The 72089-nt window shown below is 39.1% G+C and overlaps 1 protein-coding gene across 1 annotated transcript; it reads left to right on the plus strand.

Annotated features, from left to right (window-relative positions):
- The first annotated feature begins 768 nt into the window (after positions 1-768).
- LOC132826897 (putative interleukin-17 receptor E-like) lies at positions 769-39458 on the plus strand. The gene is made up of 18 exons (XM_060843174.1): positions 769-999; positions 6764-6797; positions 9187-9333; positions 10563-10672; positions 14685-14799; positions 16011-16055; positions 17531-17670; positions 18352-18420; positions 18788-18842; positions 22927-23090; positions 24090-24134; positions 24710-24767; positions 30006-30154; positions 30618-30683; positions 31276-31333; positions 34562-34678; positions 36648-36702; positions 37886-39458. Exons 1-18 carry the CDS (start codon positions 850-852, stop codon positions 37929-37931), a joined length of 1623 nt encoding a protein of 540 aa, XP_060699157.1. The 5' UTR covers positions 769-849; the 3' UTR covers positions 37932-39458.
- The last annotated feature ends 32631 nt before the right edge of the window (positions 39459-72089 follow it).

Raw genomic sequence — 72089 nt, forward strand, 5'->3', positions numbered from 1 at the left:
ATTGGCCTAACCAATGAAAACCATACTCCTAATTTAAAAAAAATATATTCTTGCCAATCGATGCTTAGTGAGAGTGTGGAATGTTCTTTAGATTCCTCTACGTGATTGTGATTGAAGGAAAGTGACTGATTTCTATAGAAACCAGGGATGACAAGCAAACAATCAAGAATTTCTCTTATTTGAATACATTTACGCTTGAAGGCTGAAAAGCTAATGACTTCTCAAGCTCACTGTCTGCCTGGGAGCATATTTCTGGCCAGAAACCAAACCCCTTGAGAATCCAGTTTCACTGAATATTTCATTCGAAGTCATGAAATACACTTCAGTTATACCTTCACCAGAGGTGAACGGTTCATTTGACAAGCGTTCCCATTTTCCATGCCGTGAAGTCGGCAGACCCTACCTGTAACTGAACTGTTACATCATAACAATTAAAAAGTCGGAAATAACTAGACATTTGGATGTATTCCATTGTAATGAAGAGTTGAATTGACTAAGGGGAAACTGCTGGGAATTCTAAATAATTTCGACTCATCAGTGCCAGTGATTAGGCTGTACATGAGCCAGCAGCGCCTTAATGACAGACATTCTGGAATTGAATGACAGTTACCACCATTTCCACGAATTCCTTCCATTTGAAGGAGCGGCAGTTTTTAAGAAGTGTCGGGAGCTGACAGCCCGGAATTTCTGGAGGCGGGGCTGAGAGTTTTTGGCTTGGTTTTTTTTTAGCAGCAGTCAGAGGCGGTGAGTCAGTGTGAAATAAGAAACACTGCAGGCCAGTACTCTGAGAGTAAACTGTCGTGTGTTGAGTGTCCAGTGCATTCAGTTTAAATAAGTAATTTGTGTTTTATGATACATATTTTAATTTGTCAAGTAGCGAAAGGCAGAATGTGCACGAAGAGCGTCTGTCTCCGCTCCCTCCTAATTATTTTGAGTTCGTTCATTTCTTGCTGTCCAGCTGTTGAAAACACCACGAAATGTGGACTCAGGTGTTCGCAGGTACCGTTCAGATCTTTAAAATTCATGATTTTCTCTCAGGATAGAAGTATGAAGTGTTAATTTTGCAAACATGCTTATTTGCTTAATGTTCATCTTAAACGTTTCATTTTGTTTTAATGTTTTGGCGTTAGTTTTGTCGAATTTTTCAACTATTTATTTTCAAATGTACCAAGTTTCAGGATGTTCCCAGCTCCCAGGGGTGAAATGCTAACTCGCAGGACCGCTTTAAGACATCCTTTTAAATTGGCTTGGGAATAATATTTTCTGATTAACCTGTTGGGAAAGAGAGATCTGATTGTATATCTCCGGAATAGATGGAACTTAAACTCGGATCTCCTAGCCCTTAGGGACACTACTATCGTGCCTCAAGAACCAATTTTAAATGATGCTTCTATATGTTATTGTATCCGCAACAGTTAACACGATTTCATTTATTCATTTTAAAAAAATCGTTTGGAATCCTATTTGGTCTGGGGAATAAAAGGGGGAAAAAGATGTTTTGCCAGCACAAGTTATCTTACTTGATCCTCAGACAGTGAGATACAAACTGATAGATGTCCTATTGTTTGAAAATAAGAACAAAGGGATTTTTTTCGCTCAATTGCATGAGTGATGCTCCAGGTAAGGGTGTGAATTTGTGATTTCTGGATCCAATTAAACGCCATCAAGTGGTACAATGCAGAACTACAAGCCTAAATTTATGTCTCAGTAAGGATTATAAAACTCGGAGAGTAAATTTAATTTAGTGTTAGCCCATATTTAATAGTTAAGCAGTTTATCTCGGAGGTTACGGTTTGTGTTTACCTGTCTTGTTTCTGTAACCTTCTCGATTTCAGCTTTTTCGTTTTTGTTTCTTGTTTGATATATGGTGTTGGAAGCAGACGCCTTAACAAAGTTTAAGAGGAATTTAGACAGACTCATAAAAAGGTGGGGGATAGAGGGATATGGACCATGTGTAGACAAATGGGATTAGTTTAGAATGGTATCATGTAGCACAGACATGGTGGGCCAAGGGGCCTATTCCTGTGTTGTACTGTTCTGTCTTCTAATTGTAGTGAAATGCAACATTTTGAAACATGAGAGCAAATAATACTAAGAAAACAGGCACTTTTTCTCTTCCATCACTTCTGCCATTCCTCTCCTTCTTACCTCAATCTCCATTTTCTTTCTCTCATGTCTTTCTTTTACTTACTCTCCCTGACGCTAGTCTTTTACATTTCCTTTCAGTTCTATACAGTTTCTGAAGTTTAAATGTAGATGTTTTCATGAGTATGAACCATGACAACTGTTTTTCTCTCTCTAACATAAAGTGATATATTTTAAAAAGTTTTTAAAGCATTTTTCCATTTAATATCTTTTGTTTCATAATTAATCGCAAAAAAAAAGCCATTGACCAGAAAAAAAACCTGGAAACTAAAGACAAATGTTCCATTAGAAGGGTAGACTGATGCAAGGACATTGGGTATAAAAATGCTGAGACTACACAGTTGGTTATCTCATTGTGACAGCTGTAAGCTAAAATATCAAATCTAAAGCCTGGCTGTTGTGGGAGACTGAAATTTTCAGCACAGATGTTCAATGAGGGTGTTCAAGATAACTCATTGGATAAATGTGGTACTGGAAATGTCTTTTTTTATTTAAGATGTGATCATAATCATTTTAGACTTTACAAATTTTAGTTATTAAGAACAAAATGCTTAAAAACCATTTTAGAAACATTTTTGAATGATTTGGTTTCTGGTGACCAGTGTAAAGATAAAACTGACTATAGATAGAAATTGGTAGTTGGAAACAGAAGGCTGACAAAAAGGAAATTAAATTGTTCAAACACTAAATGGGAGTTGACAGAAAATATTTAGGAATGTAGATGCATGACTATTATATGAACAAATTGAAATATTTTAAGAAGGTAGCCCAGTCCCTATATTTTTCTTAATTTCAAAGGCAAAATGTGAAGTGCTGTGTTCCAGATGCCATGCAACAAGTGAAGTTACTCAATGTTAAGCAAAACACAATTTTGTTTAAAGCTATATTTAAAGTACAAGCAAAAGAAATAAGAACTTAGAATAACTTAACACTATTGGAATACTGAACAGAATAATAGATACAGTAACTACTACTAATTAACTGTTTCAATATAGTAACATCCCATAACCACACTCCTTGGCAAAAAGGCAAATTCAGACATAGGTTCTCACATGCAGCCCTCCAATTCAGGAGGGGAAAAACATCAAGAAAAAATTCTGAGAGTAGCAGCTAGGAGACATCCACTGAAGATTCCAACTTTGTTGATACCCCAATAGCTTCTGATACTACTGAAAAAAAACCAAACCAAAAATTTGGATGTGGGAGTTAGCTTACACCCATTCAGACAGCATAAAAACACGGCCTCCCAGGCTGTTTACATTACCCTAGACTGCTCACTACCTCTGCCTTACAACCTCCCTTCAAAATAAAGCAGGACAAAATAATCTTTAAAGTCACAGCATGGTAAAAATGTATGCATTTGTGCCATCTTTCTGTTAAGGTAGGTAACCAATTGCTTTCTAAAGTTGGATATATAAATTCCATTGAACTATTTTGAGGAGAAGTAAGGTCTTCCTCTGTATCCTGGCCAGTGTTTAATGTTCAACCAAATCACAAAAATGGATTATCGCTGTGCACAAACTATCAACTCTGTTTCCTATACTTCAAGAGGGATTGACTATACTTCAAGTAATGAATTTGCTCTAAAGTGTGTTGAGACATCCTGAGATCACAACAGTTTATATAACTGCAAGTCTTTTGGTTGGTGTCATTGACCATTGGTGTCATTGGCTGTAAATTAAACTTAATGTTCAATGAGCAGCTATAAAAACATTCCTGTTTAACTTATCACGTTTGCACAGTATATAGTTTGATAAGGGCTCTTGTGGTGTAATGGTAATGCCCAGACCTCTGAGCCAGGAGACTTGAGTTCAAGTCCCACCTGCTGCAGAACTGTGTGATAACATAGTTTGCTAGATCTGGCCTGGCTACTTCAAGCAATATTGTCTCTCCCTTTTTGTAAACAAATCATTTTTTTTGCAGGGTACTCTTGAAATTTAACGACAACCTGGATTGGTTGCTTGTCATAGTTTCAATGATGTATTTGAAGCACTCGATGTAGATGAGTAGATCTTGGATAATCCTTGCTAGCTATATGGTAATTTTTCTGTGATAATAAAGACCAGGGAGCTGGAATATCAATTTCTCACCCGATTTTTCAGTAATTGCCGGGCCATCCTGTGGGCTGCTCCAATTACTGCACGACACCACACGACTCTGTAACTATATCATAGGTCAAATTTTGGATGTCACAATATGACTTTCTGATCCCAGTCCGAAGTCCAATATTTCACACGTGTTCCACGGCTAAATTGCCAGAAGCAGCTTGTGTGGGGGATTCACTTAAAGTAGTAGTAAAAAGTGAGGTCTGCAGATGCTGGAGATCAGAGCTGAAAATGTGTTGCTGGTTAAAGCACAGCAGGTTAGGCAGCATCCAAGGAACAGGAAATTCGACGTTTCGGGCCAGAGCCCTTCATCAGGATGAAGGGCTCTGGCCCGAAATGTCGAATTTCCTGTTCCTTGGATGCTGCCTAATCTGCTGTGCTTTAACCAGCAACACATTTTCAGCTCGTTCACTTAAAGTAGCCTGAATACAGGCTGCATGGTTTGAATGGAAATGATGACCAGCAGCACACTTAGGTCCTCCCTTGAGCACCAAGCCATTGTAAACAAAATATCAGCTCAAAGTCCCAGACAACCATAAGGCTGTTCTCTCATCGGAGAGAGAGTTGATGGGGTGGTTTTACCTGGTGGTCACCACATCTCAGGTGAGGGGAAAGGTTGAGAAAGAAAGTCCTTTGTGGTAACCTCGTCCCTTGGCTGGAATTGAACCCATGCTGACTGTGTCACTCCACATCACAAGCCAGCTGTCCAGCCAACTGAGTGAACTGACCTCAACTATATGTAAATACAATCTTAGTTATGCAAATTTGCATGTTTTTTAAAATTCTTTTGGAAATAAACACCACAATGGAGAAGGTTATTGGTCTTAATAAGGAATTTAAGATGTGATTTTATTGATCTTCTGAAAATGAGTGAAATGAATATTTACATGAAACCAGAAACCCTTAATTTGCTGTCATCTGCCCTACATTATGACCTAATTAATCTGTTATAACCTCAACATTGTCAACAATTAGAGATTTTATGTATTCAAAATTTTGAGTTTTTTTAAACGTTGTACTATATTTTCATTTTGAAGTCAGACAATAGAAATATTTGGTATTTACCTTTTCAAAAGTAAATAGTTCCTCATTGTGGTTCAGTTTCATCAGTAATCTACAAGTGTAAATGATTGCCTAACTGAAAGTGTGAAGCAGTTTCACCAGTATGTGGAATAGGAAGATCAGCAAAAGTTTTAGTTAAGGGACTTTGTCAGAATTTATCTTTTATAATCCTAATATTGCCCTTCAAATAATTATGACATGTGTAGGCAACAATGCAAAGTGGTTGAGCAGAGGCTGATAGCCAAGTTTGGTATCCATGAGGATGGCCTCAACCAGGGCCTTGGGTTCATGTCACACTGCAGGTGACCCTACTGCACTATACACTCTATCACACATGCACACGCCCACTCTTACATACACTTATAGTCACACAGATCCGATGTCATACACGCGCTCTGTCTCATACACACACATGGATATACCCCCCACACTCACACCCATGCACAATCCCTCTCACAGGCTTTTACTCCATCACTCCCACAGACACTTTACCAAGCTGTCACACGTGCAAACACATAGTCTCTCACATGCACTCAGAATCTCATGCACACACTCGTTCTCTCTTTCTCTCATGCATGCCCACACACATATAAGTTTATGGGGTGAATTTGTTTTTGCAGAATGTTTGCAGATACATTCTATTCTACTAAAAAAATGCACACTCTGCAGGCAGTAAATCGATGCAATATTTTGTAAATTCCCCTTTGGAAATAGAACCAGTCTGACTCAAGATTGGGATACAGACAGACTCTGACATCATACTTTTAATGCACTGCCTGAGCTGAGTTTTTGTTATTAAAAAAAATCTTAAGCTATCTCGAGAAGGTGACTGAAAAGAAGTTCTGGGATTTGCATATTAATGAATCAAAACCTGCAACCCATTTTAAAAGATGAAAGACTTAACAATCTAGCATTTTTCAATATATCACTTCAGTTGCATGACACTGTAATCTTTTGCTATACATTCTGTGTGTCTTACGATCTTATACTCCACAACCACCTGATAAAGGAGTTCTAAAGCTAGTGCTTCCACATAAACATGTTGGACTATAACCTGGTATTGTGTGATTTTTAACTTTGCCCACCGGCTCCTCCACATTATGCTCTGAGAAGTTTCCGAGCGATGTGATAATCACTAAGTACAAAATAGTTAAAATAATTAAAGTTGATTCAAGAAAATTGCCCTCCCATTTATTGAGTTGAGCTTGTAGCATGGCTTATTGGTCATTGTGCTTCATTGCCACCTTCTACTTCAAACTTGTCTGTTTTCAACTTACTCATATACTTTCACCAACTTTTAATGATCAGTTGAATATGTGTGTGCAAATAGATACAGTTCTGTCGAGATGTGGGGTGGCACACATATAAATGTGTGTATATATACTTATCCACTATGCATGTAGAAATTTGCATTCTCAAATTTGTTTTTCATTATGATTTTGTTCTTTCAGGGTCTGCAATGCATAAACAAAAACCTGACTTTCAGTGAGTATTACATTTTTAAGTTGTAGAATTTCTAATTTGCAGGTTTAACAAATTAGGGAAGAGATGAAGAAAATGAAGCCTGAATCTGAAATTAGTTCAGGTCTTCTGATGATTGTCTTCGATCCAAAACACAGTTTCATCAAGTGCTCCCAATTCGTCTGGAAATGCTACCATTCATCTCACACCCACCCTGCCCTCAATAAGACATTGCTGGTAACTGAAGGACAAATGTTGTTCAGGGTAGAATAGAAGCCAGTTTTAACAGTTACAGTAAGATGGATTTACTCTCTGCTTTTCTAAAACATTCCTATTCTCAGGTTTTGATCATATTCATTAACCCTTGTATATGAAAATAGATTTAATAAAAACAAGAATGTATATGACCTTATTTTTATTATACCATTAATAAAAAAGCTAATTTAACTGAGAGTTACTTCTAATGTTAAGTAAACTTGATGCCTTATCAATTTTAAATAGTGAGAATTGTTTGCTTAATACTCAGCAGGGACTTCCGCATCGACATTGTGCTACAAGGAATTCCAAGGTTGCAATTATGTATTAACTCATGTATCAGTCTGAAAATAGTAATGAGAAGCAATCCATCATCACCTTGATGAGTAAATATACCATCTAGTCTTACATTAGTTACACAGATCAGCACGTTCCTAGATTCAAAACTCTTTCATAGAAATATTAAAAATACGAGCTGGATTAGGCCATTCAGCCCTTTGAGCATACTTCACCATTCAATCTGATCACAGCTGAATACCCAACTCCGTACCCTGATTCCACTTTCTCCTCATACCCTTTTGATTCTTTTAGACCGAAGAAATATATTTAACTCTTCTTAAAAACATTCAATGCTTTGACCTCTGCCATGTTCTACGGTTGAGAATTCCATGGACTCATCGTTCTCTGGGTGAAGAAAGTTTTCCTCATCTCAGTCCTGAATTGTCTGCCCTGTATTCCTAGATTGTCAGTCCTGGATTTGACATCCCCAGTCATCAGAAACAGCCTTCCTTTGTTTACCTTGTCTAATCCTGTGAGAATTTCTCTCCAAAGATTACACATTATTTTACATCACTGATAATCGGAAAAGAAAAGGAAATCAGCTCAACGATGATTCCCTCCACAGTTAATAGCCTTCTGAGGCTCTTGCATGGGGAACAGCCATCTGAATGTATATCAGAGTATGCAGCGCTCACAAGACATTACCCAGTACAAGTTAGTCTTCAGAAAACATAGTGTGAACTTTAAAAAATCTCTAATTATCTGAGAAATGGATGAAGCAGAGCGTAATCACCATCCATTCCATTTAGAACCACAAAAATGTTGAATAACTGCCAACTCTTTAAGAGCGCTAGGGGAATGATTTTGACTGGTCTTGCTTCTTCTCTGGCTTTCATCAAGCCTCCCTTCATCCACAACTCAATGTTATCCATGCATCCAACATTTATCTTCCTCTTTTTTAAATTTTGTTTTTATCCTCAATTATGACCCCCAGTCTGGATTCTCCTACAAGAGGAAACCTAATTTTTCCCACACCCACACTATCAAGGCACCTTGCCATTTTGTATGTTTATCTAAGACACTTCTAGCTCTTCTAAGTTCTGCCAAATACAAGCTTAGACTGTCGAGCCTTTCCTCTTAAAGCTAACTGTTCATTCCTGGTACTTACATTGCTCCTCAAATAAGGAAATAGAACTCCAAGCATGATTTTGCTAATGCTTTGCATAAGTGAAGCATGACCTCCTCCTTCTGTGTTCGACTCTTGAAATAAATGATGACCTTCTATTAGCTTTCCTAATTACTTGCTGTGCGTCCATACTAACCTTTTGTGATTCATCCACTAGGACAAGCATATCCCTCAGCCTCTTGGAGTTCTGCAATCTCTCATCATTTGGATAATATCCTTTTCTTTTAGTCTTCCTGCCAAAATGGACAAATTCATAATTGCCCACATTAAATTCAATTTTCCAGTTCATTGTCCACTGACCTAACCCATCTAGAACCCTTTTGTAGCCTCCTTGTCTCCTCTTCACAACTTACCTTCCAACTGATCATTGTATCAGCAGCAAATTTAACAACAATGTCATATATACACAACAATATTTCCCTCCACACACATCAGAATGTGGGCATTGCTAGAAGTTGTGGGCTATCTTCTGGTGCTGTGAGGTCTTCTCCTTGAACTTGTGTCATAGGTGCTCCCACAAAGGTGTTAAGTAGGGGAACTGTATGCATTGTTGGAAGTCAGATACAATGTTTAACCAGGAGTAAATGGGATATTATGACAACCTAATTTGGGCCTAATGAAAAGAAAGGAAATTTGGATAGTGGATATGAGCACTTAAATGTCTAACGGATTTGTGATTTATTCCTTCTAAAGATGTGCAGCACCGTTACTGCCGTGAGCCTCCATCATCCTTGCCCTCCAAAGTTTTGGAGGATCTCAAAATATTTACAGTGTTGAAATGCAGAAAGGAGCGACAATGTTCCATTCACCTCAAAGCTAAAGGGACATTGATTCTTAATGGTATTGATTTTTATATTTTCGTCAAACTTCTGAAATCAAATTTATAAGACCTTCTTTGCAGTTAATGTGTGCACCCAACTATATAGATTCTGAAAACTGCACACATGTAGTTTTAGTTATAAAAGTCTGGGCTGACACTTATATTGGTTTCTCCCAGTCTTTAGAGGATTAGCATTAGCAGCTGTTTTTAACTAGGCATAGCCTTTTTCTTTGGGAATGATGCTGTTCATCGGAGGGAGAACCTCTGAAAATTTCAGTATACTTACAAAGCAACTTAATATACAAAGTAAATATTGAGAAAACATTCCTTGACTTGGTGGTGGAAAACATCTTGGTGATAAGAAAAGGCCACTCAAGTGATAAATGTTAGTATCTCATTTCTTCTGATGCATCTACAGGGATCTAAAAGTAATCAACTTAGAACATGTACACCTAGATGACCATCTAATATCTTGATCATTTGAAACCTTTCATCATTTCATCTTTCATTAAATTGATCACACATTTGAAATTAAATGCAGCACACCACTTAAAATTTCCTTCGTTATATTGTTGTTTTCTTCCACTAAATGAAGCACTGAGTGAGCTTCATGTTATAGTTATACATCTGAAGGGAAGAAAGGCAACAGGTATTACTCAAAAAAAAAGGTAGCTAACTTGAAACTATTCCTTCTGCTTGTTTCGAGTTGAAGGAGTAATCATTAAAGCATAAAACATAAACGGGAGTAAATCAGACATATCAAGCTAGTCAGTAAGATCATAGCTGATCATAACCTCAAATCATTTTTCCTGCCCAATTACCATATCCTTTGATAATAGTAGGAGACTTGAGGATATGACTTTTGACAAGTATATAACTCATCAGCTAAGCGATTAATATTTGCTTTGGTCCTCTTTTTCCTGTGAGGGAAAATGTGGCAATAAGAAGTATCAATGCAAGTTATGAAGAAAATATGGATAAAGAAGCAGGAAATGGTTAGTTTGGGGGACTTTGGTGCATATTGAAAATGTTTACTGTGTACTGTGTGAGAACTTCTAGACTATTTGTACATGAGCAGATTAACACTCCTATTGGAATGCAATAAATCTCCATATATATCCTAGCCAGAACCTGCCCATCTCCTTCCCAAATATCAAAGTTGTCTTTGCAATGATACTGTCTTCTTCTCCACATGTAGTTGCTGTGTTAATAACAAAGTGTGTTATATTTGCTTGATCTTGCATTTCAGAACATATCCGTGGTGTGGAAATGTGCTCTTTTTCAATGACAACGTTACGATACCAATGTGTTATTGTGAAATTCAATAAACATGGATATAAGAAGTTTATAGGACATCCTGTAAGTTTGAATCTTGAACAATTTAAAATCTGTAGTAAAACAAGCTGAAATCTGTTCAGTTCTGCTATAAAGTCATAGATTCCATTGGTTGACAATAAATGTTTTAAAGTTCTTTTAAAACTCTCAGCATTGTTGGAAGTGTGAGCTAATAATACTGTAGTAAGGGGAATAAAATACCTGGGACTGAAAGGAATAATGTGACAATCAGTGTGACTCCTTAACAAATGACATCAAAGAATTGAGGATAAGGATTGAGGAAGATCAATACAAAAATTGGATCAAATTGGAAATAAACATTATTTGACTGAAGGAATAGAAAAGTAAGTAAAACATTAAGTAGAGTAAACCTTTTCAGATTTTTAAAATTTCATAAAATTCAGTAACTTGAAGATTCCATTCTTTTAATTATTTGCTATTTGGACAAGAAAATATTAGTAATTATTCTGGTAGTATAATTTTTTGTCGTGATTTAATCAATAAATAATGTACAAATCTCACTATTTAATGAAAATTATGGGGAAGTTAAACGATAGAGACAATTTTGCCAATCTAACAACAGTATGGCAAATTGGCCAATAATTTGTGGTATTCATGATTCACAGAATGTCTGTCATCGGTTGACTATAGATGAAGCATAATAGCAGCATGAGTCATTCTGATGCTTTGTCTTAGATTAACATACAGCTGGATCATTATGTTTAATAGTAAAAGGTAATTGTTAAAGTCTAAGACCTAGGGGCAGAGTGGATCAAACAAACCTTCAAGCTTGCTCTGCCATCCAATAAGATTATCCATTAACATAAGATTAGCAAATATCTACTTGATCCCAACTTTCCCCGCAGCATTGCAGTAGGAAACTGGGGCTCAAGTAGATATTTGCTAATCTTATCATAATGGAAAATCTTATTGGATGAATCTTTAGTGTCCAAAGATCTATTGAACTCAGTCAGGAATTTGCTCTACATTGGTGCAATTGTAGGATTAGATACCTCAGTTTATTGGATGGCTGGCCATTGATGGAGAATGTGAGTTTAGTCCCTGTTCTGCCTCTGGTATTTTTCAGAAGTCTGTTTCTTCAATTTTCCCTTGTTTCTGGAGTTCTGTTCTTCAAGATAAATCATGTTCCTGTGTTTGCCTGTGTCTCTCTTTAATGAATACATGCCTAATGTTCTTTTGGATTATGGCTAATTACATTCTTAAATTACAGCCCTCTGGGATAGACAGCACCAAAGGTTTACAATGCAAAAATTCTCCTTCTTTATGTCCTATAAAGCCAATCTCTTTTATCCCGACATTATAATCCCACCAGAATTCTGGACACTCAAGCTAGGGGGGAAGCAAACACTCAGAATTAACCCTTGTAAAACTCTCTCAGGATATTGTACATTTCAATGAGATGGCCTCTCATTCTACTTAACTCCAGAGAATAAAGATTGATTCTGCTCAATTTGATGGGCCTTCATTGCATCCCCTTAGAGACAACCATATTCTTCCCCAGAAATGAGACCAATATGGTATAAATCAATTGTTGCTGTTTTGAAGATTAGTTCAATTTAAAATTCTCGAAATAAAAAGCTGACTTCTGTGAAAGTGATGTCAAAATCTATCTAGTGTGTATTTTTTGAAAAGAAACCTGCCACTCTTATCCAATTTGGCTGATAGGTGACTGAAATCTGATTTGTGTGAAACGTATTGACAAGCCACTCAAATGTATCTAATGACTAGAAGGTGCATAATACACAATCAGGGGGGATGGTAGTTTCTCCTATGATGAGATGCTGTCTATATTCTTTGGAGTTGGGAAGAATGATTGGTCTTTCATTGAAATATGAAAGGACTTAACAGGATAGGTACTGACGTATTATTTCCTGTGGATGGGAATCTAAAACCAGTGGGCATGATTTTAGGGTAAGGAGCCAACCACTTGACTGGAAAAATTCTCCAATTGAAAGAACACGTAGCTTTGGACTTCTCAACTCCAAGTGGTTTGTGAGTATGCCATCAGTGAATCTATTTAAGGCTGAGCTAGACAGATGTTTGGATTTAGATTAGATTTTCCTGCTCCTCGGATGCTGCCTGACCTGCTGTGCTTTTACAGCACCACTCTAATCTAGACTCTGGTTTCCAGCATCTGCAGTCCTCACTTTTCCCTAGATGTTTGGGTTTTTCAGGGGTCCCAGGGATACGGGCAGTAAAGTGAAGTTGAAGCTGAAGATTTGCCATGATTGTATTGAATGCCAGAACAGGCTCAATTGGTCGTTTGATCGACTTCTGCATCTATGTCTTATGCTTGTCTGACAAGGCCTAAAGAAATGGGTGTGGACTGTGGATGTCTTCTCAGGAACAATAAGTACACCATGTGCTGTTAAACAATAATTTTTTTAAAAAATCACTATGTAATAGGTGAGACTGGGTCTAATATGGTCTGATAACTGAGACAACAAAGTAAAATTTGCATATATTTGAGGTTTGAATAAATTAAAATCTGAATCAGTTTGGAAATCTCTGACTACATTCTATTCATTGCACAGTCAGATTCCTAAGCAGAGTTAACTTAATTTGTTTGTTTTTTAAATTTCTTAAATGAAGCAAAGGCTCCCATTAGCCTGGTTTAAGATAGGACCTGATTCCAAACATTATCTGAGATCCCAACCAAAACTATAAATTTTGTTTGTTCATTTGTGGGACATGGCATTGCTGGCTGGCCAATATTATTGCCAGAGGTTTCATAGTTAAGGAAGCTATCCTTTGCCATTTTGATTTGACTTTGATCCTTAGTTAGGCTTGAAACATTAATGTTCAAGTATATGTTTCAGTCTGATATTTAGGAGCCAGCTGCAAAGCGTTTCACTTCCTGTTACCTTTGTGGAGTATTTTAAAAGAGATGTCATAAGCAAACGATTAGTATAAGTTTCAGTATCAGGTTACTGTAAAACTGAGCTCATTGTTATACATTATACAACAGTATAACATTTCTTAGATGGGCTTTCTCAAATTATGAAGAAATTTTAGCTTTGTTGATCTCTATACAATTTCAGAGTCATGCCAAAATTTTAATTGAAGAAATTCCTGATGAGCAATCTTTCATTGTTTAAGATAGTTGGATCAACTTCCTGCTTCTGTTATTTTAAGACATTTTAGTCTGCTTATTATAAAAGGATTAACATTCTCCTTAAAGTAATCCTAGCTGCGATTTACCGATGTAGACTTAAATGCCCCCATCCAAAGATTAATCATTTGAAAGTTTCCCTATTCGTATGCACTCTTTGATCAGTATTTATTTGCTGAATATCACTATTTATTAGCAGCCTCCAGCAATTTGACATTTTTGATGAAGCAAATACGCTCTGTGAATAGTAGGCACTATGTCTAGAGGGAGATGCAAGTTGACACCAGTGAACCATGGTGATTTTTAAAAAAAGGGGGGAAAAAATTTGCAAATACTAAAAATCAGGCAAAAAATAATGGAACATATTGGAAATATTTGGTCATTCTCTGCAGAAAGATAAAAAGACAACAGTTTGCTCTGAAGACTACAATCTCAGTTTCTTTAATCTCTCTCCACAGAACTGAAACCCTTATCACTTCAGTCACTCAATGCAAATTTCCCAATCTCCAAGAAATAGGAGCATGAGTAGGTTCAACAGCCCCTTAGCCTGCTTTGCCATTCATTAAGATCACAGTTGATCTGATTATGACCTCCATTGCACATTCCCACCTATCTCTCATTAAACTTTGATCTTGATCTTTTTGTGATGTGTCACTGTGCTGTCATTAATTAGACATTCAAGTCTTTGTTTTTGTTCTTTATTTATAAAGTTGTGTATGTTTTTTTTAAATCTTACTGCCCGGCTAATTTCCAAGACAAGTAAATAATAGAGTTCCTGTTTCAGATGTGGCTGCACAAACGTTAAGTGTACATTAATCAAACGTTACTCCTTTAACATGGGTGGTGTATCTTTTAAATTTGTAACCAAACACTCTTGTTACCACTGCTATTCTCTTATGACAGGTACAAATTGAATATGATTGTTTCAATGCTGAAATGGAAGAATATACTCAAGTGACACTTAGGACAATTCCTTACTATTGTGATGTCTTCATAAAACAGGAATACGAAGTAGGAGGTAAAAGATATCATCATGATATTTGTGTGGTGTTTAAGTTGCTGTTTTTTGACAACATTATCTTGTGGTGTAAGATCATGAATATGTGACAAAAAAATCATAAACTTTGTGTATGATTTAAAACCATTGCCACTTTCCACTGAAACTTCCCTTTTTGTATTGTGGAAACCTTGTATAAAATTTGGCTGAGGTAAGCATTTCTGTCAAACAAAAAAAACCCTAAAATTACTGCCATATTAAGGATACAGCAATTTCTCAGCTTTATCAGTTTAATAAGAGTGTGAAAATACTATTATCACACACATCCTTATAAATTTAATCGTAAGGTCCTGGGGAGTGTTGCTGAGCAAAGAGATCTTGGAGTGCAAGTTTGTAGTTCCTTGAAAGTGGAGTCGCAGGTAGATATGATAGTGAAGAAGGCATTTCGTATGCTTTCCTTTATTGGTCAGAACATTGATTACAGGAGTTGGGGCTCATGTTGTAGCTGTACCAGATATTGGTTAGGCCACTGTTGGAATATTGTGTGCAATTCTGGTCTCCTTGCTATTAGGAGGATGTTGTGAAACTTGAAAGAGTTCAGAAAAGATTTACAAAGATGTTGCCAGGGTTGGCAGATTTGAGCTATAGGGAGAGGTTGAATAGGCTGGGGCTGTTTTCCCTGGAGCATTGGAGGTTGAGGGGTGACCTTATAAAGGTTTATAAAATCATGAGTGGCATGAAAAGGATAAATAGACAAGGATTTTCCCTGGGGTGGGGGAATCCAAAAATAGAGGGCATAAGTTTAGGGTGAGAGGGGTAAAATTTAAAAGGGATCTAAGAGGCAACTTTTTCACGCAGAGGGTGGTGCGTGTGTGGAATGAGCTACTAGAGGAAGTGGTGGAGGCTGGTACAATTACAATATTTAAAAGACATCTGGATAGGTATATGAATAGTAGGGGTTTAGAGGAATAAGGGTCAAGTGCTGGCAAATGGGACTGGATTAGGTTAGGATATCTGGTTGGCATGGACGAGTTGGACCAAAGATTCTGTTTTCATGCTGTACATCTCTGACTGTATGATATCATAATTGGTGCATATTAGACCTCCATGACTAGAACTGGATTTATCTGTCAGGTGATGGTGGTGGGAGAATTAGCATTCTATGATTATCTGACAGTTTTTGCAGAAGTAGTTTGATGTTATTTAGGTTTTAACTCTTTTTTCTATTTTAGATTGCACTGATAAAGATATTGGAAAAAGTATCTCAACCTGTATAGGTAAAGTAAAATAGTAATAAATTATACAAATTGAGTAATAGCTATTTTAAACTCTGATATTCCATCATTTTCTTCTTTATTTTATTCCTGAAATTTCCGTGGGTCATGCATTGAGCTACAGGGAGATGAGGAACCTATTCCCTAGTTTCTGTAATGATACGTTAGTGTCTGTATTTTGCAATGGGAATTGGGTCCCAACATTAGATCAAGTAGGGGTTTTGAGCCCCCACTGGCCAGTAGTGAGGCTGGCTCAGCAATCTTCCAGGAAGTTGCCTCTTAATTGTCTGTCTGTAATTTCCTGATTCAACCGCACAGTGGTTAGCACTGCTGCCTCACAGCGCCTGTAGACCCGGGTTCAATTCCCGACTCAGGCGACTGACTGTGTGGAGTTTGCACGTTCTCCCCGTGTCTGCGTGGGTTTCCTCCGGGTGCTCCGGTTTCCTCCCACAGTCCAAAGATGTGCGGGTCAGGTGAATTGGCCAAGCTAAATTGCCCGTAGTGTTAGGTAGGGGATAAATGTAGGGGTATGGGTGGGTTGCGCTTCGGCGGGTCGGTGTGGACTTGTTGGGCCGAAGGGCCTGTTTCCACACTGCAAGTCTACTCTAAAAAAAACCTCGAGTCCTCTATCACTGGCTGGGATAATTTAGCCTGCAAAGTTGCTGACGAGCCCATTGTTTCTCCTTGCACCACCTTGTGGAGAAAGGTCTATTTTATTTCACTTATTGTTAATGTGGATGATGCCAGCATTTGTGACCCATCCTATTTGTCCTTAAGAAAATGGTGAGATGACTATTTTTTTTGAATGGGTCTGATGAACTATCAGATCTAATCATGTTACTGTGGGTCTTGCAGTTACATGTTGGCCTGTCTGGGTAAACATGATCTACTTCCTTCCCTAAGGACACTGATATAACAAGTGGATTGCTTTATAATTGGAAAGTTTAATGGTCACCATTACAGAGACTATTTTTGTTTTCTTCCACACTAATTTATTTAATTCAGTGAAAATTCCTTTGCTACCATTTGTGGTTTTGAAACTTGTATATCTGGATCATTAGTCTAGGCCTCTTTATTTCTAGTACTGTAACAAAATCAATATTCTACCTTACCCTTATTTCTTTTTTATATATTATCATATTGTGATGGGTTGGCTTTGAGCAAGGATTTGTACTGGGGTTTTAGAGTTATGTAGAGTAAATCATGAACTATACAGGGAATACCTTTTAATATGCACTGTCATTGTAGTCTATATTTTAATAAAATACAATATAATTTTTAATAACTTAAGGCTGGTCTACAATGTGTATAATTTATAATGACCAAATTTGATGATGTGCACATTTTTTAAAATTTCATCTTTTAAATAAAGAAAATTACCAAAGAGTTATTGGCATACATAAATTACTTGTTGATAATACACTAGATTTCAGAATTTGAATACTGAATAAATTAATTATTTTCTTATTATATTTCAGCTGGAAAATTAGACTATGTTATTGATGAAAAACAGAAGTCATTGTCTGTTCAAGTTTCTGAAATCGTAGAAGATCTTGCCTACCATGTGCGCTTATGCCACAAATGGTTTATTTGTGAAGATTTGGGAACCAGTGCATTGGTAAATAATCACAGTTTCATTTAGACATTAAATTCCATCTCCTGTGAAAAATGTAGACTCTATATTTTGTGTTGTCTTCACTTTTGGTTGAAATATGATGGAGGGGAATCCCAATCCACATTAGGCTATGTACCATGTGACATATTACAAGAGTGGGGTCATTTTAAGACTATGCTGTGGCCCATTGGTGAAACTTTATAAGCTGCAGCAATGCCACGTGGAACCCTCTTGCCACCAATAATGTATTGTTTGTCTTTTAATGTAGCTACGCTGTGATGAGACAAAAGAATTGAGCCATTTCAAGAAAATTACCTTAGTCAACAAAACAAATTTATAATTATCATCCATAAGGTCCAGTGAAGCCTTTGAGGGTGTAATGGATGGAAGTCTTTTTGGGAAGGCCTGCTGCTTGTTCAATCTGCAGCTCCAATAAGCCCCCTTTAAGATAAACTGAGGAGACTGGTGATTTGCCCACTGAAATCCGGGTCAATGGAATGCCCAGGGAAAAGGGAGCAGAATCTCTGTACAAATGGACTCCATACCTCATTTCCTCCTTATCCCCAACTCTGTCTCCTTCAGATTCGGGCATTTTGGAGCTGTGGATTTAGTTCTTTACTCGTTTTATGTAATTGGATGTTTATTGTTATAGTGTCATTGCTGAAATTATTTTTTTAAATATAGATTAAAGTCCAAGACTCCAAAGAAGTCACCTTGCCATACTCTCGGATATTGCCCTGTTTGTGTATTGAGGTAATGAGTGAGTGTATTTGCATCATTATTCTTTGAATGTGAAAGGTGAAACATTCAACTTATCGGTCTCAAAGATATTAATGAATTCCTGAATACTGAGACAATAAAGTATTTAATGAGGAGCTAAATGCAAATGATATTGAAACTCGGATAAAACATAAGTACTTTAATTGTTTTTACTTCAGTCTTGCAATGGATAATTTGTACTTCTGCTTAAAACTATCAATATTTTTATAAAATGTGTAAGTGTTCAGATTATTTTCTAAGGTTCTCGCTTTTCTGCAGCGAAAACCTGGTTTTTCACTTGAAGAGAAAACATGACATCTTTTACTTTTTTGCGAACTCTGCTTTGTCATTGTATTTCCAGGGCTGGTCAGCACTGCCTGATGCTAGAAGGGTACAACTTTGTCCGTTTAAAAACTGTAAGTCACCAAACTTAACTTTTTATAAGAAAATCTTGCATGCATTCTCCCTGACTGAGTAAAGACATCTGGAGTGAAATTGAATGTAGGCAGGGATATAAATCAATTGGAATAGCTTTTGCTTCAGTGAATGGCACAGAACATCAGGCATTGATTGTAACAGGAAACCAATGCAAAACAGGCACCCTGCCTATATCCAGTTTCACCACCAATCCACTTGTACACTTCGCTATTGTTTTATTGTGGGTTGATTGTGATTAAAAATGTTATTGATTTAATTGAGAAATCAACGGCTTGGGTTTTCTATCCTTCTCTCCCCTCAGTTTTCTGATGGGTGTGGAATGGGCAATGTTAGACATGAGCTTGAACATGGCCTTTGTACCCATCCCCATACCCAATGGTCAGGCTTTTTAGCATAAACTAAACAAGCATACTGTCCAAATGTGTGTGGGAACATGGAAGTCAGAGTTAAGGGCATTGATTGCACTGCAAGAATGTTGCCATTTTGTCCAGGAATATCTTTGATAATTCCGATTCATAGACCCACCTTCAAATGTGATCCCTCAATCCCTTCCCTATTTGGGTGCTGGAGATGTCTCACTTGCTTGTTTAACAGGTGGCAAGATACCTGAACAATCTCTAAAGAGCAAACCCTGTTGCAACTTCCTCTAGTCAGATTATTTGGGGCGGGGGGGGGGGGGGGGGGCTTTCTCAAAATCAAGTCCCACCAGTGAAAGCTGCTGGTCTGTCAGAGCTTCGCAGTTCTTGTATGCTGCATGGTCACTAAAAAGGCTATGGATGCTCCTAAAGAACCAAAATCCCAAGAACAGTACTATCAGGTAAGGCTGTTTTTGTTGGATGGGTGCATAGTCTCTGGACTCTTTTTAATTCATTCATGAGTTTAGGGTGTCACTTAGTGGGTCAATATTTATTGCCCATCCCTCGTTGCCCTTGAAGGTGGAGCTGAGCTGACTTCTTGAAACATTGCCTTCTTGCAAAGGGAGGGGTGTCTGAGACAAGGTCATGAGGGTGGCTCTCAGTGACCCTCCATTTCCAACCACACCCTCTACCTTTGGTCCAGTCCCTCAGTATTATAAAATATGTTTGGTCCAGCTAGAACTCTTCCCCCACACCAAGTCTAGTTTAATAGTCGTGTATGTCTACTGTTATGTCCATCCTTTTTGGGGCAAGAATAATCATTGCAGCCCAGCTGGGAAAAGGACTTGACTTGGTCCTTAAGTGGTCATTATTGACACATGAGACCTCACATAGCAATAGAGAGAGTGCGTAGACCTTCCCACCCAGAACTTGTTAAGGTGGGACAGCAATAGGGTTCCAGGATCTAGCACGTGTCTCCAGTTCCACTGACTTCAGGGCCAGGAGCTTCTGCCCTTAATTATTCTTAGTTTAATTTTACATTTAGTTCAATAGTCTCTCCTGGTTGATTATGCCATAACTCTGTTACACACCCAGTGAGAACCACTTGCTTAATTTCTCATGACTTTGAATACTGTATCTTGGGGATTTTATTTGGGGGAAAAAAAACATTTGGCACAACAGAAATTGATAGCAAATTATTTAAAGTTCTAGAATTATAGTATCATTAGTTTTGGCACAACAGAGGAAGGTAATTCAACTTTGCTGTTATTACTGTAACACATATAAACTTGAGAGGATTACAACTGAAAATCTCTCAAATTAATGCAATTTATTTTGTGAAATACTATCATTGTGGTTTCTTGATGTTGAATCAGATTATCAAATAATTGGGTGGAGCTGGAGTTTCAGGGCAAATTAATCTTTAATATTCATCACTTCGAAGTGCCGGTGTTGGACTAAGGTGGGCAAAGTTAAAAATCTCACAACACCAGGTAATAAACCAGCAGGTTTATTTGGAAGCACTAGCTTTTGGAGCGCTGCATCACTTGATGAAGGAGCAATGCTCAGAAAGCTAGTGCTTCCAAACAAACCTGGCTTATAACCTGGTGCAGTGAGATTTTTAACTTGAATATTCTTGTTATTTAACTAATATAAACCATTATGCGCTTTATTCCATGTAATGTACTCTCTCAAATATGTATTAGAATCATTTGGCCTAAAAAAAATGCAAAAGCTCCGAGTTGATATGAATATTTATTCATTCGATTAAACCCAAACACCCAAAATGAGCATGCTTTTCAGGAAATTATTTTCTTTTGCAATACACAAACAGAATCTTTACTTTGAACATCTTGTTTTCTCCAGTTGCTGGAAGCTAACTTATTGGCGTGTTAAATAAAATGCTTCAGATTAAAAACAACTCCTCTTCAGTAAATCAGTGGTCTTCGGATCAGCAGTTTGGAAGTTGAAATGAGAATAACATTTAATCACTTCCAGGAGCTGAGTTTGATACTGACCTATTGCTTATCGGTAGTGCGTGGGTCTCGTACAACTGTACAAATATCTCTGACGGCTTTTAAACAAATATTCTGGCAGATGTGAATCAGTAGAAGCAAAATGCTTTCAAATTTGACACTGTTTTAGGAAATTGGGAGAGATCTTTCAAGTAAAAGTTTCATAAATGGAAATACCAAAATGGTGTTAATTTGTGTCCATGCAAGATGTAGTATAATTCATTTGTTTGTTAATTTCAGCCAGACGTCTGTCTTTAATGTTTGTACAAGAACTATTTTTAATTTTTTTCTCCATTTTTCCTTTCCTGTAGTCAGGATACGTGGGGGCAGGGATCTTGTCTTTCTATATTTCAGCATACTCTAGGTGACCCATTGTCAGAGATCTGGAATTTAACTGTCTTGAGAAAGCTGAATCCAAAACATTTGCTGTTTTTCTTTGCTGTTGTTTCTGCACACCTGTTCAGAGATGTTACCATACACCTCTGGAGCAAGTGGGACTTGAACATAGGTCTCCAGGTTCAGGGGTAGGAACATTATCCCTCCAACAATAGGCCCCTGGGTCAGCATTCAACTGACCTGAACCAGGAGTTGGTTATCAGTACACAGTTGCTGATAAGCTCACTTTAACAAAAAAAAGTATCAACAAGCACATACAATTACATTATATTGTTTCACAGGATGTGAGGTAACTAGACTGGTCAGCATTTTTTGACCATCCCTAATTGCCCTTTAGAAGGATATAGTGAGCTTCCTGAATGGCTGTCATCTATGTGATGCAGTTTGTTGCATTATGTCTTAGTCATTATGTCAGGGTACCTTTGAAGAGACACTGGTCATAACATCACTATGCATCCGAGCATGTGACCTGAGTGTTTAAAGGTCTCCTATTCCATTTTACCCAGGTTCACTTGAAGCATGACAACCCAATTAGAAGTATGCTGCTCTGTTTTAATTTAGTAAAGTAGACACTTGTGTGCCTGTGAATATAATATTTGTATATAATAATTATCTTGAATAAATGTCTGGTATCCATGCCCAGATTCTTATGTTATGAGAGATAAAACAAACATTGCTACAACAGATGAAATACCCTTTCGGAGATAAACTTGCATCTCTGAAGGAAGGTAGTTCCAGCAACAGTGAAGATATCATGCTATAGTTCTAGGTGGCTATGTGTGATTTGGAGGAGAACATGATGTTCCTCTGCATTTGCTGCATTTGTCCTTCTAGATGGTAGAGGCTGCAAGTTAGAAATTACAGTTGAAGGATTCTTGGTGTGTTGCTGTGGGGTATCCTGTAGTTGGGACATACTGTTGCTACTGTGTGTTAGGAGAAAATGTAAAAGGTTGTGGATGGGATGCCAATATAACTTCTTGAATGTCATTAGAGCTGCATCTCGCCAGTGAAAAACAGAGTATTCCATTAGACTGCTGACTTTTTATTTATTGATGGAGGCTTTGGGGCATCATGAGTTGAGGCATGTGCAGCAGAATCTAATTAATTTTTTTTTTAGAATTTTCAGAAGTGATTTTCAGTGAATTTAAATTGGGTCACTGAAGAACTGAGCATGCATTTGAAACCTTTTGCAGATAAATATATGTTCAATGGCATAAACAATTGATACATTAATACCAATTATGACTTTGCACTTGTAAATATTCTTTAACCCAGTTTCTGATATCTGATTTCAGATACAGCTGAGCTTTGGAATGGTATAACATATGATCATGTATCACAGGAATTGGCCTGGGAACAGGTCTGTCCTATGGAAGTCAGTGTAAACCTCTGCTGGATGATTAGAAGCAGTGACCATTGCATTGATCTACAAAATTCCTTCCACAAAAGACAACATAAAGTAAGTACATATGTTATGAACTTGAATGCAAAACAACCATTGGTACAGCCAAATCCTACATAATATTTTTCTAGAGGTTAAAAGACTGCAGGAATGTGGTGAATACCTTTATGGAATTGACAAAATCATTTGGAAAAAGAACAATAATGTACTAGTGGCTGAGTCTGTTCCAGAAAGCATACTTTTGAGAATAACAACCAAATTGAGGGAAAACCATTAGTTCTTTCCAAAAGAAAATATTGAGCCTGTGTTTCCTCTTCTGACTAGCAACCACAAATTTGACCTTTCAACACAAGTGCTTTCTAACTTGAACCATTTCCAAGTTTTCAGTTTGATTAGCTCAAGTTGTAGCAATTTCAGGGGATTTTTGCACTTTAGAAATCAGATAATAGTATGATAGCATAGTACAACATTTATTTTTCAGCTAATATCTTTAATGTCAATTATTTCCATTTTCTGATGCATGACTTTGTTCTATAAAACTTTCATGCTGGTCCCAATAGAAACCTTGCCAATTATGATTCTAATACAATAAAGCATATGTGATATTTCTGTGGGGCTTAGCAGCAGCTGAACTAGTTCAGTCATAGCTGAGGGCATTAGACCAGTTGTGGAGAGCTAGAGATTTTGGGGAATTAAACATAGCAGCAGACTGACGAAGCACAGATTACAACAGGGGATTTGTAAGAGTGATCCATTAAAATTGGACCAAAGCTCAAATTTTGAAGTACTCAGGCAGATTATTGCCAAGAATCAATTATAAAATTCAACCTCATAAACAAATGTTAAACTGCAGTTTTTTTAAAAGAAAAAGACAAATGTGATTTGAACAGATTAGGAAAATCAAAGGTCTCCCTGAATGAGTTAAGCACGGTAATCTGCATGGCTGTTCTCATCTAAATTATTTTAAGGTAGGCACTTTAATGAATATAGTTTTGATTTTTAAAAGAATCTCAGTCAATTCTTGTGTGGAAAATAATACTTGCTCTTTTTGAATAGGTCAGGTATTCACGCGTAGATCCACATCCAAGACTTTGTGTAAAGGTAAAACGTTTCCATTCTTCCATCTTAATTAGAATTTGATTTTCTTTACTTTCTAGTTAATGCTTCATAAACACACCTAATTGTGGTATTTTGTTAGCTTGCACCATCCATGCACATTTTCTAGTTGTCGTCTGCCATCCTGAACAGGAATTCTGGATCTATTGGTTTCTTGTTCAACCCAGATACCAAGGTGACTTGTGATACTCCTCCTGTTACTCGATGGTTAAAATGAATCAATCGAGTGCAGATTCCGAGTCCAGGCTGGGATCATTTGGTGTGTGTGCATGCGCGTGTGTGCATTTGTGTGTGCTGTGCTAAATGTTGAGTTTTTGAACAGAGCATTTCTATATTTTCTCAATTGAACGCTCAGATTTGAAAGTAATTTGGCCAATATAGAAATTGTTTTTGGAATGGGAAAATTCTATTCTCAAAGATTCTGCCCTGTTCCTCGATATTGCATGTTCAGCTTATGCATACAAGTGTAAAAATGTGAATGTTTTATTGTTTTTCATATTTTTAACTCAAAATTTTGTACTTATCCCCCAATGTATTGTATTTTAAACCTTGTTTTACAGTTTACCACAAGTGAAGGTGTTTGGGTCAGATGTCCTTTTTCTTTTGGATATTCACCAGGTAAAAATGCATTTTAAATGAAGTTGCTCATTGTGTTATGTGGCCCTGAGCATCTCTGATCTCAGTTTAAGTATCTGGTCAGTTAACTGACTTAATTTGGGCAGAGCTTGCAACACTACTTTGGGTTTAGGCAGTTGTGATTCATACTCTGGATGGTATGTAGGTTTACATTGCACATGTGGAAATCTGCCTGCTCAGGATCAAAACAGTCATCCTCACATTTAGGAAGTTAAAAGTGAATCTATTAATGTGTGAGCGACTGGAGGAAATTAAACCCTGCTATATGAAGCAACAAAGAACTGTAGATGTTGGAAAATTCAGCACGTTTAGTAGCATCTGTGGAGATAATGCAGAGTTAATGTTTTGGGTCCGGTGACTCTTCCTCAGAACACCATATGGTTTGCTACACGGTAGCCTTGTGGAATTGTCTGTAAATGGAGATGACTGAAAATTTGTAGATATTTGCATCAAGTGGTACCATTGATTATATATTGACACTATTATGTTGAAAATAAAATTTCAAAAGTTGTCAAATTGGTGACCTGACTCCTAAATTATAATTTGTGTTTTGAATTGATGCACTAAAATATTGATTTTAAATTTATCATAGTAAAGATTTGTAGGGGTGGGGACATCTGAGGGATTTGATTGTAAATTAGAAATCGAGAAAGGGCATGTTTTTCCTCCTTGCTACCAAGGGAGGCTGTCCAAAGAAATGCGAAAATCTGGCATGCTCTGAATGAAGTTATGTAAAGACCAAGCAACAAAATGAAAAATACTCTTGTTCAAAAAGGCATTGCTTGAGCTGATCCTTCTATTAAATTACTGGAGGTGTGCTAACATGTTTGAGGGAGATAAACATAAGATGGTGTAACAATATGCCTAGTTATGACCTCTGTGCTTCCATTAGCAATTTTGAACTTATACTGAAGATTTGTTTCCATTTATGTTTAGAAACAAAACAAAATCTGAAGGACCTTAAGGAAAAATGTTTTTTTTTTCACTCTATGTAGGGTATACAATGCACTGCATGGAAGTGTGATGGAGGCAGGTCCAATTTGAGGCATTCAAGAGGGCATTAGATAATTATCTGGATAAAAGTAATGTGCCTGGGAATGGGGGAAAATCAAGAGATTAAATGAGTATCATTACTCAATGTCAATGAGCCAGAAAAGGCATGATGAAATTAATGACCTCTTTCTGTGCCATAACATGACTGTGATTTCTATAAAAGATGCACATTTTATCTATGCAGTATGAGGCCTCCTTTATTGTTGTAACTGTCATCAGGTTCCATTCTTGTTCATAGTCATGCAGCATGGAAACAAGCCGTTTGGCCGAACCAGTTCACGCTGACCATGTTCCTGATCTAATCTAGTCCCATTTGCTATGCCTGGTCAAATCCCTCCAAACCTTTTCTATTGATGAACCTTTTAAAATGTCTCTTAAACATTGTAAATGTATCTGCATCCACCACTTTGTCTGGCATAGGAAAGTTATAGAGTCACAGAGGTACAGCATGGAGCAGGTACTTCGGTTCAACTCATCCATGCTGACCAGATATCCTCTATAAAGGTCACCTCTCAGTCTCCGACACTCCAGGAAAAACAGCCCCAGCCTATTCAGCCTCTTCCTACAGATCAAACCTTCCAACCCTGGCAACATCCTTTTCTGAACCCTTTCAAGTTTCACAACGTACTTCCGATAGGAAGGAGACCAGAATTGCACGCAGTATTCCAACAGTGGCCTAACCAATGTCCTGTACAGCTGCAACATGACCTCACAACTCCTATACACAATGCACTGACCAATAAAGGAAAGCATACCAAAATGCCTTCTTTGAAAGTTCTTTCAAAATAGACAGAAGACAGATTTCTTTCTGATTGTGTTCTTTTGAGGGATTACATGAAATCTGGTCTGTCAGGCACTAACAGCAACACTCTTTCCACTTGAAAAGACTGTCTCTCTCAGTAGTGACAGGGTCACATATGAACAGGCAATTCAGCATGTCAAGTCTTCCCCATTTTTCTGGATCATGGCCAACCATCTCAACACCATTTTCTGGCTATCTCCACTTTACTTAATGTCATCAATTTTCAGAAACCCATCTATTCTGACTTGAAACTATTCAAAAGTTGAGCCTGCACAGCCCTGAGGAGTAGAGATTTCTCTAAAATTTATCACCGTGTAAGTGAACAAATTCTCATAACATCTGTTCACAATTGCTTGCTCTTTACCCTGGCAGTAGATACAAGAGTCTCCAGCCAGGCGAAACAAACATCCATTCTTTCTGAACTTGGTTATGCCCAGTAAAACTTCAAGCAAAAATCATGACTGGGCATTGGCCAGGCATTGAACCCAGACCCTAGCCTGAGCCACCAATACAAATGCTTACAAAGATTGCTACAACTATATTCCAATTTGAATTCCAGCTGAAAATTAATTAGATTTTGCTGAAATAGTGACAACCCAAGTAGGAAAATCACAATGAAGCACTGTTTGTTTGATCAGTTTGTTAACTACTGCAGAATTGCCCCTGAATAGACAGAAACGTAGAACTGTACAGCACAGGAATGAGCCCTTCGGTCCACAATGTTGCGCCCACATGATGCCAAATTAAACTACTCTCTTCTGTCTGTCCTTCGTCCATATCCCTCCCTTCCTTGCATAGTCATGTGTTTATCTAAAAGTCTCTTGTATTTGCCTCAACCACCACCCCTGGCAGTGTGCTCCACACTTCTATCACACTCTGTGAGTTTTTTAAAAAAAGAAAACTTGTCCCTTACATCTTTTTAATTTTCCCACTATTACCTTAAATGCATGTCCCCTAGTTTTAGACACTTTAACTACTGGAGGAAAATTCTATCAAGCCTCTCTGTGTATCTTATAATTTTATAGATTACTATCAAGTCTCTCCTCTGCTGCTCCAGAGAAAACAAGCTGAGTTTTTCTAGCCTGTCCTTATAGTTCATATCTTCTAATCCAAGAAGAATCCTGGTAACCCTCTTCTGTACCCTCTTTAAAGCTTCCACATCCTCCTGTAATGTGGAAACTGGAATTGAATGCTACACTCTAACTTTGGCCTAACCAAAGTCTTAGAAAGCTGCAATGTGACATCCTGACTCTTGTACTCAATACTCTGACTGATAAAAGCAAACACGCCATACGCCTTCTTTACCATCTTGTCTACTTGTGTGGCCACTTTCAGGGTGCCATGGACTTGAACCCCAAGATCCCTCTGTACATCAATGTTGTTCAGGGTCCTGACATTAACTGTATACCTTTCCTTAACCTTTGATTTCCCAAAGTGCACCACCTCACACTTAACTGGATTAACTCTATCTGCCATTTCTCCACCTATAACTGCAACTGATCTATATCCCACTGTATCCTTTGACAACTTTCTACACTATCCACAACTCCACCAATTTTTGTATCATCTGCAGACTTACTAACCCACCCATCTACAGTTTCACCCGTCATTTATATATCTCAAAACTCTTTTCTCTGATGTTTCAGATCTGTTATCTTAACTGGTTTCTCTGAACTGAGGCACAACACATTCCCTCACCTTCAAAATGTCAGCTTGTCTTGCTGCTCCATTTATTTCTCCAACTTTGACAATTTATCTTCAATAGGGCTTACATTTTGCTGGACAACTTCAAGATTCCACTCCATTGTTTCCAGAATCCTCCTCTTGTCTGAGATCTCTGAGTAAACACTACTCTTTCTCAATACGAATCTGGTGCATTTTAGTGAACTTGGATGTGATGTGTATCAGGAGAAAGTGAGAACTGCAGATGCTGGAGATCAGAGCTGAAAATGTGTTGCTGGAAAAGCGCAGCAGGTCAGGCAGCATCCAAGGAGCAGGAGAGTCGACGTTTCGGGCATGAGCCCTTCTTCAGGATTCCTGAAGAAGGGCTCATGCTCGAAACGTCGATTCTCCTGCTCCTTGGATACTGCCTGACCTGTGATGTGTATCAGCAGACTGCCTGGCTGTTCCTACAGAAACCTGAAACAATTTTTTATTCTCATCTATGTTAAACACTATACCAAAGAGCAGTTGTTTAAGTCCTTTACTGTTTTCAACTTAGATAATTAAACATATCTTTGTTTGGAAGTTACTTCAACTATCAGCAGACTTAAGATGAAATAAATACATTGTAGACGCAAAAGTCTTTTACATGAGTCAGCAAGCCCTTTGGCTGCATTTTACAGGCACTGGCCAGATGGACAGTCAGTTAGAAGCTGAGATGCAGCCAGTAGAAACCCATCTGCCAACCGTCACGCATCCAGCTAAATTGATTGGCTAACAGTGGTATTTACAGCCATCAGTGGAAGGACATTTTATCCTTGGAAGCTGCAGGCCTGGCTTGGAACTCCATCCATCATTCCCTTCTAAGTCAGCCAGTAACAGGCATTGTCAGGACCACATAGGAGGTGACAGCTGTCCTGGAAAGGCAGGTCTTGAGGTTTTAGAGTTGGGGGGGCAGTTATCAGAGAGCCTAGGGATTTGAGTGGGGTCTGCAGTGGTGGTGGAGTTCTGGTTTTGGAAGTCAGGTGGGCACCAAAGAAAGGGCAGTGGCATTTAGCAGAGAAGATGGCCTCCAAAGAGGGGTAATGTGTGTGTTCACCTTTCCTTCCTGCCTTCTCCCACATAGGCCATTAAAAATAACCTGCCCATTTTTTCCCCGTTGTCTGTGCCAACTATGTGAAGCTATCACAAGTGCATGATTGCAGTCAATACCTTGTAAATGGGCCTCATTGATCTTTTTATTTATTTACATCTGGAGAAGCGGCTGCTAATTTTAGCAGCGACCCATCTAGCATTTTGTGGAGGTGAGTTGAGAGCACGTAGGTGGTCACTTGATTTACTGGACATATCCCCATGCGCCTACCCACTGATAACCCTGGAATGATCATGTGAATTCCAGTCTCCTCTACAACATGTGTAGCTGGTGTAGATCTTAATATTGTGTAATAGCACAAATTGGGCGATAGAAAGCTGGCACCAAGTTTGGATTTTATTAGGAAAGGATTTAAACGTTGCTGTGGAGACATTGTCATACAAAGTCAAGGTCTACCTCGATATCTTTGAAATTAAATTCTTGGAAATGATCCAAAATTTTAGATTTATTGGCATAAACTGAGATCCTCACCTCAAAACTACAAATGTACTATCTTCGGAACAGACTTTGAAGCATGATGGTTACCAGTTAACAATTATTTTTAATATAGCTTGGAACATGACTTTTGATGAGCAGTACAGTAAGCTTCAGTTTACATTCAAGACTTTGAACAAGGCTGACTTCAAGATGGCGTTGTGTAACAGGACTGCCCCCCATGAGTGTGACCCACTGAAGGAGCTGCAGGTTACTGCAAATACGGTGAGTTCATGTTGATTTTAAACCTCAGATTAGTCAATGGGACTAAAGATGTTATATACTTTCATATGCAACAACATATTTTCACCACAGACTTGAGAAGGTTTACAAATATACAGATACATTAAATATTTACAAAATACAATTATTCCCAATCCCACTAAAGTAAAGCTTAAATTTAATTGGAACTCTGAACATAAGCTGTTTTGCATTATACAACTAAGTTAGTTATTTAATTATTCTGGCTGTCAATCAACATTCTAAGCTGATCTTGCTAGGCATTTCAAAATAAATATCCTTTGAAAGAGAAATCAGGTTGTACTTGACCTTCCATTGATGTTATTTGGATAATGTTTCTGCGGTAGTTGTTTTTAGGAAGATTTGCAATAACTTCGGATTTGTTCGTTGATTCATATATCCGTTCCTGTCTCAAAGCAATAACTCGTTAAAATGTTTCCTGTTACAGGTTGGTGCCTACACTCGAGTTTTTAACCTGTCACAGGAAGAATATGACAGCAATTTTTGTATACAGGTATGAGAGCTTTTAACTTCGCAAAGATTTCTCTTCTTAAATTTTGACTTCCTGTCCTGAAGTTGGAGATTTGGATTGGCTTATTCAATACAAGGAGAAAGTGAGGTCTGCAGATGCTGGAGATCAGAGCTGAAAATGTGTTGCTGGAAAAGCGCAGCAGGTCAGGCAGCATCCAAGGAACATGAGATTCGACGTTTCGGGCATAAGCCCTTCTTCAGATTCCTGAAGAAGAGCTTATGCCCGAAACGTCGAATCTCCTGTTCCTTGGATGCTGCCTGACCTGCTGCGCTTTTCCAGCAACACATTTCCAGCTCTTATTCAATACAAGACCAACCAGGGTAGCCTATTTTCCCATGGGGTGGGGCGTGGAAGCATTGGAGCACATACATTTCATCAAAATATACCCTGCAGGGTTTGCTCAATAGCAATTGAAAGTAACAAAATCTAGTCACGTTCTCTTCTGCAGCTAGGGATGGTCAAGCTGTTTATAACACTTCACTAATTGCTAGAACTTCCAAATCAGTGCATGCAGGGTTACATTTCCTTGTCTTTAAAAAAATTAACACATATCTAAACTGATTTGTCCTGACAGGGATGGCGGACAGATGTAGAATATTCTGTTCGGATTCAGTTCTGTGACATCATGTGGAGTAAGTGACTTATTTATCTTTCTTTTTGAGAGGATTGCCGCTGAGCTGTCTAGTGTGTTTGCTTTTACATTTGTACTGAATACTCGGTTTCAAATAATTTGTTACAACATGCAGTTCACACTGATGAATTGTTGGAGGCACAATCTTTCTGATGTGCCATTGCACTCAGGTTCCTTCTCATAGACTCTCTGTTTTTACAGCACAGAAATAGGCTCTTCAGCCCATCATGCCTGTGTTGGTCAAAACAACCACCTAACTGTTCTAATTCCATTTTCCAACACTTGGTCTATGGACTTGTATGCCTTGGCATCACAAGTGCATACCTAAATACTACTCCACCAACCTAACAGACAGTGAGTTTTAGATTCCCACCATCCCTGGGTGAAAAGATTTTCCCTTCCATCTTCTCTAAGTCGTCTGCCTCTTTTCCGAGATTTATGCCCTTGGTTATTTGATCCTTCCCTCAAAAGGAAACGTTTCTTCCCCTCTACCGTATCTATGTCCTTCATAATTTGATGCACCTACATTTTCTTTGCTCAAAGGAAAGCAACCCCAATCAGTCATTGTCTTAACTGAATCTCTCCAGCACAGGCAACTCTCCTCTCCTCCCTCTCCAGTGCTATCACATCCCTCCTATAATGTGGACTACAGAACTGCACAGAATATTCTAGCTGTGGCCGAACCAGCATTTTAAAAAAAGTAAAGTTGCCATGGTCTTACCAGCGATAGGGCTACTCTCTCATTAGAGAGAGAGAGAGAGACAACTGGTGGTTTAACCGGAGGTCATCATGCTTCAGGTGAGGGGAGAGGTTGAGAAGGAGAATTGAAACCATACTTTGGCATTATTCTACATTACAGATCAGCTCTCCAGCCAACTGAGTTAAAATGACCCCTTATACATTCCCAGCATGACCTCTCTTCTGTTCAACTCAATGCCTCAACTAATGCTTCATTAACCACATTATCTACTTGCTTTGATACTTTAAGGGATTGGTATACATGCGCACCAAAGTCCTCTGATCCTCGATGCTTCCCAGAGTTCTTTATGTATTCTCTTGCTTTGTTTGTCCTACCCGAGTGCATCACTTCAAATCTATCCAGACTGAATTCCATTTCAGCCTGTCAGACCAGCCATATGTCCTCTTTATAGTCTAAGGCTATCCTCCTCCCTATGTACCACCACACCAAACTTTGTATCATCTGCAAACTTACTGATCAACCCTCGTACATTCAAGTCTAAAACATTTATATAACCACAAAAAACAAGGACCCCAACACTGAGACCCTACTGGATGCAAACATTCAGTTTAAAAAAAAACCCTCAATCATTACTCTCTGTTTCCTGCCTCGTAGCCAATTGTGGATCCAACTTGCCAAATTTCCGTGGATCCTATGGGCTCTTATCTTTGCTATCAGTCTCCCATGCGGGACCTTATCAAAAGCTTTGCTGATGTCAAAGTAGACTATATTAGAATCTACAAATGTGGTCATCCTTTGAAAAAAAATCAATCAAATTGGTTAGGCATGACCTCTCCTGAACAAAACTGTGCTAACTATTCTTCATTAATCCCTACCTGTCCAAATGCAGATTAATTCTGTCTCTCACAATTGCTTCCAATAGTTTCCTTACCACCGAGGTCATATAGTTTCCTCATCTATCCCTTGGTTCCTTCCTGAGTAATGCTGCTATTTTGACTGTCCTCCAGTTCTCTAGCACCTGTGCTGTGGCCAAAGAGGAATTGAAAATCTTTGCAAGTGCTCTGCGATTTCCTCCCTTGCCTTACTCAAACAGAAACTGGGATCCATATCATTGAACCCTGGAAATGTATTTACTTTTAAGCCTGCTTGACCACTCAATCTCCTCTCTGTCTATCCTAATGATATCACAGACCTTCTCCCCAATTTCTAGGTCCTCTTACTAGTGAGCGCTGACCCAAAATATTCATTTTGAACCCTATCCATGTGCTCTGGCTCCATGCAAATATTACCACTGTGGTCATCAACCATCCATTCCTTCTGATTCCATTTTCCAGCATTTTCCTGTAGTCTTGTATGCTTTTGCATTTCAAGAGCTCACCTAAATAGTTCTTCAGTTCTTAGGCAGTGAGTTCCAGATATCCACAATTCTGGGTGAATTTTCTTCTCCTCAAATTCCTTCTAAACATCCTGTTCCTTGCCTTAAAACAGTGGCCTTTAGTTATTTTCCTGTCTGCTAGGGGAAAAATGGCTCCTTGTCTCTGCCCCTCAAAACTTTGTGTACCGTGATCAGATCCTTCCTCAGCCTTCTATGTTCAAAAGGAATCTGTCTTGAGTGGAGATTAAAATATATTGTGGGATGATTTGTGAAGGGAAGGGGAGGTCTTCCTGATGTCCTGGTCAATATTTATTCCTCAACTAACATCACAGCAAACAACATCATAAAGAAAAGGGAACATCTGGTTATTAGCACACAGCTCTGCGGGGAAGTTTGCTGGATGCTGATTGATTGTTGGAAATACTCTACCATAAGCTGCCAGTAGTTAGTTCCACGGTGCAGAGGAACCTCAATTATCTGAACAACATGAGTGAGGAGTATTTTGTTCGGATAATCGAATACTGGATAACATAGTTTGGCCAAGCATCGGGACTTTGCGATCTTGTCCGAATAATCTGAAATTCGGATAATCGCGGTTCCTCTGTGTATGAGAAATTTGAATATAAGTACATGGTTATAAATCTTCATATGGGAGAAACAAATTGTGAACTGATTTGTGCACAGCATTGGATCTAAAAAGATGTTAATCACATTGATAATTTTGCTACAAGAAGGAAATTGCAGGGAACATTGAAGGCTTCAGCCATTAACCGCACTGATATGAAGTCAGAGCTGAATGAAATGGGAAACCATTAACATTAGGTGGATGAGCTTCTGATGGAAGCATTGTCACAGAAATCTCCAAAGGATAGAAGAGCAAACAATAAAATCTTAAACTCTGTCTGTCCTCTAACTGTTACGTTAGCAAAATTATAAGTCTTTTAGTGCGACAGTAGGAGGGATAGTTGGGGAGAGTCTAGGAGAGGAGACTAGGCTCCATCCTTTCTTATTTCTCTTGGAATTACATGTTAGGGAATCGAGAGGAGTCTTTGGAAGTGCAGGTGACAGGAAATTTCAGTTATGAGTGGTGCGATTTCTTTTACATTTTACATAGTACTGTATAAATCAGTCATGCAATATCCATTTGTTTCCAGTTACAGAATTAAAAGCCACGGGTACTTCCTCAACGTATACCTGGCCAGTTGCAATCATTATGATTTTAGTGATTCTACTGACTGTGATCCTTGTTGCAGGATACATGGTCTGCAGAGGTGAGAAATAATAGTGAAACAGTATTCATTGTTTGAACTGTTGGCATTGACTGTTGCTTGGCCTTGAAAGAAGATGTGCATTTCACTTTAAAGCATTAATGTTTTTATGAATGTATGAATTGTAACTTTACACAGCTTATAGCAGCAATATACTATGATAATCATTAACAGTAAAAGCAGACACTTTTCACCATCTTTTTCTCTTGGGGGTCGAGTTTTTCTTGGCATTAAAATACTTTAACGCATGTTACTCTTTTATTGGAATACAGACTGGGTCGTGGAAACTACTCTGTCATTTTACTCAGTGTGGTTGTTTTAAAACTTAACTGCAATAGTTCCCTGACATTCCTTCCCTACCTTTTAATATTTATCCTCCTCTTGGATACCTGAGTAGATCTTGCATTTATGGACTTCTGCATCGCATTCCCCCCCCCCCACCTTTTGTGAGGAGGCTTTTATTGCTTTTTGTTTATTGGCCTATTTACCAGCCTAAGCTGATGGTGCTGATTTTTAACTCAGTCTGGCTGATGGAAAAGCAGCAGTCGAGAGGTCAAAAGTGGAGGAGTGTGACAAAGTGGGCACGTCAAAGAAAAATACCCTCCTCTCCTAGATCCACAAGACCCAAGTTGTGTTCAGGCAGGCTGGCAAAGTTACCACCTCCTATTGCAAGCTGCAGGAGGATACCCATCTGGAGAGTGTAGCTTGACTTATTGAGGCCTGAACCTCCAAGTGGACAGTGCCATTTGCTGACATGATTTAAGCAGCCTGATGGCGATCTCTGCAACCTTTCTGAAACCCTTTAATATTTCATGACTGAGCAGGAAAGCTCTTTCCTAGCTACATTGTGTTTTATTTTTAATCACTTGCCCATGCAGGGGTGGGATGAGTTGGCAGCACCCTTCTTGACTTGATGTCCAAGAACCTTGGGGAAATCCAGCCCTTCATTAGCAGTGAGAAGCCTAGGCTTTTATGGGGACATTTTATTCCAGGAGAACCTCAGATGGCAAAAATCTGTGCTCCTCCCACCAAGAACTGCCAACTAATCAGAGGCTAACAATTCTCTTTCACCATTAGTACCAACAGAGGTATGGCTCCTGCTAATAATTAATTTCGGTCTTTGCCAGGGACAGCGAGCAAAGTAAATGAGGGCAAGTTGGGGTTGGTGGAAGGGGCATCGACAAATGTTGTGGTGGGTGTAGAATGAGCAAGGAATTGGCTTTCAGTGGGCACCTGCCGTCCCTTCCTTGCACATTGTCTCTCAATCAAGCGGTATGTCTTTTACTGCTTGACACCTTGCCCTTTCCAGGAAGCTGCAAGTCAATGCATCATTTAGTTTCCCATTTATGAAGAGTCCAATGGTGGCAGAATAAAACCCAGAAGTGGGCATTAATGTTCCACTTAAGGACCTCAATTGGCAACTCAGTGGGAAGGCTGCCAAAGAGATTTAACCACACAAACTGAATCAGATGGAGAGGGAATGACAGCAGGATTTCCAACCCTGTATCCTCCCCATAATCATACAGCTTCTGCTTCTGAGTGTGCTTGAGGATAGTGATCCTTCACTGGAAAGGTTTTATAATAGCTTGTCAGATCTGCATGCATTTCATGCCCAGTCTCTGGAAAACAAATCCTTTCCAATGATAGTAGTAATAATGCTTTTATCAATATTATTTATGTTTGAATCCAATCGCATCCATGAATTTTTTCTTCAAAATAGGAAAATGTGTGGCAGGCAATCAACCTGATATTTTAAACCAGATCTTAATATCTAGACTTTGTAGTTAAAAGCCAGTGTCACTAAAACTCCAAGGCCTGCACAAAAGTAGCTTTACAGTAGATTTAGCAGTGCTAAGGCGTTATATGTGAACTATTCACTTTTTCTCACAATTGTTTCTTAAATAGAAAATTCAATGTGTACAATAGTAAAGATGTACTTTTCTTCTCTTTCTGTCGCTCAACATTTATATAGCTCTTCATCGTCCATACAGAAAAGTGGCTCAGCATTCAAGCCAGTCATCCAAAAGGTAGGAAAACTTCTCAGTTGTGGATAATAGCAGAAGCATTTAAAGCAAGACAATGCTTTGGACTCGTCAAAAGCGAGAGGTTTTTATACTGTACTGGTGACTTTGTTTCTAAGATTGATATTAATTAGATATTAATTAGAAATTGTACTTTTCAAAGTTTTTTTGATACTTAATTTTAAAATTTCTATTGGAACTAACCCAATAATATTTGGAAGTGTAACTTTCTAAACTGTACCTTGATCTTCTTTGGGGCTACTTGTTCCTCCATATCTGAAGATCCTTTCACTTTGAATCCCTTTTTAAGAGAATGTAGCCAACAATAATATAATACATTTTAATGAGCTGATATGGAGATGGGTGTTTAAATATTCAGCAATTCCAAGAACATGTTCTCCTTAGGAGGATAGGTTGTGGTTTCATATTTGAGAACTTAGTGAGCCCATTGACGACCTTGTTATTTTCTGAAAGTTTGTAACAGTTTGCATTAGAATTCCGACTAGGAAAAATGTTTCACTCTCCAACAACCTCAAGTTTCCACTCATTTTCCTTTGTATGCTGGTGGACAAAAAATACACCATAGAATAATAAAGTCAGATAATGCTTTAAATCTAATTTTATCAGAATCCTTTATTCGCTTAAATTTGATTAATATGATTGTACAATGAAAAAAAACTTAATGTCAATCTGCCACTTGTGGGAAGAAAACAGGATTTAACATTACTGAAAACATTTATTTTTAAAGACCCTTTTTTTAACCTCACTTATGGTAAAGTAGTGAATGCTAAAAAAAATCAAAACATCTTCTCATGCCCAAAAGATCCAGCTTTAATTTCAGAGATCTGTGTTCAAGTCTCATCTGCTCCAGAAGTATGTAATAACATCTCTGAACAGGTTGATTAGGAAAATAACTTGATTTTAACGCGTTATGGATATCCTGCAATTGAGGAAATTAGCATAAAATCCTAAAATAATTAATCAACCATAAATGTGAAAGCAACTTCGTGGTTGAGACCTGCTTTAGGCCAAAGGTTTTTAAAACCGATATTAAAAATCACACAAACCTGAAACATTCTTAAAATCCCATGATATTTTGCCCAGCTACAGTAATGTTGGTAAAAGTACATTTAAGGCTATTATCTGCATCTCTACATATTTTACAGAAGCGTTATTGATTATTTTTCAGAATGTCCGTGGACACACAAGAAGTCTCTCCCCTCTCAAGTTTTTAATCATATACATCGAGCTCAGCAAAGATTTTGCTAAATTTCTCTGTGAAATGAAGAGAACATTTACTCTGAGCTGCTTCTGTGAAAAGAAGGTTTAGAACATTGAGCAGATCTCCTACTATTTATTGCAGCATACGTTGCCTAAGATTGTGGGTGCAACACTTATTCTAGTTTTATCAGAAGCACACATAGAAAAGCTTCAATACTCATTTATGAAGAAGTGAAAAGACAATAAGCTTGAGAATAGATATTTTGTTGTTCTGCTTTTGATAATGGACCAACCTTTTGTTTTCAGGTCTAAGTATGTAAAGGTGCAGACAATCCAGATGTAGCTAGTTATTCAACTAGTATACTCTGAATTAAATGTATTATTGTGGTGCTTGCAGCTATAGAATACATCGAGTATTTTTCATCTTTTTGCCCTTAGATTAGTGATTCCTTATAGTTGATGGTAGCTGTAGAGTTAAGAAGTTTTTTAGCTATGACAAAGGGTCAGTTAGACTCGAAACATCAGCTCTTTTATCTCCTGACAGATGCTGCCAGACCTGCTGAGATTTTCCAGCATTTTCTCTTTTGGTTTAAGAAACCCTTTTTTTTCTTAGTTTATCCATGAATCTAGGTGTTAATGTGTGTCTAGATTCTTCAGGGATTGGCATATCTTTGCCTGATACAGAGAATTCGGAAGTTCTTTTATTTGCACAAAGCCAATTGCATATTTTCTCATTCTCTCTCTCTCTCTCTCTCTCTCTGTCTCTCTCTCTCTAAAGTATTAATGACATAAGTGGCGGTGTAAAATGTGTCTAAATGCTCAAGTATGGTTTAACTCATTCCAATTTGTACCAATTGTAAAGATTTGGAGTAGCAATTGTATACTTCTGTATAAGTATTTTGTAAATACCTTTGTGACTATCTATTCAGAAAGATATTTTTGGTGGCCAGTGTACAATGCTGAAATTAAAATATTTTAACTGTAACTTAATTCAGGACTGAAGTAATTGAGTTGAGAAATATTAAACACTTTATCCATCAACATTTGTCTCCACTAGATAGTTTGGAATATCTATCAAAAGCAACTTGTACAATTATGTGTTTGCTAATGTTTTGATATTGAAAATGTACTGTTTAGTATTATACTTTATCTAACATTGCTTTATTTTAGAAATTGCCTTTTTCAATGTTACAACATACATTCAAACCAGTATTAGTGACTCAACAGCGAGGAACTTAGTCCATTTTATAAGTGTATTTTGAAAGGTGTTTACTGAGATTGTTTGCTGGTAGAACTTAATTTTCTTGTCTGAAACCTCTGGTTCAGGAACAGTTTTGGAAAGGTTCTTGAGGTGAAACAATACAAGATTTATGAAATGGCAAAAACATTGAATATAATTGATTTTTCTTCGACACAAAATATTATGATGTTTAAGTGGAATTGGTTGCACTGAATATCCTGCTGTGCTCTTCATGGTTACTGAAATATTTGCTCAATATGTATATGTAAATTGGAAAAATGGTTGTATTACAGACTCATTAAAATGCATCTCACAATTTTGCTACATGTATGGAATACAACTGCATTGTAATTTTTTAAAATATAAATAAAAAAAGTCTTTTTTTTGTATTTCTGTTTTGCTATTTATTTGGTTGATCTCTTGTGTGGCTGCTGAATGTGGTTTTCTCTTTGTTCTGGAATATTGATTCCAACCTGGGAGTGATGGTGAGAACTTAAGTGTCGTAAAAAACACTCTGATCTGGATCTTACCAAAAATTGGCTGTGTCATTTTTGACAAATTGCATGTTGTTTTGTTTTTCTTTCCTTGTGAATATACTGCAGGGCCCTGCGGACTGAACCATGCATTAGAACCTTAACTGCAGCAAATCTATTGTCTATTTTACCTTGGGCTGTATTACACACGTACACACACGTACACACACACACACACACACACACACACATCTCACTTAAAGGGTTGCTCAATGGAACCATCATACTATGTCATTCTAAGGCATTTGGCCCTTAAAACACAGCAGGGATGTGAGAATTCCCAAGGGTATAAGCATTATGGCAGTGCCCAGGGTACTTGGTTTATACTTCTAAGATCTCATGCCAATCTTTGCAGATGACTTGCACATTGATGGAACAGGAGCTTTGTTTATTGATGAACTGGCTGTCTTATAGTCCTTCCAACACAATGTGTCTAGTCTCTTGAATCCTGCCTCTTACGGAAGCCAGTTGTGTTGGATAAGCCTAGTGTCCGGGCTGCAGCATCAATGTGATCTTGCATAAAGTGCTTTGGTAACAAACCTGAAACATCTGTAGGCTGAGGATTGAGAAATCCCATGCAGGTCCCGAGTAGAATCCTGGAAGAAGCCTTTTGTATAAACATTTTATGAGCACGTGGACACCAGGATAGGATGGTCACCCACTCCATCAGGTTGTGGGTCCTGCTCAAGGAGTTCTGTGAATGTATGCTGAGACATCCTCAGCCTGTGGTGACATTGGGCCTCACTTAACTGGAGGTGATGGTATTCTAGCCCTCATGTGCCTCCTGAGGGGCCCTTCAACTGTGACCCTTCTCATTGGAGGTTGCTGCTCTTCCTGGGCTTGCTGATGCATTTGTTCCTCCACAATCTGTCTGCACCTTCCCTTGCATCACATTGACAGCAATGATGGAAACTGCTACTGCAGCTCGGTTCTTTTATTCATAACTAATAATGAAGCTACATGGGGAACTTAAGAAACAGAAAAGGTTTTTCGTATTGTGAACAGTTGCATTTGCATTACTCTCAATTTAGCACAATGCTCTGTAGGTGGGACATGGAGAACTCTGACAAATAGGCTCATGGGATACTTTTATGTGGATTGTTGATGTAGGATTCTTTTCTGACAAACTCCGCACCTGTCATGTCACAAAGAGACACTGGGAGATTGTTAGTGCTGAGATCCTGTCCTCTTAGTCCCACATCACCTAAGAAAGGCATCAGTGCATAAAAGAGCATGTTGTTGAATACTTGCAGTTCAAAGTGATAGGGCATCAGTTCCATGTTCCTGTGCAGCCTAGGGATCTTGCTTTATTTTTATATTTTATGGCCTGCAGGTCCCAATTTTAAGATCACGTGTGATCACTTCTACTTCACAGACATGACTTTCTTGAGTCTGCAAGGACTAATGACATGGTCAAAATAGCTGGTGAACAGGATTGTATTCCACACACAGTTACTGCATGGTTTTCACATGCAGGATTCCATGATTACTGATAACTTCAACCTCTACTGTGAAAGTCCCTGTTAATGCAATTGCCCCTTGAACAATCTCAAGACTCATGCAGTCATAGAGTCTTAGAGCTGTACAGCAAGACAGCAAGACATGGATGATCCAACTCATCCATGTCGACCAGATATGTTGAATTAATCTAATCCCATTTGCTGGTATGTGGATTATATCCCTCTAATCCTCCCTATTCATATACCTAACAGATGTCTTTGAAATGTTGTCAATGTACCAGCCTTCACTATTTCCTCTAACAGCTCATTCCACACACGTACCACCCTCTGTGTGAAAAATTTCTCCCTTAGGTCCCTTTTAAATCTTTCCCCTCTCACATTAAACATATTCCCTCTAGTTTTGGGAAAAGACCTTGGCTGTTCACTCTATCTATGTCCCTCATGATTTTATAAACCATTATAAGGTCACCTCTCTGCCTCTGATGCTCTAGGGAAAATAGCCTCAGTCTATTCATCCTCTCCCTATACCTAAAATCCTCCAATACTGGTAACATCCTTGTAAATCTTTTCTGAACCCTTTCAAGTTTCACAACATCTGATAGCAGGGAGAACCCCACCCAACCTCCCCAAAAATAACATTGCATGTAGTATTCCAAATGTGGCCTAACCAATGTTCTGACGAAGGGCTTATGCCCAAAATGTTGATTTTACTGCTCCTTGGATGCTGCCTGACCTGCTGTGCTTTTCCAGCACTACACTCTTGACTTTGATCTCCAGCATCTGCAGTCCTCACTTTCTGCTAACTGATGTCCTGAACAGCTGCAACATTACATCCCAACTCCCACACTCAATGCACTGACCAAAAAAGGCAAGGTTACCAAATGTCTTCTTCACTATTCTGGCCACCGATGATTCGACTTTCAAAGAACTATGAATCTGCACTCCAAGGTCTCTTTGTTTAACAACACTCCCCAGGATCTTACTGTTAAATGTAAAAGTCCCACCCTGATTTGCCTTTCCAAAATGCAGAACTTCACATTTGTTTAAATTAAACCCTATCTGCCACTCTTCTGCCCATATGATCAAGACCCCATTGAACACTGAGATAACTTAGCTGTTCACTACATCTCCAATTTTGGTGCCGTCTGCAAACTTACTAACCATACCTCCTATGTTCACATCCAAATCATGAAAGCCCACCAACTCCAAGTGTGATCACAGCCATTTTCCATTTGCAGGCTCCGTGCGGTTTTCAGGGGGACACTCAAGCATCCAAGACTTTTTCTTCTATCAGTATTGATCCTCCACATGTTCCCACATGCCCCCTGGAATTACAGGTACAGCCCTCATCATTATCCCTTGAACAGCATTTTGGTTATGCCCACCAATGCAGCTATGCTAAACAACAAGATTGGGGAGAAGTACTGTGAGCCTTTAAGTTTTGATTTGGGGGTGGTAAAGCACCAAAAAAGCAAGGCAGGAATACAGTGAGTATCGAAGTAGGCACAAAGTGAGTGAGCCTCAGGTGAGCAAGCAGTACTGAGATGAACTCTGGTCGAACCCATGCAGTCAGTGTTTGTCCTTGTGTGCAAAGTGTCCTTGAAGCAACAGTTCGATGAAAGGTGCCATGCACTCGAAGTGAATACTGAAGCAAATGGTGAACTGGATCCCAAGGTAACTACTCAAAATTCCATACTGGGAATTCTCACTAGTTTCTATCTGGTGGATGAGAGAATGAGAAATTGCATACTAATGAAGTGAAACTAGGCAACAATGAGATGTTAATGCATGTTGTAGAAAATGTGCTGTTTAGTATTATACTATATTCTATCTAAGCATCATTTTATTTTAGGAATTTTCTTTTTTAATTTTACAACATACATTAAAAGCAGCATGTGAATCATGCAAATACACTCTTGCTGCTCACTAGCAATTTTGTCTCACCATTTAATAGTTGATTGCAAAATGGGACTCCCTGCTCTCGATGTTGAGTAGCCTCATAATTTACCCAACTTTCTCACCATTAGTCGCATTTTCTCAGGACTAGGAAGATTCTGTCCCCAATAGTGCAAGTTCCCAAATCTGAGGCATCCATATTACAAATTTTCAGTTAAATTAATTATTTGTTGTATTATACTTGGGGAGGCCCATCAGTTTTCTGATCAGGTGGTTTGCGATGCTATCAGCACAGGTTCAATTCCCACACTCGCTGAAGTCACCATGAAGGCCATGCCTTTTTGACCTCTCACCTAGCCTGATGGTGACCATCAAATTAACCTTAACACCAGTCATTCGTTTTGAGAGTTCTTTGGTCCTCTAACTTTCACTACATTACAGGAAAGGGTGTGCAGTGAGTCTGATTTGCTGCGATGGCAGATTGGACAGCAGTCAGCATTAAATAGTCTATGAGTCGTGCCGTGATTTCAATATAAAACAGTGCAAAAGGAGAGCAGTGACACTTTGTACTGCAAATGAAAGAAACTCACTGCAGTTACTGGGGAAGTGTGCTCAGTCTTTCTTAAGGGTTAGTACAGTTAGTTCATCTTCTAGTTAAGTCAGGGAGTTCAGATAGTGAGTAGTTAGGGGGTGCTATTTGTTAGAGAGTGATAACTATAATTTTTAGGTAGCTAATTAAAAGCTAACTTGTAATCTAACAGCCAACAGAGGTGGAGTGGAGTCAGAGTCAGGGTGGGGTTTTGTGTTTTGTCTGCGAGAATTTGTTAATCATGGACGCTGAGAGCATCCCTGTTAGAGACATCTGCAGGAAATGTACCCCTTCAGCTGCTCACTGGATGAATGGATCAGCGTGAGCAGCAGTTGGAGGCATTAAGGAACACACAAATGGTGGAGAGCATTATAGATAGAAGTTATAGAAACATGGTCACACCCAAGGTACAGGAAGATAGATGGGTGACCGGTAGACGGGGCAGGCAGTCAGTGAGGGGGTCCCTTGCAGCTGTCCCCCTGTCTACCAAGTATTCTGTTTTGGATACTGAGAAGGAGGATGGTCCATCAGGAGACAACAGCAGTAGCAGCCAGAGCAGTAGCACCACGGCTGGCCCTGCTGTACAGAGGGGAGGGACAAAGCAAAGTAGAACAATAGTAATTGAAGGGCCATAGATAGAGATGTCTGAGGCTGCAAGAGAGATTCCGGGATGGTAGGTTGCCTCTCTGGTGCCAGGGTCATAGATGTCTCTGAGTGGGTATAGGTCATGCTGAAATAGGAGTGAAAGCAGACAGAAGTCATCATCCACATTGGCACAAATAACATTGGTAGGAAGAGTGACAAGGTCTGCAATGACATTTCAGGGAGTTAAGTAGTAAACTAAAAAACAAGACTCCCAGGGTAGTAATCTCAGGATTACTTCCTGTGCCACGTGCTACTGAGGCTAGGAACAAAGACAGAGTACAATTGAACACGTAGCTAAAGAGCTGGTGTAAGGGGGAAGGCTTTAGATATGTGCATCATTGGGATGACTTCCAGGCACAATGGAACCTGTACAAGAAGGATGAGTTGTACCTAACTGGAGGGGCAGGGAGGTTCTACAGTGTGCTTGTGAGCATTTAAACTAGTGACTCAAAAGGTAGGGTGGAATCTGGACCAGTCAATAAGTTTGGAGACTGGGGAAGAGCATGAGTCTCAGACAAATATTGCTAAGAGGAAGAGTAGTCAGGGAGAAATCGGTGAGCTCAGTGGAACTGGAGGCTTGGACTGTATATACTTCAAAGCAAGAAGCATAACAAGTAAGATGAATGAACCTAGAGCCTAGATTAATGCAATAATCATGTGCTGCTGTCACATGGTTAAAAGAGGGATAGGATTGGCAGTTTAACATTCCGTGATATTGATGTTTTAGACAAGCTGACGAGCAAGCAAAAGAGGTGGGGTAGTAGAATTACTGGTTAGAGAGTATCTGACAGCTGTGCTGAGGAAGGACACCCTGGAGGGATCTTGCAGCAGGGCAGTCTGGGTAGAGCGCAGGAACAGGAAGGATGTAATTACAATGCTGGGATTGTACTACAGTCCTCCCAGCTGCCAGTGAGAGATAGAGGAAGGGTTATGTAGTCAGATGTGAAAATAACAGCTTTTGTGGTGGGTGAGTTTATTATCCTCCTTATTAATGGAACTCTCTTAATGCCAAGGGTTTGGAATGGGAACAATTTGTTAGATGTGTCCAGGAAGGTGTTTTGAAACGGTATTTGGATAATCCATTGAAAGAGGGGGCCATAATTGCCCTGGCATTGGGGAATGAGTCTGGCCAGTGGGGGACCATTTTGAGAATAGTGAACTATAATTCCATATAAGTTTTCAGATACCTTTTGATAAGGATAACAGTGAACCTCAGATGAAGGTGTTAAATTAGGGAAAGGCCAGCTATAACTGAATGAGGCAAGAATTGAAGAATGTGAGAGGGAGCAGCTGTTTGAAGGTGAATCCACATCTGACATATGGCAGTCTTTTGAGGATCAGTTGATTAAAATGTAGGACAGGCATGTTCCAGTGAAAGTGATGGACAGGAAAGTCAGGATTCAGTAACCTTGGAAATGATCAACTTAGACAAAAAAAAGCATACTTAAGGTCTAGACAACTAAAAATAGACAAAATCCTTGAAGAATACACAGAACACAGAAAGGAACTCATACAGAGATAAGGTAGGCTAAAGCGGGGGGGGGGGGGGTCGCTTTGAAGTGTTCTTGGCCAGCAGGATGAAGGGGAATCCCAAAGAATTGTGTGTATATAAGGAGCAAGATGATTTGATAAGTACCTTATAAAATGCCTGTAATGCATTTGATAGTTACCTCAAAGCAGGTTGGTACAAAGAGTAGAGTCTAATGGGATCTGGGCTGAGCTGGCTACAAATCCCAATGCCTTGAACACACTGCCAGAGGAGGTGGGGGAATCAGGCTCATTAGCAATGTTTAAGGCATATTTTGATACATAAATGAACGGGAGGCAACCAGGTGATAGAAGCTACACATGGACAACACATCGTGAGTCTAAGAATTAGAATTGGCACAGGCTTGGGTTGAAGGGCTTGTTTCTGTGCTGTACTGAATTAAATTCTATTATATTCACACTTTTATAAATGCAAGAGCTGTGAAAGTATGACATTTTCTGCAGCTTTTCTCCCCGTTGGAAAATGCCTCCCAACATTTTAAGTACTAACTCGTATAGTCTATTCCCCTCTTTCTCTGTAATTTCTATTTACATTCTGAATCAGACCAGCATTAATTGAAATCTTGTGCACAGAATCTAGTTATTTTACTAGTTTTATTTACAAAGAATCACTGTAAAAAAGAGGGAAAAACAGGACAAAAGGAAATTGGATGACAAAGGACAAGGCGTATGGCAAGTAAGAGGAATACTTTAAAATAAAATTTAGTGTACTGTTAATATTACAATAATAATCAATTGTAACACTCTAAGTAGGCTTTGCTTCAGGATTGTTGGAACAACCTAGTGATGTCATGGAACCAAGTATTACTGAGCAAAAATAGCACAAGATGCGTAGAATTAGATGACACCAGACTAGACCACAGTAGACTAGGACTTTAGAGAGTTTTAAGTGAAGATGGACATGAATATACAAGAAAACTGGATTAGTCCTCACCTAGTGTAATTCTAAGTGAGAGTTTGGTATATCTATGATGTGGAGGTGCCAGTAGTGGACTAGGGTGGACAAAGTTAACTTAAGGTTTTATCCATGTGACATGTTATAAATTCCTACTTTGGTAATAGGAACAGTCTAACTCAAGATTGGGATACAGACTCTGATCTTGCACTTTTAATGCATTATCTGAGCTAGGTTGTCAACTTCATTGATAAAATCTTAAGTTATCTCGAGAATGTGACTGGAAAGAAGTTCTGAGATTTACATATTAATGAACCAAAATCTGCAACCAATTCTAAAAGGTTAAAAATTTAAAAGCAATCTAGCTGTGTTTAATACATCATTTCAGTTGCATGGCACTGAGATCTTTTGCTATAAATTCTGAGTCTTATGATCCTGCTCCACAATTACCTGATGAAGAAGCAGCTCTCCAAATGCTAATGCTTCCGAATAAACCTATTTGACTATAACTTGGTATTGTGTGATCTTTTTTACTACATCTATGATGACCATATATTGTAATATGTGGTTTTAATGTGTAATAAGTAATGTTACTTTTAAGTCTAAACTTGAAGACAGCTCATGATATTGCCTTCTCAAGCAGTCTGTTTTAAAATTAAGTTCAGCGTTGCGTCAAACTACACGATAAAAAGAAAATATTGTTGCAACTTCAATTAATTGAGCTTAATATTTCAAAATTAGATTGGCCAAAGAAATGCAGTTTCATCGGACCAATCGTTAGTGACAGGGTTAAATGCTCAATTAAGAGTAGAATTTCATTAAAAAAATCAATAATATTTCAAGTTTTTTATTCATTTGTGGGAAGTAGCCATTGTTGGATGGGCGAATGTGTAGCACCCATTCCCTGTTGCCTTTGACAAGGTGATGGTGAGCTGCTTTCTTGAGTTTATGCAGTCCATTTGGTATAGATTAATCCATAATGATGACAGGAAGTGAGTTCCAGGACTTTTACCCAGCAACATTGAAAGAACAATGGTTTACTTCCAAATCAGTGCATAGCTTGTACAGGAATTTGTTTACAGACTTTAGAAAGTAAGGGGATGAGAGACTCACTGTAGGATTTTAGCTTTTGTAGCCACCAGTATATAAAAGACTCGTCCAGTTTAGTTGTTAGTCAATTGTTGCCTTCCATGAAAGTTAGAGATTCAATGATGGTGATGCCATTGAATGTCAAGGACTTAACAGAATTAATGATTTTGTGGTAATGTGGTGGTCTCCTTATCTCTACATCAGAAGGTTCAGGCCATGACTCACCTAGCCCAGAAGTGTGTCATAATGTACATGAACAAGTTGCTTTAATTTTTCCTTTAACTAATCGGATTAGTTCATAAACTGCTTGAACTTTTAGTTAAGAGTTCATTGCCTTAATGGTAGGCTTCAGGAAGTTTTAGGTTCACATTCTTGATTTTAGCAACTTGAGTTTGTTATCTGTTTTTATCTTTTCGGGAGGTTGGACCAACCTTTCTTTTGAAAACGAGTCCAAAGACCGTCAACAAAAAGCTGAAACATTAAAGACTGATGTGGTCAGCATGAAATGGTTGCAGTGAAGCTAAATCTGTGACATAAAATGCATTAAAGTTGGGAAGGTTCCTAAAGGATAATATTGCACATTAGCAGTCTACAAACATAATTAGGTTTCATTACCAAATTGGTACAGGTTGCTCCAATTATCTGTCAGCAGTTGCATCAACTAGATTGTTAATCTGTAAATTCAGATATAAAGACTGGCTCCAGGTGCTAAACAGTTTATTATTAGATGTGCCATGTCTGAACAAGTTGGGAGCAGCTACTTGCCAAATTATTCTATGTGATAAACATGTGCTTTCAAGTTTCATTAATCATTGGCTTTTCAGTGAGCATTTTAAGCTGAACTGTTTGTTTTGTATCTTTTAGTATAGTTCATATGTAAAGTTGCATTCTACTTAGTATTATCATCCCAAATGACATTGTTACTACACAAAACAAATTCAGGACTGAAATCCGTCAAGTTTGTTCTTCTTATTTAATTAGGTTGTCTTAAACTCAAGCACGCAATACTGCAGATATGGTTTTACCAGTAAAACAGAAAATTAGGATGTAAAGGAAATGAAATAGAACTAACCCAGTTACTAACATATAACACAATTTGAATAATTTCAAAGGCCACAGCAAATATACAATCCCATCTTTTCCCAACACTATCTCCCTACAGGACTCCAATCTCAGAGAGTTCCCTTCTCTATCATGCCTACAGGGTTTGACTTAAATGTGTCTTATAATTCTTGAGATTTTGATAAACTTGTTCTCATTAGGCACACAACTGAGCTTACATTTTCTTAGTTTCAAATTACCCCTTCAGATGCATAATCAAACACTTTTCTTCTGTAATTTTCAAATGAAAATTCTTACACTGAGGTTGGATATATCCTAACAATTCTGAATGAACAACTTTTTCCAGATGAAAGTGTTTTTACACTTAACTTTATCCAAAACTCAAGACTGCAAACTGAAACCAAAAGCTTTCACATACATCAGACTTCTTTTGATGTTAAAAAAAATCAATTTCTGATTCTTCTAAATCAAAAACAAGCTAATGTTTTTCAATATTTATTGTTTTTGATTGTAAGACTGTCACAACATAAACAAATTCCAATTAAATCTCCAGGAATCACTATCTTCCACAGATTGATTTACGAATCATGGCTCTGAAAAGATTGGTTAATTGGTTACATCCCCTCATACACTTGGACAACAGAAAATCACATGCTAATAGTTCAAAATCCAAACTCTAAAATATGCTGTTTTAAAAGATATAAATCACACTTTCTACATCACAGCAATTAATGCCAGAATAGTTGAGGGATTACATTAGAAAATCTATCAATGACTTTTAGCATAATTCTGTCAAAATCCAGATACTGCTACTTCATTTGTTGCGAGAATCCATTTCCAAGGGGAAACCCATACTTCCTATAAACTGAAACGTGATCGTATGCAAATATGTATGCAACAAATTGATGCAAAGATTAATGGATAATCTCACTACTGGAGTTTTAAATGAAATTGATATGGAATGCCTTTCAAACTGGCTGATAAATTAGGCTTGGCCTAAAAATGACGTATAATTTTCACTTAGAAGCAAACTTAAACAGATAACTGTGCATCACACCATATTTCCTTGTTTTCCTTTCAGCAAGCTAGTGAAACTCTATATGGTTTTGTACTGTTATAATGACTTACCATTTCAATAAACACATCTACATGAGAAAGGCAAATGCTCTTTTCAATCAAGAGAATGTTTTAATGCCTGCATTCCTTCACAGGATTTCTAAAATTGACTTTGATTTACCCCATTTATTTATCTCACCCTCCCAAAGGAATACTCACCTTAACACTGGTGTATTATATGTGTGAGGCTGTCACTTCTTAAGTAGAACTTTCAGATAAACACATTGATTCTTAATTGAATGGCTGGGAGAAGAGTGTCACATCTCTCCCCAGCCTAAAAAAACATCAAAGGGAACTGTGGGCAGTTTGCTCTTGGGAATGTTAAAAATCAGGTGTACAAGGACTGGTGACACTGCAGCAGAAACTTCCACTGGTTTGTGAGAAGCATAGAGTGACTGATACACTTGGAAAATGTCTCTGACTTATCAGTTCAAAAGTCACAGCTCACTACAAATGTGCAAGAAAAGTAACTGGTTTTCTTCAAGTTTGAACTGAGTTATTTTTGCTACAAAGAACAATCAACTTCTGCTGGGAAAACAATAGCGCACACATCTGTCTCTTTATCTCCCTGCATGCCTGTGTCCCCTCAAAATATATTAAGAAGATAGTTTAGACCCTAACTTTTTCTTATTTTAAAGGCAAATGCCAGGCATTGTAATCTGGATGTAATTCAATTGATCAAACTCACAGTCTTGAAGCAAAATACACTTTCGTCATACACTATAGTTAAAATCCAACAAAAGAAAGAAGAAATTGGAATAATTTAATTCTTTTGGAAAACTTAACAAAATAGTAGTTTATTTAACTACTAAATAGTAACTGTTTGAATGTAGTAACATCCCATAAACACAACCTTGGCAAAGGCCAATCCAATAAAATGTCTCATATGTAATTCTCCAATCTAGGAGAAAATAAATCAAGAGAAAGCTCTGGGATGGGGACAGGAAGGAGGAGATGTATTGCAGTTCCAAATCCAGCTTCAAGACCCCAGCAGCTGCTATTGAAAAAATAAAACTAAAGTCCTGGTTTTATGGAAGCTTGACCCATTTCCCGTTTCAATATTAGGAAATAAATCCAAGGCCTCACAAGTTGTTTACTTTATTGGATTCAGATAGACAGCTTGGTACCTCTATCTTAACATTCCCGTTCAAACAAAAAGACAAATTACACCTCTTAAAGCCATAGTATCGTCACAGTCTCTGTCTATTGTTTCCAGTTCCAACCGGCTCAGTTAGCCGAGAATCTTTGTGGAGGACAAGAAGAGCAAAAACACAGCTCTTGGAATAACGAAATAAGTGGATTTGTTTTTGCATCTTTGGCCAGGATCATGGCTGTTCTCAGACTTCAGTGAGTTTGTGAGTGTGCAACCATGAAGATGGGTTCTCACTTAAAATGGTATCCTAATAATGACATTTTGAGATAGCTTCCCTATTTAATAGAGTGAAATGATTATCAATATTGGAAAGACTGAATGGGTTGAGTCTTTCTTCTAGAAAAGATAAAGAGGAGGGATGGCTGGAAGTAAATAGAGGTGGGAAGCATTTGATCGTGAATGACATTCCTTTCGAGTTATTTACTGAACCTCTGATGTCCATTTAGTACCTGTTTAAAGGCCACCGATGTAGGGAGTCTGTCAACCAAGTGCTGTCATATTTGGTTGAAGCTCCTTACAGGTGGCTTGGGTGTGGGATGGTCTCCTGCTGGTTTCTCATTCGAAGGCACTCAGTGCCTGTTCATCCGGAAGTGCAGGAAGCTGTCATAAGCTTATTCTATGTTCTTTCTTCTGCTCACCTCCCTCTTTTCTTGTGTTGCCCTGGGTTTCTTAATGGTCCTAAACTCTCCCTAAGCACATTATCACCAGCTCCCTCCACTCCCTGTGCCACCACCAGCAATGATAAGCTGCTGCTTCTGGTTGATCAGCAACTGTCTAGGGTGGGATATCTTAAATCCCAAGAAAAGCCGAATGCAATTAAATGGCTCTCAGGCACTTAACTGACTAGCATTGGGCCTTCCCAAATGGTGACAATGTGGGACTTCCTATGACATCCTCATCGCCAAGATACATCCTGCCCTAGGAAACATAGACTGTCTCTAATGAGTACGATAAATAGAAATGTAAAATATATTTTTAGCCCAGAGAATGGTAAGAATGCATAACCTGCCAAGATGGGGCAGAAACTTCCCTTTTAGAACAAAAGAACAAAAGAACAAGGAGTAAAGAACATTACGGCACAGGAACAGGCCCTTCGGCCCTCCAAGCCTGAGTTGATCCAAATCCTTTATCTAAACCTGTCGCCTATTTTCTAAGGATCTGTTTCTCTCTGCTCCCTGCCCATTTGTGTATCTGTCTAGATACAGCTTAAATGATGCCATAGTTTCCGCCTCTACCACCACCACTGGTAACACGTTCCATGGCCCCACCACTCTCTGCATAAAGACCTTTCTATGGATATCTCCTCTAATTTCCCCTCTCACTTTGAAATTGTGATCCCTAGTAACTGAGTTCTGCGTGATGGGAAAAAAGCTTCTTGCAGTCCACCCTGTCTACACCTCTCATGATTTTGTCAGGTCTCACCTCAACCTCCTTATTTCTAATGAAAATAATCCTACTGTTCAAACTTTTTTCATAGCTCGCACCCTCCATACCGGATAACATCCTGGTTAACTTCCTTTGCAACCTCTCCAAAGCATCCACATTCTTTTAGTAATGTGGCGACCAGAACTGTACGCAGTATTCCAAATGCAGCCAAACTAACGTTTTATATAACTGCAGCATGTCCTGCCAACTGTTGTACTCAATACCCCATTCTATGAATCTAATGAATCCAAAGCATGCCATATGCCCTCTTGACCACTTTATTGACTTGCTTTGCCACCTTCAGGGAACAAAAGATCTGAACACTTAGATCTCTGTGCGTCAATTTTCCCCAGACTTTTCTATTTACTGTATAATTTGCTCTTGAACTGGATCTTCCAAAGTGCATCACCTCGCATTTGCCTGGATTGAACTCCATCTGCTATTTCTCGGACCATCTCTCCAATCTATCTATATCCTGCTATATTCTCTGACAGCCCCCTTCAAAATCTGCTACTCCACCAATCTTAGTGTCATCTGCAAACTTGCTAATCAAGCAACCTAAACCTTCCTCCAAAGCATTTACATATATATCACAAACAACAGCAGTCCCAGCATGGATCCCTAAGGAAACTATTGCTCACAGGTCTCCCTTCTACTATAATTCTCTGTCTCTTGTTGCCTAGCCTGTTCTCTTTCCATGTAGCAAGAACAGCCTGGATCCCATGTGACTTCACCATCTCCATCAGCCTACCATGGGAACCTTATTGAATGCCTTACTAAAGTCCATGTATTGACATCTACAACCCTTCCCCCATCAATTAACTTTGTCACCTCCTCAAAGAATTCTATTAGGTTTGTAATACATGACCTGCCCAGCACAAATCCATGCTGCCCATTACTGATAAGCCCATTTTTTTTCCCAAATGGGAATAGATCCTATCCCTCAGTATTTTCTCCAGCAGTTTTCCTACCACTGAAGTCAGGCTCACTGGTCTATAATTACCTGGAGTATCCCTGCTACCTTTCTTAAACAAGTAGACAATATTAGCAATACTCCAGTCCTCTGAGACCTCACCCATGTTCAAGAATGCTGCAAAAATATCTATGAAAGCCCCAACTATTTCCTCTCTTGCTTCCCTCTGGGGTAGATCCCATCCAGACCTGGGGTCTTTTCTACCTTAATGCCTTTTAGAATACCCAACACTTCTTTGCTCCTTATGTCGACTTGACCTAGAGTAATCAAAGATCTATCCCTAGCCTCAACATCTATCATGTCCCTCTCGGTGATTACTGATGCAAAGTACTTGTTCAGAATCTCACCCATTTTGTCTGACTCCATGCATAACTTTCCTCCTTTGTCCTTTAGTGGGCCAACCCTTTCTCTAGTTACCCTCTTGCTCCTTATATGTGAATAGAAGGCATTGGGATTTTCCTTAACCCTGTTTGTTAAAGATATCTCACGACCTATTTTAGCCCGCTTAATTCCTCATTTCAGATTGGTCCTACATTCCCAATATTTTTCCAAAGCTTCTGCTGTCTTCAGTCTCCTAGACCTTACGTACATGTCCATTTTCCTCTTACCTAGTCTTACAATTTCACCTGTTATCCATGGTTCCCTAACCTTGCCATTTCTATCCCTCATTTTCACAGGAGCTTGCCTCTCCTGAACTCTAATCAACCTCTCTTTAAAAGCCTCCCACATATTGAATGTGGATTTACCTTCAAACAGCTGCTCCCAACCTACATTCTCCAGCTCCTGCTAGATTTTGGTATAGTTGGCCTTGCCCCAGTTTAGTGCTCTTCCTTTAGGACCACTCTCATCTTTGTCCCTGAGCATTCTAAAACTTATGAAATTGTGATCACCATTCCCAAAATAATCTCCTACTGAAACATCAAACACCTGGCCGGGCTCATTTCCCAACATCAGGTCCAGTATGGCCCCTTCCCAAGTTGGACTATTTACATACTGCTCTGGAAACCCCTCCTGGATGCTCCTTACAAATTCTGCTCCATCTAGACCTCTAACACTAAGTAAATCCCAGTCAATGTTCAGAAAATTATAATCTCTTATCACCGCCACCATGTTGTTCCTACACCATTCCATGATCTGTCTACATATTTGTACCTCTATCTCACACTCGCTGTGGGGAGGCCTGCAGTCCACCCCAACATTGTTAAGTATCCTTCTTATTTCTGAGCTCTGCCCATATTGCCTCACGGCTTGAGAATTCCATAGTGCCCTCCTTCAGCACAGCTATGATATTTTCTTAGACCAGTAATGCAATTCCTCCACCCCTTTTACCCCCCACTCTATCCCACTTGAAACATCGATATCCTGGGATGTTTAGCTATTAAATCATACCCCTCCCTCAACCAAGTCTCAGTAACACACAATAACATCACCTTACCTACTATACTTCTCGCATTAAAACAAATGCACCTCAGACCACCAGTCATTTTGCATTCATCATCTGCTCCCTGCTTCCTCTTCCCCTCAGTCACGCTGACTTCATTATCTAGTTCCTTACTGCTTCCTTACTGTCCTCTATCCTCCTCATTTGGTTCCCAACCGCCTGCCACATTAGTTTAAATCCTCCCTAACAGCGTGGTCAAAAGCGCCTCAAAGACAAGTCTGGCCCAGGTGGAGAACGTCCAATTTGTAATAGTCCCACCTCCTCCAGAACCGGTCCCAATGTCCCTAAAATCTGAACCCCTTCCTCCTGCACCATCTCTTAAGCCACGCCTGATTATTCTATCATTCATACTCTACCTGTGCATGGTACTTGTAGCAATCCTAAGATTACTCCCTCTGAGGTCCTACTTTTTAACTTGGTTCCTAACTTCCTAGATTCTGTTTGTACGATCTCATCCCATTTTTTTACCTGTATTGTTTGTGCCTATATGCTCCACGACAACTGGCTGTTCACCCACCCCTTGAGAATGTTCTGCAGCTGATCCGAGACATCCCTGACCCGTGCACTTGGGAGGCAATATGCCACTCGGGAGTCTGGTTTTCGACCACAGAAATGCCTATATACTCCCCTTACAATTGAATCCCCTATGACTATAGCCCTTCCACTCTTTTTCCCGCCTTCTGAACAGCAAAGCCAGCCACGATGTCATGAACCTAGCCATTGCTGCCTTCTGCTTGTAAGCCGCCTCCCCCAACTGTATCCAAAATGGTATACCAGTTTTGGTGGGAGATGACTGCAGAGGATACCTGCACTGCCTTCCTGCTCTTTCTCTGCCTTTTGGTCACCCATTCTCTTTCGCCCTCAGCAATCCTAATCAGCAGTGTGACCAATTCACTAAATCTACGGACTCCTCAGCATCGTGAATGCTCTAAAGTGAGTCCATCTACAGCTCTAGAGCCATCATGCTCTAGACACACTGCAGCTGGACACACTTGCTGCATGTGAAGGAGGCAGGAGCATCAGCTGTGTCCCTGAGCTCCCACATTGAGTAAGAGGAGCATAACACGGGTTTGAGATTTCCTGCTATTTTCAACCTTAAACTTAACTTTAGTCTTAGCTTAGATGCACGAGAAAGGAAAGCTTTCACCAAGTCACTCAATAAAACAATTTAAACAACCTGATCAACTCACAGCATAGTCCCTCTTATTTGGTTAGAGGAGGAGGGTAGGTGAGAGACACTACATGTATAGTGTCTCGAGTTCAGCCGTTACCCAAATAAAACAGTTTCACACACCTTCCCAGCAGCCCTCTGGTCCTTGCTCTCACTTCTCGACAAATGGAGGCTCTGATGCCTGAGATAAGTTTTTTTTAAATGGTTTCACTCACCTTCTCAGCACCCCTCTGGCCCTCACTCTCATGTCTCGACAAACACCCTTTTTGAAGGGTATCTTACTCACTTGCTCAAAATGTGATGATTACCAAGACAAGGCCTGGTGTATCTTCCTCTATTCAGGTAAGTTGGAGGGGAGTAGTGGACTTTTCTCTGAAGTCAAGCCCCTGGAGTTGGAAGTCCAGTTCAGCATGAACTGTAAGGCAATCAGAGACCTCCTTCAGCACACTCGCCAATGCTTACGAAAGTGCTCTAGTTACTGCTGGGAGAACAACTGAAATCATAAGTACTGAGGTGTTGGATAACTACTTTATGGGGTATGGAGGTGAGGGGGAAAAGGGAATAGCCATTTTTGAACAGAAGAAGGTGGGGCCAGGGCACTAGGGTGCACTTTTGCCCTATGTTCAGTTCCCCGCTTGTACACAAATCAATGCAGGTCGAAGAACCACTCCCCAAATAACAGGCTGCACACACTGGATTACCAATTGGGTTGACTAACTCTCTTTCTTGTCCTATTTGGAACCCAGTTGGGCAAGTTTAATTGATCCTGATCCTGAGAGAGAGGAAGAATGAAGGCAGCATTGTAGTCCCATAGGGACAGAGAGACAGAGAGAGAGAGAGAGAGATAGAGAGCTGCTGCGCAAATTTACAGGAGACTCGGAAGTATTAAACGTTTGAGGAACCAAATAGGATTAAAAATAGTAAAAGTTATTATAACTTGTTTCCTAATATAGTTGAACTATTTTGCATTGGTACTAGCTTGTGTTCATATTAATTTGACAACAGTGGCATTGTGGAACACCTGGGCAAATTCACACACAATATTCTGGTTTGAGTTGTCTAACTTGTTTTAAGGAGGAACTCGACAATATTGGGCTCTAAGTTCAATGTAAGGTAAATTAGGTCTTTGCACGAGGCGCATGACCTTCCCTAGTCTGGCTGTTGGGTAATTAAAATGAAGTGAGGCTTGTGAATACATTGAAACAATTCAGCCTGCCTTACCGTCCCTCCACCCTGTTGCTGCAGGGTGAGAGGGTATTTTTAAGTCTTGAGTCTCAAATTATCTCCAGCTCTATAATTCTTCCAATTTTTCAGTTTTGTCTTCTATTGCTTTCTCTTCGATTGTTCCTGTTCTTCTCACTCTTTCTACAGTAGTATTTATATACTTTCTAAGATATGGTGCAATTTTTATAAAAGGCTGCTGTATTTATCGTAAACTTCATCAATGTGTAAACATGATGATTACCTTGCACAATGGTTTAATTAAATAGACTGTACTTTTCTCCATGGCTGAAATCAATCCTGGCACAAGTTGGATAAGATTATTGTTGAAAGAAACAGCTACAGGTGGCCATCTACAGTATTAAAAAAGTGGTGTTTCCAAGTATATGCAAGCAATGCAGGGAATTAGCAAACAAATGATAATCATGTCCAGGCACTGTGGAACTGCAATCAACAAGTCAAATCGAATTCTGGGCAACATAGCTGAAACAAAGCACAAAGTTGTAGAACATTCTGCTAAAACTGCACAGGGCTCCAAAAACAAGACTGCACCTTGACAGCTATGTCACAAGGTACAAAGAAAACAAGCAAATTTTCTGGAAAATGCCCCTCGGCTGATTCCTCATGTCACCACAGTTAATTATATGGAAAAACTCGCCTCCAAAGATTGCAAGAGAGGATGCATAAGAAATATATAACAAATAGAACATGGAAATCTGGAATACTACTTCAAATTGAAGTCTGCCCACAGGAACCTAGTGAAGGTTAATTCAGAACTGAAGTCAGGAAATTCTGCAGAATACTTGGTGATTAAATTGAAATTAGCTTGAAGGTTATTAATCCACATTTTAATTTTAACCTTACCATGCATGGATGGCCTGGTTGTATATGGGTCTAAAAGAATTAAGGGAGAAAGTGAGGACTGCAGATGATCAGTTGAGAGTGTGGTGCTGGAAAAGCACAGCAGGTCAGGCAGCAACCGAGGAACAGGAGAATCGATGTTTCAGGCATAAAACCTTCATCAGGAACAATGAAGGGCTTATGCCCGAAATGTCAATTCTTCTGCCCCTGGATGCTGCCTGACCTGCTTTGCTTTTTCAGCATCACACCATCGATTCCAAAAGGGTTAATATTGGTAAGAAACACCATCCACTGTGATTGTCATCTGAACTTCAGGGCAGACCAGTTATACCTACAGACTGTTTCTAAGACAATGTATATCTTACCAGTATTGATAACTCATGTGAATGACTGCAAGGAACTATCTTGTTACCTACAAGAGCCTCCTCTAATTAGACCAAGGAGTGGTTTTCCTCTCCTGCATTAGTCTGAATAGCAGCAACTTTCATTATAAGCAGCAGTTCATACAATGTCGTGAGGGATGATACATCCCTACAACAGGCATGAGTGAGAAAAAGTAGCTGCAAATACTCAAAGCCTTTGCAACAGATCCCTTCGCTCCAGCATTTCCAATTAGAGTCGAGTCTCTCTCTTTGAAATAAGAACTTACCCTTTTGGAGGCAACAGAGATTCATGGGGAGTTTCACCAAATGCCATTCATTGGAAATCCAATTCTACTAAACTTATATTTTCACTATGGTTATCTATAAATGCACAAAATTGTACAGCTACATATTCCCACTTATTAGAAAATGTTTCTCATTGTGTGTTTATGTAGTATTTGATTATCTTTATTACTCTTGATCTTTGTTAGATATTTTACAATCAACTCCGTTCTGGAATACAGAAAGCTTCAAATCAAGCTCAAACCTCTTCTGCCAAAGACTTCCAGGGCAGTTGTAGGGGTGTACAGCATAGAAAAGACTCTTCAGCTCAATGCGTTTCACGAACATATTGACAACTAAAAGTGAGCTAATCCCGATTTCCTGCACTTTTCCCATTTCCCTGAATGTTATATGTCAAATGCTCATCCAAAGCCTTTTCAGAAGCTGTAAGGTTTCCAGCCTCCATTACTTTCCCAGGCAGTGCATTCCACCACCCTGTGAGTGAAAATGTTTTTTCTCAAATCCCCCCTGAATCTCCTGCTCCTTACCCTAAAACAATGTCCCCTGACATTGACCCAAAGTTGCTATCGCGTTTCATGTGAGCAAAAGCAATGTGATATTTTGGCTAAGTGTTGATTCCGTTGAGTTTTATGAAGGGTTTCTCACTGTATTGCTCAAAACACATTAACTATATATCTTACCCCTACACTGGCATTTTGTCCAGTGGTTGCCTGATTCTATGACTCAGTGAAGCCAGAAGTGCTGCCAGGAATATCCTGGAATTAACTGGCGCGTCTATTGTTGGTCTTTTAAAGATGGTGCCAAAGAACTTGTCCAGATCTGTCAGTCTGTGCCCTGCACAGTTCTTGACATATGCCCTGAACATGACATAGAAGGAGGATTTGGCATTCCACTTGGTGAGCAGGGACCTGGAGGTTCTTGTAGATGGAGTGATGCAGAGAAGAGATGTTGTCTTTGCCCAGTAATGCTAATGGAAGCTAAGAAACCAGGCCATGGCAGCCTGGTACAAGGTCGCCAACTAGGTCAATGCTGTTTCAGCCATGTAGAGAAATGCCCAGCACTGTAGGAAGAAGGTCAAATGACCTCCTCTGCCCTGCCAGTATAAGTGCCACCCATCTTCTCTCTGCTACCTGGAATTCACTCTATCTCTGCGACTGCACCCATCTTCCAACAAGGCTCATGCTCTCCCCACCTGACTTTTGCAAACAACATCTTACTTCACTCTTGCACACTCAAGGGCCCCACATTACTAACCCTGCCTGACCTCTGCACTACCTACTCATTTACTCAGCCAAACACCTCACCCAAACAATCCCCTGTACAACTTAGAATCTTAGAATTCCTAAAGTGTGGAAACTGGCCCTTCAGCCCAACAAGTCCACACTGACCCTCCGAAGAGTATCCCCAATCAGACCCATTCTCTATTACTCTATATTTACACTTGACTAATGCACCTAACCTACACATCCCTGAACATTACAGGCAATTTAGCACGGCCAGTTCACCTAACCTGCACATCTTTGGATTATGGGAGGAAACTGGAGCACCCAGAGGAAACTAGGCACGGAGAGAATGTGCAAACTCTACACAGACACTCACCTGTGGCTGGAATTGAACCTGCATCCTCGGCGCTGTGAGACAGCAGTGTTAACCATGGAAAGATCGTGCCAACAATAACAATCAGCCATTTTCGTCACTCTTAATATCTCCCTTTGTCTCATTACAAGCCATATAGGACAGCAAGAGACAGGGTGGGTGGTGTGCTCCTTAGTGTTTGGCTCCTCACCCCCTATGAGGAGAAGAACATAATCCTGACCCACTCCGAGTAGCCAATTGAACATGCCCATGGACATGGAGTGGTTTCAAAGGCTGCTCTTAACTTACTGGATTGGGAACCCCTAACTGAAGGCTATCCTCCATACTTGATTGAGGATAGCTGACAACCATAACAAGCATCCTGGCGTTTCACCTGCACTAAACTGTAAGGAAAGGCTGAAGTAGTGTGAACCCGGTAACTGTGACAGGGGGAAGAGGAAAGTGCAAACAGGCAAGGCAAGGCGCGGATGCTGTGAGCATCTGGATAAGCTCAAGGTGAATCAATGCTAAGAGACCAAATGAACAGCCCTGAACTGCAGCCTGGTTCTAATCTGTGAGCTGGGAGCCTGTCCCTGCACACAGTGTCCCTGTAGCAGCATTTCAATGCTAGTGACCAGTGCATCACAAAGTGCAGCTTTAAACTGCAGTTCAATAATTGGAGTGCAGATGTGCTATGAGGGTCCCGAGAGGCTGGAAGGTGCATGGCCTGTGAACGTGGGGCTCAGCACTGATGATGGTTGTTGCCAGGTATCCGTTTTCGCCCTCAATAACTCCTAAGGGGGAACCTTCTAGTGCAGGAAGTAACCACATAAGACAACAAGAGCCAAGCTGAAGTTGCTATGATTTTCATGTCAGGAACTGTCAATGTTTATTTTCTGTGTGGCAGGTGGTGGGATAGGAAGCTGCACATTACCGTTGAGATTTGCAGTTAACGTGGCCAACAACAACCAATAATCCCCATTAATGGGCATCTCACGACTCCCTGGTGAGAATCATGTCCCACAATAGAACTCTGTTTGAAAATGTGGCGTGTCACTCCTGATAATATAGGTCACTCAATACCTGCAGATTGCACTTTGCTAGCCTCTCTGTGTGATAGAAATTAGAAAACAGTCATTCAGAATATGAAAATTGCAATCAATGCTGATCAAAAAAAACTTAAGAATGAGAAAAGAACAAAGAACAAAAAAACAAAGATGCTGGAAATTAAGATTACTGGAAAAAACTCAGTCAGTCCGGCAGCATCTGTGGAGAGAAAGTAAAGTGACCCTTTTTCCGAACTGGTGGCCTCCATTAGCAGCCTTTGATTCTCCCAGGCTGACCTTTACCCATTCCTTTGTCTGTCCAACTGCTGTTGTTTCTCTCTGGAGTCCATCTCCACTTATTATTTGTTCGTCTCTCCTCCTCCCGCCCCATCTACAGCATGCACACCAAACCTTTCCTCGCTCCAATCAGTTCTGAAGAGGGGTCACTGGACCCAAAATATTAACGCTGCATTCTCTTCACACGTGCTGTCAGACCAATTTGAAAATGACACTTGGTAGGAGGACATACTGTAAAAGTCGAAAAACTAATGTATAAATCAGATCGCTTCGACCAGATAATCACCATGATAAGTAAATCCCTTTTTCCATAATTAACTGGTACAAAACTCCACAGGACATTTTGCTTGAATGATACACTCTTAGATCAAGATTTACTGATCTGTTCTAAACTTCACAAAGCTATTAAATATCGGATAACAACAAGGGTTGTCAACACAAGGTTTTACATTTGGCCATAAGATGTCCCATTCCCAAAGTTAACCACTCTGTCTTCGTCTTCCTCTTTCATGTCGGCCATTTTAAAAATTCACTTTCTTAGCTAAATCTTTAAGAACCTGTCCTTTAAGCACTTGAGTCCCTTAAGCAGCTGAGTCTTCCAGACTCAGCACCTACTTCTATCTGACCACACTTCTCTGAAGTGCTTAATTTATGCCAATGACGATAGGTCTTCTGTACAGTTGATCAGAGATTGACAAAACCTCATGGAAATAAGTTATTATCTCAGTAAATAATTTCTAGTATTTATATTACAGTATTCAAAGATTGTTTCCTGGGTACATTGTGAGTTATGAAGGAGTACTGTACTTTTCAAACAATATTCAATATTCTTGGACATTGGATGAAGAGCAGATTATCTTACAAAAGGTTGATATTTCACACGCAACTAAAAATATTTCCCTCTGGCCAATAGGATTTTATTTTCATGCTGAGAATCCAATCCCTTTCACGTTGGCATAGCATGCTTTATTCTGGTTTTAGATCCTCTTTAGATGCCAATGAGATTTATTGCACATTTATATCTACTTGCTTACTGTTTCCTGATTTACACTAACTCGTAACAGCAGAGACTATTAATGTGGCTTTAAAATACATTTGGCTCCTTCTTTCCCCTGTGGAATGGTAGATTTTTGACTCATATTTTGTCGTACTTGGGCAAAACAGACTTTCCTGTGGAAAAGAAAAACGTGTTTGGGTGTGTAGAACTTTCCATGTCCTTGGAGAATGGATCAATTCCAGAAAACCTTTTCACTTTAGACACAAATGTGATAAAATTTTGATTAATGCTTTTTGATTTAAATAATTTTAAAAATGGGACAAATGACTGATCAAAAATGGCCACATCAATCACCTGACCACACAAGTTAGCCAAATTAATTTTTTGCCAGTTCGGTCTTTCATGCTTCTAACCCATCTCTCTTGGACCATTGTGTCTTGTCTGGGATATCAGCTTCATGGTTGTACAGCTACACTTGGTGCCAGTGATCACTGATTATTTATATATGAGCTTGAATAGCGAATGACTGTCAGTGGTTTGCCCAGGATAGAAAAGGGTAAAAAGAAATGGTGGTGGGAATGGAAACACTATCCAATTGCCTGTGCTGAACAGGGCATATGTGTAGATTTTAGATGAGAAAATGTATGGGCTTGACTATTTTCATAATCTATAACGAGTGTGAAATGTTCAATGTATCACAGCATAAACCATTATCTAAAGAGAAGCACAGAAAAAGTTGGGGGAAAACCTATACAGTCGCATTGATGTATTAGCAATTTCTGCCTGAGGGTTGGAACTAGCTTTAAAAAATGTTGAATGGTTTTAAACACCTGTTTCAGTGGTTCTGGAATTCAATTGCATCAGCAATATTATAGGGATTTCCCACATAAAGGAAGTTAGTTAGAAGGAAGTTATTTGTTTTTTTTTCTTATCGACCTGTAGTTCATTTTAGATTTATAGTTGTTGACGCATAAATAAACAATACTGAAATTATCTTTTATTGTCTAACCCTGCAATCATTGATCCTGAAACAGTCAGTAATGGAAAATTGTGAGTTCTGCGTTTACCTTCAGCTTGAAGATATAATTTTTAAAAATCTGCCTGATCAACTTGATTTTATGCATTGAAAATAACCAAACAACAACTCACCTGATGTTGTATTTAAAGTTTCAGGATTATGGAGTTTTGTTTCTATTTAGAGTCATAGAGTCATAGAGATGTACAGCTTGGGAACAGACCCTTTGGTCCAACCTGCCCTTGCTGACCAGATATCCCAACCCAATCTAGTTCCACTTGCCAGCACCCAGCCCATATCCTTCCAAACCCTTCCTATTTATATACCCATCCAAATGCCTCTTAAATGTTGTAGTTGTACCAACCACCACTACTTTCTCTGGCAGCTCATTCCATACGTGCATCACCCCCTGTGTGAACAAGTTGCCCCTTAAGTCTCTTTTATATTTTTCCCCTCTCACCCTAAACCTATGCCCTCTAGTTCTGGACTCCCCCACCCCTGGGAAGAGACCTTATCTATTTATCCTATCCATGCCCCTCATGACTGTATAAACCTCTATAAGGTCACCCCTCAGCCTCCGACGCTCCAGGGAAAACTGCCCCAGCCTGTTCAGCCTCTCCCTATAGCTCAAATTCTACAACCCTGGCAACATCCTTGTAAATCTTTTCTGAACTCTTTCAAGTTTCACAACATCTTTTCGATAGGAAAGAGACCAGAATTGCACGCAATATGTGTGATATACAAATTCAAACCAGGTGGGTGATCATCCCTTTCCAGCAGGAATGAATTGCTCCCTAATTTTTTCTTCGCTCCCTGTAATTAAAAGTCCTATGGCTGCTTTGTAAAACTACAGCCCTTTGATAAACTCCACTTCTGCTGTGAACTTTTTGTTTCTCTTGCTTGCTTTCCAGCTTTAGTTTAAAACTTTAAAGCAATTCCTTTGTAACCAACATTCATTGGGAGATATATGACTACACTCTCAAATTAAATCTATTCCAGTAATTGATGTGTATCCAGCATCTATTTGAAAATGTATTTTGTTTCCTTAAGTTAGCTGATTTTTTTAGTTATTATTTTAGAAATATGCTATTCATAGGCTAGTTTGTGGTACTCGCGAGTAAGGCCAGCATTAATTGCTCATCCCTAGCTTCTCTTGAGAAATTGGTGGCCAGCTGCCACCTTGAATTGATGTTGCTGTGGTAATGGTACATGCACAGTGTTGTTAAGAGAGGAGGATTTGATCCAACAATGTTCAACAATGCATGCCTCAGTCAAGACCATACGTGATCTGTAGGGTATGATTGAAGGGATGGTATTCCAATTAACTACACTTGCCCTTCTCGATGGCAAAGCTTGTGGGTTTGGGAAGTAACATTGAAGAAATCTTAGGTGACTTGCTTCAGTCCATTTTGTAGAAGATACATAAAATGCCTAAACTTTCAGCCATTTGACTGTTATTGTACTCAATAAGTAAGAAGAGGTAACAGAGGTATAGTTTGGTTGCACTTGCAGTTTGGTTGTGCTGTGCAAAGAGATGTCAGCCAATGAATACAAATGTTGTTACTATTGCTTTGCATACAAATACTGGTAGTTGCTTGGCGCTTAGCAAGGCCTCATTGGTAAACAGTGTGAAGAGGAATGACTTGTTCATCCACCTTTGTTTGTGGTACTTGAGACTTGAGTGTAGTCCAAAAGCTTGAAAGACCCAGGCTGATATTCAAGCTTTACGATTTACATCCACCTGAGCAAGTGGCTTAATATCTTGCATTCAACATGGTACCTCAGGCTGATTTCTCCATATTAGAGGAAGTACCAACATTGATAACATATTCAGTGGAGTTGCGGGTAGGTGGGATAGTGAAGAAGGCGTTTCGTATGCTTTCCTTTATTGGTCAGAGTATTGAGTACAGGAGTTGAGAGGTCATGTTGCAGCTGTACAGGACATTGGAAAGATCACTTTTGGAATATTATGCGCAATTCTGGTCTCCCTCCTATCTGTAGGAGATTGTAAAACGTGAAAGGGTTCAGAAAAGATTTACAAGGATGTTGCCAGGGTTGGAGAGTTTGAGCTGTAGGGAGAGGTTGAATAGGCTGGAACTGTTTTCCCTGGAGCATCGGAGGCTGAGGGGTGACCTTATAGAGGTTTATAAAATTATGAGGGGCATGGATAGGGTAAATAGCCAAGGTGTTTTTCCTGGTTGGGGGAGTTCAGAACTAGAGGGCATAGGTTTAAGGTGAGAAGAGAAAACTTTAAAAGGAAACTAAGGGGCAATGTTTTCATGCAGAGGGTGGTATGTGCATGGAATGAAGTGCCAGAGTAAGTGGTGGAGGCTGGTTAAATGACAATATTTAAAAGGCATCTGGATGGGTATATGACTAGGAAGGGTTTAGAGGGATATGGGCCAAGTACTGACAAATGGGAGTAGATTAGGTTAGGACATCTGGTTGGCATGGGTGAGTTGGACCGAAGGGTCTGTTTCCATTCTGTACATCTCTATGACTTTATGAGATCATGGAGTAGGCCTTGAGTTAGTGATATGCTGACTCAAGCAAGAATATCCTTGCGCAAACACATGCCTTTCAAATTACCTTCTGGGAGCCGTTATACTCAGTACTAACCTCTATGTGAACTATTCCATTACAGGGTAAGTTGAATATATCTGTCATTTTGAAAGGGTACATACTATGAAATCATTCCTGTTGTGGCAAATAAAACATGTCATGGTGTGAAAATGGAAGTTATATATCCTTGGTTGGTTAAGCCACAAAGAGAACTAATTCTTACTGCTGTTAATAGCAATGATGTTTGTGATGAATGATAAAATTGGCAGGAGATCAAGCCACAAATATTTCAACACAACTGACAAAGTCTTGTTTTAACATATATGGTGTTCAAAAGTGTAAAATATTGCAAGAGAGGTTTTAACGGGCAAGGATTGAGAGAACACAATGATCATAGTTATGGGGTATATCTTTGATGACTTTGAATAGGACCACACTGGTGTTGTGGCAGAGGCAGGTTACAACTTGGAAAAATTCAGCACCCACTGCTGAAAAGTCCCACTCCTGAATCCTCTACCCTTGCAAGTTTTGCCCCATCATAAATTTGGCTGTAATCAAAATTGCAAATGCTATCAAGTTGGACTGTGAAACACAATTCCCATTTATTTCTTCTTAAACTCTCATTTTGTTCTCACCACCTCCTGCCCCATTGCCCCTCTCACCCTTCATGATACTTCTATAATCACTCACTATGATCTATTATAAAAATCCTCAGGAGCCATGTGAAGATCAGAAAAATAAACTTCTAACAATCTAATATAGCTTTCATTTGACATTCTCAATGGTAAAAAATAAAACTCTCATTTATAAAATCTATTAAAGATTTCCCAATCTCTTTCTGTGGGTATCTGTTATACCACAAACGTATATTCAGTAGCAATGTCAAAGACATCAAATCCTTTAACTGTCACATTAAGTTGTCAAAATGTGTATTCAGAATGACAGTAGACATCATTGTAATGATTGCAACTCAGTCAAACGTTTACAATGATATAATAAAAGTCTTTGTGGACACATCAATAAAGAATTCTGTTGAAACTGTACCACTAGATTCTACTTTTTTCTAACTTGTACCAGCCAATCAAAGCAGTCCAATAGGGGTTTTATTAAATTTAACTTACAACTGCAACCTTCTTTAAGAAAATAAGCAATAGAGTGGAACTTTTAAAAACATCAAAACATGACAGTTATGCAAATTTTATCTGTTCTTCAATAGTATTTATGTCTACACCATCAATTTGTGATTGGTTGACTCATGAGGGTGTTAAAAGTGTTGTCTTATGAGGATGGGTTAGTCAGGCTGGGGTCCAAAACCAGCATTTCCTTTCTTAGATATGGGGCTCAAGACTGCTCACAATATTCCAAATTCAGTCTGACCAGAGCCTTTTACAGCCTTTGCAGCACATACCTACATTTGCATTCCAGCCCTCTTGAAATGAATGCTAACATTGCATTTGTCTTCTGAACTGCAAACTGAATCCATATGTTAACCTTAAAAGAAGCCAGCACTAGGACTCCCAATTTCATTTGTGTATCAGATTTTTAAAACCTTTCCCATTTAAAAAACAGCCCATGCTGCTATTCTTCCCACCAAATTGCACAACTTCACATTTTTAATTGAGGTAACGTTGAGACAGTAAATTAATTTGCAAAGTCAAAGAATTGCAGATTAAACCCTGTGCCAAGAGGAAGCTCTGCAGATTTCTGGGCTTTTGTAGCTAGTTCCTGATTCTCTATGAATGTATAGTTATTTTCATGCTATAAACCTTCCAATTTTCAAACTGAATTTGTTGACAATATTTTAGAAAAATGTTTTTACAAATTAGGAAATGAAACAAGTTTCAGTGCTCTTGTTTGAAAGATCTACTATGTCTAGCATCTTAAAGCATTTTGGTATTTGCTCATAGTAACAAACTTATTCAAAATCAACTCTTGGGAAAGATCTAGTAATTAATTGATTTTCAAAGTTCCAGCCAAATCCATGGCACTATTCCAAACAGAACAATGGAACAGTTTTGCACAATGTTTAGTAAGCATTATTAATCAGAATTGTTCAAAACCTGGGGCTGAATTTGATAAGAAATCAGCTAAGTGTAAGCTTTGGAGAATTTCCTGAAGGGTTTCGCTCTGTGGGTCCCAGCAAGTTTTCCTGGGTTATCTTCTCAAACTTGTCTCAATACCTTTGCCCTTCATTTTCTCCAAGTTGTCACTGGTGGAAGTACTGGCCACTGCTGGGATCTCTCAGGATTCCTAGTGCCAGTGCCACCTTTATAAACCGTCAATGCACCTGTTCAATTGCTGGCAGTCTGCAGCTGTCCAGCTGGGTTTCTATCGATTGCTGCAGACCATGATAGATGGATAGAAATTGGTACCACAATTTGCTGCTGGGGCAAGATTGTCTTGGTGGACTGGGGATGGCATGGAGCATATGTTGAATGTTGGTGCCTGGTGTCCAAGACGGGGAGATAGTTGAGTAAGTGGCGAGTTGAAATCCCAGGTTATGTTCTGATTTTCATGTCAGGAACTGCTGCCGTCTAGTTTCTTTCCGGCAGGTTGGTGAATGGGAAATTGTGGCAAGGTGTCGTAATAAAGAGGATGCTATTGCACATCAATGCGTGCAAAAAAGGCTCTCACCACTTGCTACTGAGATTTTCATCTCATTATTTCAACACATGATTGGAAATTGTGGCTTTTTGCACTCAATATCGGGAATTCCCTTACTGTTGATCTCACACAACATTTTACCAATGCCCACCTATCATCTTCTCCAGTTGCTGGGATAGTTCCTCCACTACTCACACAGTGAAGTTAACAGGTAGCTGTGAGACTTGTTTTTTTATTCTAGGAGACTCAGATTAGATTTGAACGCTGAATGTCACATGCTGTTCCCAAATTGTACCCATTTTTGGTTATAAGTTTTGATTGGCATGAGTTGACGCTTGCTGATGAAAATGCAGTTTTGAAAAACAAAATTTGTTCCAACAAATGTATCTTCAAGTAATTTGGCCAACAAAAATATTTGCCATCTGTCTGATTTGACAAAGTAAGCATGATTACTGCTGCTGTCAACATCTATTGGTCGCCAGATGACTTACACAGTCTACAACAATAAAAACTTTTCAGAGAAAGGAGCTAACTAATGGCTGGTAAATGGGAGTTTATTTCCATTCAAAGAGTGTGGTGCTGGAAAAGCACAGCCGGTTAGGCAGAATCTGAGGGGCAGGAGAGTCAATGTTTTGGGTATAAGCCCTTCATTAGTTTATTTCCGCAGGCTATTAAACCAGCAGGAAGTAATCTTAGTATTAATTGGAGTTTTTAATATCTTTAACCCTCTAAAGAAGGGGCGGGTTTGGTTTGGTGGCATGTTTTTATTGTAAATCAAAGTCCAACAACTTTCAATCTAATTCTCCTTGAATTCTCATTCTTCTTGTTTTAAAAGAGATCTCAGCAGGGAGAGCAGACAACAACTTACTTCGTAATTTAAGTATCTTATTAATGTTGAGTGCCTTAGGTTTTATCTCCAGAATTGTTTTATCACAGGCCAGCCAAGTCTCTCAGTCCCTGAGGAAACCTATCAGCGAAAGGCAGCCAGGAACTGCTTGATGGCAAAAGCAAATACTTCCCACATATTGCTTTTACTGAGCAGGAGCGGACACATTTCCTGAAGACTTCTAAGAAGAAAATCTATTTCCCTTTCTCTGTGGACTCTGATCATCCCCCACCCTTCCCCTACTCATGTTTTCTGAATCATTAGAACATACTGTACTAAGCAGTCTGCAGCCACAACTTATGTCTTGAGCAAGAGGTAATCTACTGTTTCAACTGGAACATTAACTCCCCACTGGAAAGTCAACCCTTAAGATCAGACTGGCTTTTAGTGACTTTGTTTTTTTCTTAAAAACGCACACAGCTGTACAATTTCTCAAGCAACCTCAACGTTCAGAATGGCTTTCCATTATTGACAAATCCCTTTCCAATGACATTGAATTAAAGTGGCATGATGGGTTAAATTACTTCCTTTTTGTGCTGCAATGTTTGATTGCATGAATTACATGTGAGTAGGTCTAACAGGTCAGGTCAGATCAGGAAAATGCTGAAATAGGGTCTGCCAAGGTCAGGAAGTGGTTTTCCTTTCTGTTGGGATTGTGTTGGAAATGATGGTGGTAGTTGGGGAGCAGCAGTGGTAGGTATGGGGTTGTTGGTTCTTGTGAGGTGTCAGGGATGGGTTAGGGATGTCTGTAGTTGGGGTAGTTACTGGTGAGTTGGGGTTCAGTTTATTAGTTACACAGGCATTAGAGGAGACTGCTAATGCTCTAAACTTTCCTGGGTTACTCTTGAGCGTCAGTTAGTTGAAACACTCCAAACTCTCTGATGTTAAGAAGTCTGTTGGGACAGGTGCAGAAGCAGGAAAAGGGTGAATTGAAAGTTTTATTTTCCCATGCAGTTCCCACAGAGTCAACTGTGTGCGATTTCCAAATGATCCTGATATACAACTTCAATCTGTGCTGCTCCTTCATATGTGAGCATATGAACTTCATGTAGGATTTGCTGGATAGCCGTCCATAACAAGAACCAAACTAATTTCTCCCATCGTAACTCGAGTGACACCAATGTCAAAACTTTTATTTGTACTAAGTAAAAACCAGAAGTACTTTGGATATTGTAAATCAGAAACAAAACTGAGATTGCTGAAAAATCGGCATCTGAGGAAGGGTCATTAGAGCTAAAACATTAACTCTAATTTTGCTTCATAAATGCTATCAGACTTGCTGAGTTTTTCCAGCAACTTCTGATTTTCTTTCATTTGTATTGCTGTCCTAGCAGAAGCTAAATGGCTAAACCTTCAGTGATGATAAAACAATAGGAATATTTCAACAGGTTATCCAACCTCTTAAGCCTGTTCTGCTGTTCAATTTGACCATGTATCTCGAATCCAGTTACCTATTTTCCTGCCCTATATGCCCATACAAAAATGTATCCATCTCAGTCTTGAAAGTGACAATTATCACTCCATCCACAACCACTTGTGGAGAATTGGTTGCTGATTGGCTTTTTTAAATAGCCTTTTCTAAATCTCAGTTTGAAACCCCTGCTTTTAATTCCTAACTCATGTAAATAATTTATCTGTATCTACTTTGTCAAGGCCTTCTGACATTTGAAACACGTTCACTGGGCTGATCCTCTCTGCTGAACAGACTAATGGAACCTGAGAATTTTTTAATCTGAATGGATTACCTGACTACTGGGTAAGCATTCAAGGTAAAAGTTGGGCAATTAGAGAAACCTTTCTGCCTATAATTAAATCTTATTCATGAGAAGGATCAAAGATTATGCCACTTTTATTAAGGAGATATATGATTGAGTATTGAATTTGTGGTAGTTATTGAAGATTATACAGGCACTGTAATAGTGTAATGTACGTGCTTCTGTTTGTTCAGTTTGAGCAGTTGGATTACTTCCAGCTGCAATGACGGCACAGATCATTGTCGATGTAATGCTGATGTGGGTTTCTTCACATAGCATCCCTTATTGTACAAATACCTAGATCTATAAAGCATTTATAGTCAAAACCAGTGACTGATAGGAAAATGTGTTGCAAAATGTAAAAACAAAAGCTATTCATTCTGTTGTTGCATGCAACTTTGGTTTATTTCCTATTTTTATTTAGGTTTTGTTGTGTTCCCATTCTTGAGATTG

The sequence above is a fragment of the Hemiscyllium ocellatum genome, chromosome 23, assembly GCF_020745735.1.
Source record: "Hemiscyllium ocellatum isolate sHemOce1 chromosome 23, sHemOce1.pat.X.cur, whole genome shotgun sequence".
Lineage (NCBI taxonomy): Eukaryota > Metazoa > Chordata > Chondrichthyes > Orectolobiformes > Hemiscylliidae > Hemiscyllium > Hemiscyllium ocellatum.

Excerpts from the sequence above, each read along its gene's own strand:
- LOC132826897 (XM_060843174.1), top strand. The coding sequence starts at position 850 with ATGATACATATTTTAATTTGTCAAGTAGCGAAAGGCAGAATGTGCACG. Across the intron at positions 16,056-17,530 it reads AAGTATCTCAACCTGTATAG|CTGGAAAATTAGACTATGTT; the intron begins GTAAAGTAAAAT and ends ATTATATTTCAG. Across the intron at positions 24,135-24,709 it reads ATCCAAGACTTTGTGTAAAG|TTTACCACAAGTGAAGGTGT; the intron begins GTAAAACGTTTC and ends CTTGTTTTACAG.